This window comes from Lissotriton helveticus, chromosome 2_1, assembly GCF_964261635.1.
Source record: "Lissotriton helveticus chromosome 2_1, aLisHel1.1, whole genome shotgun sequence".
Classification (NCBI taxonomy): Eukaryota; Metazoa; Chordata; class Amphibia; order Caudata; family Salamandridae; genus Lissotriton; species Lissotriton helveticus.
Genome location: NC_136059.1, coordinates 941,752,189 through 941,824,277, shown reverse-complemented (window position 1 = coordinate 941,824,277; position 72,089 = coordinate 941,752,189).

Genomic DNA, 72,089 nt, shown 5'->3' with positions numbered 1-72,089 from the left:
CAACCACTACACCTGATGCCTACGGCCTGTGTCTTGAGGTTGATGTAGATATCAAACAAATGAACACATCATCCTAACTTGGGGAAGATCTGATAATGTCTGCGTAAAGGTTTCATTTAAATACAAACATCTGAGAGCAGATGGTCCTTCCCTTTGAAGCCTTATATTTCTGATTGACTGATTGTTATGAATCAATCACGTGTGATAGTAATTGTGGCCACAAATGATTAAAATCTCACCAATTTTTCAAATGGGATGTTAACTGATTAACAGAGGGTTTGTTCATAATAGGATCCAAAACTTGAAATGCATAATTCTGAAGGGGAGTATAAATAACCATAACACTATTGTTATTAAATGAATATTTTCAACATTGTATTTATATGAAAGTTATAGTAGTAACATCTAATTTTTAATTTAGTTTCTTGTGTGTTACTCAGGGAATTTTTTCTGTATCACATTTACTAACACAACTTTTAGATTAGTTCCCAGTCAATTTACAAAAAATTATGTTCACGATACATTCATCTTTCCTAAGTGCTTAATGATTTAAAAACTAAACCCAACACATCTTTATTGTTATGTGTTACTATAACCCCTTCTTTAGGGTGTGACATTTTTAATAGTACTAATACTCATATTAACTTAAATCCTGAGCATCACATAGTGCCCCCTGCAGCTTTCTTTTTTTTTATACTTCTTAGCAATTTGTCCATTTACTACATACTTTCATAATCACCTATAATGAGGGCATTCAGTTATCAGGTTGCTGCAGTCACTTAATACACCCTTTATTTCTAGGTAATTTGTACTTAATAGTTGCCAACACAAGTTTTTTCCTGATATAAATTCAAACAGTTTGACTAGGTGTTCATCACACCAAGATCACATCTCCTTCGTGCCACTATCTCATCACAGATCATAAACTGTTTTGACTTAAAAGAAATATAGCAATCAGAGCGAAAGAGCTAACTTTTTCTCTCAGGTATATTTTTTCCAGGGGAGAATGTTTTCTTTGCCTGCCACAAGTTGTGAGATGTCTAAATAATAATCATAAGGTGATTTTTACACTTTCCCTGGGAGCACTAAGAAGTGAGTACTGATTATTGCAATTCAAGATGCTGGTAATTATAGGTCTGTGGTTGTCTCCAGAATATTGTTTACACTGAAAACAATGGTGGGCTTACTTTATGAGAAATAATCAAAAATGGTAGAGTGAAAGCCCCAAATTAGCTTTTCTACAAATAGCTTCCTACCTAGCACCCAAATCCGCCCTCTAAAGTACCTTATCAGATATTGATCCTTTAGGTCTTTAAACCTTGAATTTAAGTATGGCATGTGCTGTCTTATGAGCATTTAATCAAATTCTTCACCCCTTATACATTTCATGTTGTTTTTTCATCAGCAATGAAAAGTATGTTTGGGTTGCTCTTCCTCAGAGGAGCAAGAATGCTGTTTCCCCTGTGCTGCTCTGTTGCTGATAATCTGATATCCAGTGCTATTGAAGATCTGTGAATACCTCTATCTTTTTATGCTTCTAATCTACATTGACCATTCCCAGAGCTAAAATCCTTTCGGTCATACATTATTGCCTATATTGAGTGCACCAGAAACAAAATTATTGAAAGTGGTATTATAATGGCCATTTGGGGACGGATTAGAGCCAAAGGCCTAATATGTATAGCATGAGTCCATTTTGTCTGGATTCTGATACTTGTATGGTTGTTGACTTCACTCAAACTTCAAAGTGCTGCTGGTTACAAAATAGAGCTGTTTGTCAGTGACAAATAACCTGGGGCCATTTTGTAACGTACTCCTCACTTACACAGTTATTCACTAACTATAACTAACTGATTGCTCATTATGTCACTTTCCTCACTCACCTCATTTAATCCTTGTTAGTTTATACATTTCTTCACTCATTCTTCCTCATTATCTTCTCTACTCACTCAACTTACTCCTCTGTCTCTCTCATGCTCTTAACTCTGACAACATCTCACAGATCTTTACTTTCTGATGGATACTTCTACCTGCAAATTCCTCATCTTTTTGAATATCCCCAGTGCCAATCAGGATCGGGAAACTCTTCAATAGCTCTCCTATGCAAATATAATGTGCTGGCTCCACTTCATTGCCATACATGGCATAACTGCGAAGTCATTAGAGCCATAAAATTCACCTTTAGGAGTGCTGACATCAGTTTCCTTCTTTGTGCTACACCTGCACATTCTGGAGCACTACAAACTCTTCTCAGGAGTCTTGATGTCATGGGCGATTTCTTAAAAAATATAAAAAGTTTGGTTACAGTTACCTCACGATGATACCAGCCGAGCGGTATGGCTTTAAACCATACAGAGATTGTAATGGCCAAATCTCCATCAGAAATCCTGCAACATGTGCCTTTGGTGCCTGGGATTTGACCACGACCCGCAGGCCTGCAAATCATGTCAGTGTATGCATACAAAGGTGATTAAAGAACAAGAGGCCAAGATGTTTATGGCCTAGCACAAGACAAGCATTGGGGACGTCAAAATCGAGACAGTGATTGAAGTTGCTGCAGTAGCCATCTTCATCAAAGTCACCAAAGAAAAAAGAAAAAATTATAGAAGAGGCATGAGTCTCTCCGACATACTTCAAGAAGTAAGTCTCCACAACCCTGACTTTGCCACATTCAATGTCGCGAATCTGACATAATATCGACAGACAAAATATCTACATACAAAAATATCGACACAAAAATAACGACATCACAAATATCGGAGTTATATCTTCATAAAGGTAAGTACAAAAATATCGAAAAAAAATATCTTAGTACAAAAATATCGAAATTAAAAATATCGTTTTTTTAAATGTATTAATAATAATGTAAACATTTTTTAAAAATACATATAATTTTTCAAATATTAAATAAAAACATTAAAACATATTTAAAAAATAATAACTAATACATATACGTTTAAAATAAATTAAAAACTCTACATATAAATGAATATATATACTTACACCACATATTGCAACAGTAGGAAAAGCGTTGGATAGCGTAGGGATAAAAATTACTATTTCCACTCCAGAGGGTGCAACAGTAGGGAAAGCGTTGGATAGCGTAGGGGTAAAAATTACTATTCACACTCCAGAGGGTGGAACAGTAGGGAAAGCGTTGGATAGCGTAGGGGTAAAAATTACTATTCCCACTCCAGAGGGTGGAACAGTAGGGAAAGCGTTGGATAGCGTAGGGTAAAAAATTACTATTCCCACTCCAGAGGGTGCAACAGTAGAGAGAGCGTTGGATAGCATGGGGGTAAAAATTACTTCCCACACTACTCCCCCTTTAACACACAGCACACTACACATACAAAAACACAATTAATATAAATATCAATTAATCAATTAATAACAATTAATATTATTAAATTGATGCAATTATAAATGACCTAATTAACACATATTAATTGCCATTTTATTAACAATAAATACAAATAAATAAATACAATCTCTTTAATTAGTTAAATTTAATTATAAAACACCCTATTCCCCTATAAACACACAACCCACTACACATAAATAAATCACATCATTTAATCACTTAATAATAATTAATTACCAAATAATTATTAATTAACAATAACAAAACATTATTTATATTAGAACATTAACTATAATTAATTTAATTAACTAATTAATAATAATTAATTAACAATTAATTATTAATTAACAATAACACAAAATTAAATATATCAGCACATTAACTCTAATTAATTAAATTAACTAATTAATAATAACTAATTAACAATTAATTATTAATTAACAATAACAAAATATAAATATATTAGCACATTAACTCTAATTAATTAAATTAACTAATTAATAATAATTAATTAACAATTAATTATTAATTAACAATAACAAACAATGGTATATACTACAATATTAACTGTAATTAATTCAATTAACTAATTATTAATAATTAATTACCAATTAATTATTAATTACAACTATTTTTTTAAAAATTATTAATTAATTCATTATTATTACATTACTTCCCACCCTATTCCCCTATAAACCCATAACCCGCTCTGATACTAAAACGCAAAATGTAAACAAAATTACTAATTTCAAAACATACATTAAAAAACATATTTAACAAACATATAAACAACATAATAAAATACATAACACTAAATAAAATTTCGATATTAGTAAATTTCGATATTAGTAACATACATACCTTAAAAACGATATTCTGTCTGTCGATATTTTGCACTTCGATATTCTGTACCATCGAAATTAAAACATCAATATTATTGTATCTCAATATTTTTATTTCGATATTTTGTCTCTCTACCCAAGCTAACACCTGGTGCCTTTCCCACAACATAATCTGAGGTTTCCGCAGGGGATTTACTTTTGGGACCATCAGCAATACACCCAACAGCAGCCCCAACAACAGGGGATCTTCCCTCTACAAATAGTAGAGAGGACAAAGCAAGGGACGAGCAGATGCTCTACCCCTTTCTCCTTCCTCCTCTTCTTCCCCAACCACTACAGGGAAACAGCCATAGTTACCCTTGTCCGAACACACACAGTCATTTTGGGGACAGACATCCCATTTTCACACGTTTGGAGGACTTCAGACCTTTCACAAGTTTTGAGGATTCCAGACCTTGGGGTCTTGTAGATTGTGGGAAGGGGTATGCCCTACCCTTCCAGCAGAACCCTCAACCATCTCTTCCAGTTACCAGTACTCCTGCCAGACCATCTGACTGTCCTTCAGCAAGAGGTTCTGACCTTACTAGTAATGGGTACTCTGGAGTGTGTTCCAGAGCAGGAGAGGGGCTAGTGATCCTGTCCCTAGCTCTGGTTCTTCTAGCACTGGAAATGGAAGTCTAGATTGTGTCTGTTGACCTGCAAGATATCTACTTCCACCTTCCTATCCTGCAGATACACAGGAATTTTCTAGGCTTCACGGTCCGATCCAAACACTATTAGTTTGCTGTTCTCCCATTTGACCTCACTTTGCTCCTCCAGTCTTCACAAAGGTGGTGGTGGTAGATTCAGACCATCACAGATGACAATTAATTCCAGAATTCCTTTACCGGGATAACTGGCTTCTAAAAGCCAACTCACCAGGGATGTGTCCTACCATTTGCACACAACTGACAAGTTGTCGGTCAATATGAACTTTTCCATCAACAATTCTACGTCTCCCCTAGTTACATTACAGTGCATCCAGAGGCATATTTATCAATGTTTTGCATTGCCCTTTACCCGCACAAGGCAGTGCAGGGCTACACAAAACCTAGAATGAGATTTACCAAGCCTGGCTGGATTAACAAAAGGCTGCGCAAGTCATTTCCTTGCGCTACTCTGCCCTGACAAGGCGTTCCATAGGTGAAGCATGGATATTTCTATGCATCCATCCATTGATTTTGGTGCATTCCCCGAATAAATCTGGGAATGTGTCAACATTCTACACCTTCCCAGGGGAGGTACAGCGAGGAGAAATGTGTCTATATATTTTCATTGTTTCCGCTTTCTAAGTGTTCGGCATTCTGCAACACACTTAGTTGAGGGAAGTGTCTTTCAGCGTTGTGTTTGTGCAGGAAGATGACCCTTCCTGCACAAAAACAATACTGCACCCCTGTGCAAGGGTGCCTGCTCTGGTGCAAGCAGTACATGTTGCGCCATCACAAACAGAGGACAGGAATATGCCAAATAATGTTAAATATGGCACATTCCTGCTCTCTCCCTTTTGTGCAGCGCAGCAAGGTATCTTGCAGCAATGCTTTGCTTGAAGACGTGATAAATTGGAAGGGACGGGATGGCATACCATTGCAAAATGAGCCTTCCCTTCTTCTCAGAAGGTTCACAACATCCAGGCTATGATTGTGATGTTTCAAAATGGAGTGATTGTTCCAGTCCTGATGGTCTTATGCCTCTTCGATCTGCAATCCTCCTTCATCCTTCTGGTCACCTATGCATGCTGACACATGAGGGCACTCCAATGATGTCTTTGCAGGCAGTGGTTCAAGCACATGTTATAACACTTTAGTGGCCTTACAGTGGTAGAGGATGGACAGCAATCTATCCCAAGTAAGTCCATTTCACTCTATCCCTCCGGTGGCAACAGGTATCACTGATGCCTCCACTCTAGAGTGGGTAATATATCTGGAAGAATGTGAGATCAGAAGCCCCTGGTCCCTAGATGAACGGAGATTGCTCATTAACCTCTAGGAATTACAGGTCATAATTTTGGCACTCAAGGTCTTCCTCACTTCCCTCAGTGATCAGTGTTTTCAGATCTTGATGGACAATAAACTATGTAGTATATCATCAAGCAGGGGTGAGTAGGGTCATACTTCTCTACCAAGAAGCTCTGAGACTCTAGTCTTGGGTTCAGGAACATTAGATTTGCCGGGTGGCACATCACCTTGCAGGTATGCTCAATGTGCTAGTGGATAGTTTCAGTAAGATTCATCTTGCCAACCACAAGTGGCATCTGGAATCGGAAGTAATCCAGGACATATTCCAGCTCTGGAGGACTCCTGATATTGACCTGTGTGCCACTCACGAGAACGCTCAATTCCTGAAATTCTGTGACTTCTAGTTTCCGATGCAGGGAGCATTGGGGGATGTGTTTCAGTTGAAGTTGAACTTTTCGCTTCATTATGTGTTTCCTTCCATTCCCTTGATTGCTCGAATTCTAAGGAAAAGTTTTCTTGATCAGGCCCAAGTAATCCTCATTGCCCCCAGATTTGCCACAAAAGGGTGAAAAATGTAGACCTTATTCGCTTCTCCCTGTGCCCTCCGCTCTGTCTCCCTCACAGAGTAGACCTCTTGTTGCAGTCACATGGCGGGTTCTTCATCCCAACTGCTAAAGCCTCCACCTGTATTTCTAGAGATTTAACGGGCAACATGAGATCTCTTTCTTTACGTTCTGAAGGTGTGGATATTAATTTGTGTGCCCACAGTCATGTCCCCAAGATAGTGTACTGAGGCAGATGGAATTCATTTACCAATTGATATGTAGACAGCTCAGTAGACCCTCTTCAGGTTCATCTGTCTAACATCTTAGGATTGTCCTTTCACTAGCTCAGCAGTGGGGCGCAGTGGGTACTGCTAAAGCTCACTTATCAGACTTTTCGGCTTTTCTTTGTTTACCTGACCGGCTGTCCCTTTTCAAACCATCCATAGTTATGAGGTTCCTAAAGGGACAATTAACAAGTTTCCACCAATCCCTTTTAGGATGCCTCAATGGGCTACAACTTGGTTCTCGTGTTTCTTTTATTTTCCCCTTTTGAACTATTACATAGTTGTCCTTTACGTTACTCACATTTAAGGCAGTCTTCCTGATCACTAACACACCAGCTAGACGTGTTAGCAAGTTGCAAGCGTTTAGTGTCAAACATATATTCATTTCTTTCAGTCCTAACAGATTGGTGTTAAAACCAAGGCTGCCTTCCTGCCAAACAGACTCCCAACCTTCTTCACTCATCCACAGGCAACCAAGTAAGAACAGAGACTGCATCGTCTTGATCATAAGAGAGCAGTTAGCTTCTATGTGGACAGAACATGCGAGTTAAGGCTAGATGATCAGCTGTTTGTGGGCTATATGGAGAAGGTGAAAGGCAAAAAAGTGCATAAGAGGACATTATCAAGATGGATAACCCTATGAATTACAATGTGCAGTGCTCTGGCTAACAAAGAGCCATCAGAAAGTATTCAAGCTCATTCCACCAGAGCAAGTTTTGTACTTCTGCAATGGCAACAGGAGTTCCGATAGCACACATCTGCAAAGTGGTGAGTTGGGTGTCCCTCTACACTTTTGCGTAGCATTACCATTTGAACTCAGAAGGGAGAATGGAAAGTCACTTTGCTCGCTGGTTCCTTGAGAAGTTCTTGGTAAAAACAGCCATGCACCCACACCTTGTCTCGTGACTATTGGGGGAATTTATTCAAAAGGTGACGAATCTGCAAGTAGAGCAAATACGCCCTGGAAATTTCTCTATCCACCCACACAGAATTATGTACTCAATCAATCAATCAAATCAAGCTTTATTCGGATCATACAAAATGTCCATAAAAGCATTCTATGAAATACAATAAAATCCATTTATAACCAAGACTATGCAAAAGAAACATTATCTTAACATAATTAAAATAAGCACAATCATTATACATGTATACCTATAGTAATTCTTAGTTCAATTTTTCTAAGTGAACAAGGTCATTCCTTTGTTTTTTTGCTGACATTATTTAACAAATTACTGCATTCCAAATTCTGTAAATAATTAAAAGAAGTTTTATAGGATTACAGGCAATTATCTTTAAAAATTGGACGGAGATACATTTTTCTAATTTCTATATACAAATTACAAAAGAGTCAAAAGTGAAGGGTGCTTTGTTTGGATCTACCATCACACGGGCAGTTTGGAAGATTAGCACACCACTTGCCCCTTTTAGGAAAAGCAAAAAGATGGTGTAATGTATTCATCCGTATCTGGTTAGGTAGAATCTATGCTGTACATTAGTTATAAAAACGAGGTATGGCTGCAGACCCATGGCGATTGGTCCCTTAAGATAAGATATAGCAATTTTCTTAGAACCTGAAACCTCATCTCTTAAGGCTGTCCTAACATTCAGGAGACTCCTTTTCAAATCAACCTTACTGATGTGTTGTATGTCTTCAGGTTGATTTCCATTCAGGGGCAAGTTGCATTCTTCTAAGAGACCACTAATATACTTAACCAAGGTATTTTCTTGCATCGGTCTGGGGACAAACAGTCTAAAATAATATCCCTCGTAAAGCGAGTTTCTTCCCTAGTCCAGATATGGTGCCACAAATTTAAGGCGGCTATGGTAATCAAATCGTGTATATATGGTGTTCCGGTTTCTCTATGCAAGATAATGAAAGGGGTAGAGGCCGGTACGGCTAACAAACGTCTTAAAAAGTTGTTTGCAAGAATTTGTAATGGCAAAGTATCCGTCTGGCCCCATAGTGCTCCCCGGTGATGCACTTTGCTCCGTATAGCTTGAGAATCTCCCGTACAGGTTTTTTACCAATTTTTTGGGAGAATCTAAAAATAGCCTCCCCCAATTTCACAAATTTCAACTTGCATAGAGTTATATGTGTATTCCAAGTACCTTTACTGTTAAAAGGAATCCCTAAGTAAGAACATGTAAACGTTCTCTCTATTAATGTCGCGTTAATATAATGTGATTTTGTTTTAATATTCCTTTTACCGCAGGACATAACCAAAGTCTTACTCAGGTTAATTTTTAAATGTTTTCCGTCATAAATCTAGTAAAATTGTCCATCAGGGACTGTAATCCGTTCGCTGTCCTTGAAATTAGGACAGCATCATCGACGTACAATAATAGGAGTGTTGCCCGCTTACCGATCATTGGGACATCTACCCCCAAATTCTGTAGTAAAATATCAACGCCATTTATATGAAGTGAAAACAGAAGAGGTGCAAGTGTGCAGCCTTGTCTTATTCCATGTGTAATATTAAAGTGCTTTTTGCATTCCCCATGTATTCCATAACGTATCTTTGCGGACAGACGAGCATAGATTTTAGATAAGAAACTAATAATATCCTCCGGGGCTCCCATCCCTCCCAACGTCTCCCATAAAATGCACTTGACAAATCTACAAAGCAAAGGTGCAAGTATCCTTCCCTAGCGAAGGTGTATTTTCCTATTATTGTTGTAATACTTTATTCAATATAATCATATCATAAAAGTACAAACATTCAAGTTAATGGCATACATGATAAAAATGTACAATTCATAAGATAAAAACCAATAAAAATATTATTTACACTTTTAAAACAACTCTGATAGCGGTACTAAAGTGCAACAACGGTAATATACATATGGGCTTTCTGTACATGCAGGATCTATACTTTATTAGTATTTAGCAATCTGGTGCGAGTGAGCCATGCACTTGATAGGTACTTTGCAACTCCGCATACAACAAATAAAGATGTTGTATCGGTTAAGAGAATGCGGAGGGCGACCCTAAAATCTCTAACCCCCAACTCCCTGCATACTGGCTTCAACCATCGCGATCTCGCCCTCTTGTATGCTTTGCAACCAAACAGAAAGTGTGGTAGGGATTCGGTCTCACATGGAGAGCTTGGACAGGTACCATTTGAGACCCGTGTTCCTTTCCATCCCCTAATAAATTTGTTAAGGGGTAGTGTCCCATACTAGAAATACATGAACCCCCTCTGAAGGGGTCAGAGACCTAGTTGGTGTGTATGGTTACTGCCAATTATGTCAGTGTGTACCAAAAAATTAAGAAAGAAAAATTTCTTTCTATAGTCCCCTCACTCACCGGGGTTTCCCCACGGTGACATGCTTCATCATTGGGGCTTCCCAATTTCTCTACGAAAAAGGGGCGTGCTGCGACAAAACGGACTACGCAGGAGCACTTTTTATGTGAAAGGCTATGTGTGGTGCAAGGTGTAATGATGGTGGAGTGGGTGTGTGTTTAAAAATACCGTGCTAGTGGGCCTCAACAATTTATTTTGCTCCTAGTCTGGTATGTTAAAAAGGGGGTGACACTGCTATCTGGCATTAAACTAGGGCTAGATCAGTGTTCTATGGTCAACATGTTTCAAGCTCCCCAAGCTTTTCATCAGGACCATACAGGGTCCAGCCCTGTATTTTCCACTCCAATATCCCAATATTAGGGTTTTTAAAAAAAAATATAGTGATCATACTAAACGCTGTAAATTTTTAAACATGCGTTTACACGACGAGTATGCGGTCAGGTGAGGATTGATCAGGTAGTACCGAGCGGGTTTGCCGATAGGAACAACGTTTCCACGAGGCGATCCTGCCCTCGCCAGAGACCATGAAGTGTAACTGAGCACTTTCATATAAATACGAGTAGGATACAAATCGTATGTATGAAAAACGCATGTTTAAAAATTTACAGCGTTTAGTATGATCACTATATTTTTTTTTAAAAACCCTAATATTGGGATATTGGAGTGGAAAATACAGGGCTGGACCCTGTATGGTCCTGATGAAAAGCTTGGGGAGCTTGAAACATGTTGACCATAGAACACTGATCTAGCCCTAGTTTAAGGCCAGATAGCAGTGTCACCCCCTTTTTAACATACCAGACTAGGAGCTAAATAAATTGTTGAGGCCCACTAGCACGGTATTTTTAAACACACACCCACTCCACCATCATTACACCTTGCACCACACATAGCCTTTCACATAAAAAGTGCTCCTGCGTAGTCCGTTTTGTCGCAGCACGCCCCTTTTTCGTAGAGAAATTGGGAAGCCCCAATGATGAAGCATGTCACCGTGGGGAAACCCCGGTGAGTGAGGGGACTATAGAAAGAAATTTTTCTTTCTTAATTTTTTGGTACACACTGACATAATTGGCAGTAACCATACACACCAACTTGGTCTCTGACCCCTTCGGAGGGGGTTCATGTATTTCTAATACTGTTTGGAGGCCGACCTAGTCTGGTTTAACCTCCTTCCCTCCCCCCTATGTTCTTCTGTAGTGTCCCATACCTCATTTTAAAAAAAATTGATCTGTCTTTTGGTATTTGGATGAAATCTAATAATGGTTCAAACCTCCTAGTGGGCTTATGCTCCAAAAATTGTGTGGTTAGAGCTTCCAATTTTGTACTCTTCTGTTCCTCAGTGTGTACCCACTCCCAGTAGATTTTCTTAACAACTTGCTTTGGAGGAGGGGACTGTGAGGTCCAGGATTCAGCCAATCCCAGCTTCATGACCATTTGCCTCAATTTGTTTAGCCACTGGATCTTATTCGCACTATTCAAGGCTATCAGTTCGTCCATCACCAGGGCGTAATTTGCTAGTTCTGGGGTCCTTCTCAGGCGCACCCAGAACAGCACAGGGCGAAGGAGTACTATGTCTAAAATCGAGCGTTTGCCCATATCATGAAAAAGGGGCTTCAATGGGGTTGAGATAGGAACGGCAACTAAGTCCCTTATAAACTTATTCTCTGCTCTAGCCAGAACGGTGACATTTTCGCAGCCCCACAGTTCCAACCCATAGACTGCGGAGGACAGCACCTTCCCTTCATATACAGCTAGAGCCCGGGCTATAGGCCTGCTGACTGACATACGCTGACTCCTCAGACTGGCTCCCGAGACTCTCTTGAGGTTTAGCAGCATCTTGGCAACATGCGAGTTCCATTTCATTCTATTGTTAATCCTGATTCCCAGGTAGTCAAAATCCTCCACCACCTCAAGAGGCGACCCATTAAGGGTGATATTAATTTTCTTTGCTTTTTTTGAAGGGGGCAGCACCATTAACTTGGTTTTGGATGTATTAATAGTCAGCCTGCGTTCATCGCAAAATAGACTGAATCTGTCCAGTAGTTTCTGCAGCCCCGAAGGGGTTTTGGACAACAGGAGGGTGTCATCTGCGAAGAGGAGGGTTGGTGTTTTCTCCCCCGCCAGGACAGGGGCATCGGCATTGTCCTCCCTCAAATGGTCTACCACCCCATTGATAAAGAGGGAGAACAATGTCGGGGCCATCACACAGCCCTGGCGTACCCCCTATCAACAGGCACCCTCCCTGTTAGCTGTCTCTGATTCCGCCATCTAATTCTAGCATAATTATCTTCGTGAAGTTTAACTATAAACTCCAGGAGGTAACGCGGGAACCCCATTTCCAGCAGCACCCTCCAGAGTTTATCACGAGACACCAAATGAAAGGCCCTTTTGAGGTCTATGAAGGCCAGATATCAATTCCCCTTCATAATGGGTACTGATTTCTAGTATATTGCCCAAAACCTGAAAACCTGGTCCATAGTACCCACATTCTGGCGGAAACCCGCCTGGAAGTGGGACAGTATATTCCCCTCCTCTAGCCACATACCTACTCTATTTATAATGATCCTGCCAATTATTTTCTGAGCAGCGTCGATTAAACTAATCGGCCTGTAGTTGGCAGGGTCCTCCCTATCGCCTTTCTTATGGATAGTAACAACTTCAGTGCCCCTCCACGAGTCAGGGACCATGAAGGATCCATGAAGGATTCTATTCATTAGAGGAGCAATAAAATCAGACCACAGCTTAGGGTCATGTATGTATAGATCGCCCGGTAACCCATCCGGGCCTGCCGCTTTAGAGGGGGGTTATGCTCCTGATAGCATCAGAAACTTCTCGGTCTACAAATTGTTCTACAGGTGTAAGTTCCTCATTAATAAAGTCATTTTGTACCCTCCATAATTGAACTAAATCATCTTCGCCACAATACAGATTTGAAAAATGGGAATGCCATTGTTGCTCAGTTATATGGTTAGGGAGGGGCTCTACTCCCCTCCTGTCAAGTTTGTTTATCAAGTTCCAAAACAGGGTAGAGTTCTTCGAACTGGCAGCGATCTTAAGTTGTTGCCAATATTCTTCCTCCCAGTCCTTCTTTGCACTTTTAATGCAATCGCTATATTCCCTTCTAGCCGTCCTAACTGCTATAGCGTTCTTTCTCCTAATGGCGTTTGCTATAGCCCTTCTCTTTTCCCTACAACCTGTTGTATACCATAGGGTGCCACTTTTTGGTGGATTCTTCTTCCTTGGTCCACTAGTATCTCTTATAGTGAAGAATTAACCAATTTTCTCTATTAGACTCTTGTAGGAGTCTATAAAATTCTGACTTTGTTCGGTTGACTGGGCGGAAGTATGGGATAGGAGTTCCCTAGTTTCTGCCTCTACTAGTTCTTTAATACGGATCAAAATATCTTCTTGGCACATCACCCTGTTCCACTTTAATCTGCGTTTGCAATTAGATGGAACTACTTCTTTTGTGATCATAAGTGGGCCATTTAATGCTTCCCTCTCATTACCCCATCTTATTTCCATGCAAAGTGGATTATGATTGCTATCCTGTGACTGTCTGACTTCCATGTCAACTAGTCTGTTCCAGGAACCGGTATCGAGCAGAATGTAATCAATACGGGATGGACAACTAAATCTGTTATAGGTCATCATACCATTTGGGTCTGAGGTTGTCCTACCGTTCAGGGTACGTAGGTTATATTCTAGTGTTAGGGAATTTATTTGGATCGCTCTTGGCGTCCATTTTCTGATTGGCGCTATGGTTAGAGGCGGGATGGACTGTCTAGAATCCTCTTCGTTAAGTCCCAGGAGATCTTCTTTACTTAAGGGTTCATATGTATAGTTAAAATCTCCCCCTACAATAATGCTAGGCAATGGGGGGATACCTGCTAGCGCCACCTCGAGTAAGGTTATAGTGGGTGAAGTTTGACCTCCTGGGGAACCTATAGCATAAACATTAAACAGCTCCATCGAGCTTCCAATATGGGAGCCCTTAGTGGAGATATGTAGTATGTCCTGCGACTGTAAAGTATGCGCAGTAAGTGCCCAATTCAAAGCCACACTAAACCATACGTGCAGTCCTCCCGATGGGCGACCTCTCCCTGAACTAATTGCCGGAATAAAGTGGGTGGAATATCCGCATTTATATAGGGGAGACATGCTCCATGTTTCCTGGAACATACAGATGTCAAACGTATCTATGAATTCTTTCCATTCTGGATTTGCCATATTTTTATGACGCCCAGCTATGTTCCAGGAAAGCAATTTAATCATGTTTGTGTTTGTAACCCTCTCTGTGTGAACTACTTCTGAAGCTAGTCTTCCAACTGCTGTTGTTAGGGGATATTGAGCGTTGACCACTTCATTAGACCTTTCTTCCCCCGAGGAACAACCTCATCATTAATCTTTATAGCCTTTCTATAAGGCTTGTGGTGAAATTGGTCTGACGTTCGGGCTTCCACATATTGTGTGTTTGTGTTACACTATTCAGATAGTTATCCTTTAATGGTCAGTCTATGTTGTTTAGACCCGATGCGTCCTCGGGCCTAGATTTAGACCATAGAGGTGCGTGTCTGATTTGTATGTTACAATTCCTAGGGGGGCATGTCCTATACTGTAGGGCTACTAGGTTCTCTGCAATTGCTGTGTTACCAAACTATATCTCAATACAGTCTGTTGATGAACTAGGCAAGGAAATTCTTTTAACATTAAACATATCCTCCATAATGACTGATCTGCGCAATGGCTTTATTGCGTATGAATTCACTGTTCTCATAAGTGTTAGCAGCTCCAAGCTTGGTGACCCCGGTCATGTAGACAATACCACAAGGGGATCTGTATGGTGTGTTTATCTGTTTGTTACTCCAATTAGTTGTTTCAGCCATGTCACTATAATATTTATTATCCCCCTGCAGGTCCCTGCATTGTGATATTGACCCCCTCAATTTTGCTACTTCGGCATATGAGCCCGAGGTGTTTTGCCTGGCGGGTATTTTAGCTAGGGGGTTATGAGCTGGGATTTTGGGTCGTAACTCTACTACAGTTTTGGAGACACATAATGGGGCTGTTCGTGTATTGGGTTTAGATAGGGCCGCTCCAGCTGTTTGGTTTGGTGGGGCCGATCGCAAGATAGGGGCTTCCTTTTACCGGGTTGGACACTAACACTGGGTGTAGAGTGTTTGTTATGTGTAGTTCCTCCCGTTTTGTAAAGTCCATCATGAATTTCTTAATAATAGATATATATCCCTTACCAGGCTTTCCATTTTCATCATGATTAAATTATTAAAATTCAAACATCTGGAGCATTCACCTGGACTATTCACAGCCTCCACAGTCCCCCCCAGCCCTTGTGATAAGACCTCACTTAATTCCCTTGATTCCCATTCCAACACTGAAAAGCGATTAGTACAAGTGATGCCCATTTCACATGCAATCCCCTGCGAGGACCTGTCTATATTCCCAGTTGATATAGCTGGAAGTTCGGCATTAGCACTCATGTTTGCCCCTCTTAATTTACCTCAATGGGGCTAGCAGGGTTAGAATGCATATCATCTACTGAGCACTTGGATTTTGATCTTTTAGAAAAAATAGCTAGGATCACTTTGCTCTTTATCTGCAGTAAACCGTCGACCAGGGGATCAGGGTTATCCACATTTCTTAAGGTAGGAGCCGTCAATAGAATGTGCTCACAATCTTCAACAATAGATTCGATGCTTGACATAACACCATTAGCGGCAGCATGTAGCGACTTTTTGACTTCTTCCTTTTTTTTGTTGTAATGGCAAGGGCTCCCCCCCCTCCATTACCTTCCTTTTACCCATTGCTAGCTACAACTTTCCCTGGTAAATGGGATAATATCCAACAACTCGAAGGTGGCCCAACACCATCTTGTGTATCAGGGAACAGTCAACTTGACGAATGAGCACAGTACATTTTTTTTTTTGATATGGGTGGTTCAAGTTCTCACATGTAAGGGGCGGGGCCCTGCCCTGCCTCGATCTGCCTAGGACGGCTGCAGACGGCCCCACCCTTGTCCCGGTCTTCTCCCGGCGCGCTCCCGTGCGCGTCCCGCGGGACGAGGTTCCAAGGGATCCTTTATGCGCCTCCTGGTGCTTCCGTGTGATGTCTGCGGCGTCCTGGCCTCTAGTGGGGCTGTTGGGAGGTGTAGTCACAGGAGTGGAAGGGGCCCGGCGGAGCCAAGCCTGGCCGGAGGAGCGAGCGGAGTAAAGCCCGACCCACAGGTGCTGCTACAGGAATGCGGGGCTCGGCGGAGCCAAGCCCGGCCAAGATGATGAAGCAGAGCAATGCCAGGCCCTCAGGAGCGAGTACAAGCAACAGTTAAAGTTCCCCCCGGACTCAGCACCAAGTGAGCCTTTATGTGCCTCCTGGCGCTTCCGTGTGACGTCCACGGCGTCCTGGCCGCTAGTGGGGCTGCTGGGAGGTGTAGTCACAGGAGTGGAAGGGGCCCGGCGGTGCCAAGCCCGGCCGGGGAGTAAGCGGAGCAAAGCCCGGCCCACAGGTGCTGCCACAGGAATGCGGGGCTCGGCGCAGCCAAGCCCGGCCAAGATGATGAAGCAGAGCAATGCCCGGCCCTCAGGAGCAAGTACAAGCAACAGGTAAAGTTCCCCTATTAGTTCTAAGTTCAGAAACTGTTCGACCTCCCCAACACCTCGTCTGAAGCCATACTGAGCTACAGATAAGATGTTCTTTTCTTCTACCCATTGCGCTAGGCTGGCCAACAGCATTCTTGCCATTACTTTAGAAGTAGAGTCAAGCAAAGGTATTGGGCAATAGCAATTGGCACTACTCCTATTCCACTTTTTGAAAATGGGGACTATCAGACTCTCTGCCCAAGTGGCAGTTACCACCCCATCAATTGTTGCATTAAAAAATTTGTACACAACGGGTACCCAAAAATCCATATTAGATTTAAATATATCAATTGGGACTCCGTCGGGGCCAGCCGCTTTGCCACTAGCGCTATTCTTAAGGGCTGTTACAATTTCATCTTGACTGATACTCCCTATTTTGGTGTTTTTTAAGATTATGACGGATTTATCCTCTTTATTTAAAAAACCCTGATCAGTTTCATAAAAAATTGCTTCAAAGTGGATTAACCAATCCGCTGGGGTCACTACCATATCAATTTTTACTGATTGGACATCTTTAAAGAAAGGTTGATCCAATGTTTTCCAAAAAAGGGCCGAATCTTTAAGATCGGCAGCTTTGATCAGATTCTCCCAATCATTATCCCTAATCTCCGAGTTTCTTCGGTTAAGGGCTTCTTTATATGACTTCCGTAGGATACTGTCCTCCTCCATATTACGCCAGATGTTTTTATTGCAGACTTTAAATCTCTATTTAATCTAGAGCATTGATTATCAAACCATCTTGGGGAATGCGAAACATCTGTTTTAGGATTCTTTCGCAAATTATCAGAAATTGCAGTAGAAATACTTTAAAAAGCCTTAACTATGTCCATACTATTTGAGGAATTATCAGGGCAGGTTAAAACATGATCATTAATTTTTAATAGGATCCTATTTGTAAAAGCTTCTGGGTCAACGGCAGCCCATTTGATTGAGATCCCATTCTCGCCCTGTGTCTTTATATCCATAGCATGGGTACTTGCTTCCGGTTGTTTTAAAAAGGGAGATTTTAAGGTTATCAGCACAGGATGATGATCATTCAGTAAACTTGGGGAGACAAAAAATTCAGCTATTAGGGACCGAAGGCTTATTGAGGTGATAAGGTGATCAATACATGAGGATGATCTTACTCCTTCAAAGGTGTAAATATTACCCCTATCCTCACGTCCGCTCCTTTTATAGCCCTACCTGCCTTTGAGGGGATAGCATTTGTTGAAATCGTCTTAAACCCGTTTACGATGAAATTATCTGTGAGCCAAGTCTCTTGTAATAAAACCACATCGCAGAGTTGGATGCTTGTAAGCCAATTTAGATCCTGCAGTTTATGCCTAGCCCCAGCAACATTCTATGTCATTATATGGAGGCATTCGTTCTGAGGATAGCTAGAAGGATCCGTCTCAACTTCTGTGACAGACCCTTTCTTGCAACTATCAGTGCTAGCCTCCCTAGCTTTAGTTATCTGACTCATACTCCTCCCTGCATAGTTTAATGTATCTAGCTGGGTAGGCAAGTTAATCGCAGGAGAAGAGGGAGACCGAACGATGATGTTCTCCAACAGTGGGGGACTTAGAGGTTGTAGTCAATCACAACCATCTAGACCGGACAATGTGGCAAATCTGTTAACTAGATTTAGAAAGGGTGGTCTCTTGGTAGGACCCTACAGTGCTCTCCGGTAAATCCGGTTGTCCACCCTTTCCAAATAAAATGGCGTCTATAAAAAAGCCCTAATGGCAAAAGAGAGATCTTACTGAAATGATCCTCTAAATTAATACTCCCTATACGGTCCAGCAGAAATCTCACAACCTGCTCGTTATTAAAGTTGGCAACTATGCAGTCCCCTCTCAAGTCCTTCCTAGAATGTCCTATCCAAGCATAACATCTAGCCATGATCATCTGATTACAGATGTTCTAATCCCAAACCCCGACATGCTCCAATTTAGTTGTGAGCCAGTACATAGTTTTGGCCATCAGCTGAGCTGTAGTTTCTAACTGTCCTTCCTGTGAAACTGGGATATTCCGCAAGATCACTGCCAAAGGGGCAGCAGCTGGAGGAAGATGCAAGACCTGAGAGCCCTCCAAGGCTATACTATTATCCACACCCTCAAACGTCTGCTGCGGTTTTCGACGCTGAGGCCCCGATATCAAGCTTGGTGCTTCATCACCCACAGTCCCCACACATGGACCACTTTCCTCCCCTTCCTGACTATAAAAGCTAGCCTGAGTAGGGCCACTAAGATTAACCCCTTGCTCAACCCTTTTAACACCCACATGCACTAAACCAACATCATGATTACCCACAACATCCTCATTCATCCCAGGTACCGACGATGTTGAGGGTATTTGCCTCGCTACGAGGGATTTAGGAGGAATGGAGTTCCCAAGTACCACGTTGCTTAGCTCATTAGATGTATTAACCATTAACCTATTTCTAGAGGCTAAAAAACCCTCTAGGTTAGAAAGGTTATTCATAACCTTCAGTTCAAAATCGGTTAATCCTTCCTCAATTTTAGAGAGCCTATGCATTATTGGAGACAGAGATGATGCAATTAAATTACCCAATTTGGACCACATAACATCATTGACTTTGTCAGGGGAATCGCCTCGAAGATCTAAAGTCGAGTCCGGTGGCAAACTTGGCTGTGAAAACACCGTTGTTAGAGATGGCGATGCTACAGTTTCTCCATTTTTATTAATCTTTTTAATTTTTGCCAGTTTGTCTCTGTGGGCCCCCTCCCCGCTTCCTCTTTTGTGAAGAGTCTGAGGGTACGGCAGAGGAGTTAGTTTTACCATGAGGTCCAGATCTTGTAGCAATACTTGGGGGTGGACTGCTTCGGGTATTTACAGTAACCGTCTTAACCAGTTCAACAGATGGCGTAATATTATGTGTTCCCTGTCCGCCTTGTTTTTCCGATGGTTCATTTTGAGACAATCCAGGGTCACTTACTATGACGGGAGAATCAGGAACTGCAACCAAGGAGCAATCAGGGGTAGGAGCACAAGCCAGGGCGCCCAGAGAGGATCGTTTAGCTGTTTGTAGATCAAGAGACTCACGACGCTCTGTCAGTGCTATCTCCTGAGCAAGGACAGAGATGGCTCTAATTAAAAACTGATCCAAAGTCCCCACCACGCTGCCAGAGGGCTGTGCAGATCTTCCCTTGCCCTCACGCCAATTCATCCTCACTAAGCTTCTGAAGTGATGGGAGGTCAAAAAAACAACTTAATAAATTCCACCTTCCCAATTAATAACACTTTTCCCTAGACCAACCGTATGTCAAATTGAAATGACCTTCTGATTATGACTGGCTTTTGTGAGTGAGCCTGGCCTCATCCGGTCTCTAACGGGCTCAAACAGGCCCGCCCTTGGCCTGGCCCGCGCCCGCTAAGAGGGAGCCGCAAGCACCTTTATGCACTTCCGGGCGCGAGAGAATGGCGGCGGCGCCTCCTGGCGGGGTAATCAGGCAAAGCAGTGTGGGCTCTGAAGTCCAGTAAAGCGGTTCCTGCGAAGCGGGAGCCGCGAGCACCTTTATGCACCTCCGGGTGCGAGAGAATGGCGGCGGCGCCTCTTGGCGCGGTAATCAGGCAAAGCAGCGTGGGCTCTAAAGTCCAGTAAATGTACTCACATAGAAATCTACATGCTAGTCAATCTTTTCTAAGTCTACACATATACTTTATGCACAGTAGCACTAGGGTTTCCTTACTCTTCATTTTCTTTTGAGAATCCCATTTTTCCTTGAACATGTTTAAATGTTTGGAAATATTGTGAAGCAAGTGGAAGAAGTAACATTTGAAAAACATGTTTCACTGTTGAGTAATCTCATCTATGCCATCTCCGAAATTCCTTCCTATTCCCACTCTGGAAATAAAATGTATTCCACCTCTTGTTAGAAGTGTATCTTAAATTGTTCCCCGAGTGGTGATCGGCAGAGAAAGTGTTTGTGGACAGTTACAAACTCACAAGTTTGCAGGCACACGTAAACTTTGTAAGGCAATAAAGCCCTTAAAATTTCTCTACATACCCACATAAAAATATTTATTCACATAGATATCTGTAAGTTTTTAAATCTTTTTCCAAGTGTACACATGTACTTTGTGCGCATTAGCACTTTGTCTTTCTTGGAATTGAGATAAATGTATGCCATATAGACCAGGCCATTACATAGCCATATTTGTGATGGATAGGTACACATATTTCCAAGATAAAATGCAATGTAGTTCTCTTTGAGTTACACATTTGTAATATAGTGCTTAATTTGAAAGGCACTTAGTGTTAAAGGAATAATGATAATATGGTACTCTTAATGATGGATAAATTAACATGAACTTTTTCAATACAACATGACGTGAGCATCGATGACACCATCAAGACCATGCACACAATCCACTCAGGCTCTCCGTCAGACCCATTCCCGCATCACGCCTTCAACAGAGCAAGCAGCTTCATCGCACCCCACCTGCGCAACGTCATCAATCTCTCCCTCGAGACCGCTACCTTCCCAGAGATCTGGAAGCACGCCGAGAACAACGACCTAATCAAACAAGCATTTGCAATGCAATAGGTCAAGCATTAGGAAAGTTTGAGCTATTGGTATTGTAAATGACAAATTTTGTATTTATGTGTTGGTTTTGAAAATAGCTAAATTAATAGCTTTGTCATTTACAATGCCAATAGTTTTAGCTTTCGCAAATGTGACACCTATAGCATTTGTAATGCAATATGTGCTGTATTTACGTGACTTAGATGTATTGAAATTACAAATAACAAAGGCATTTTTTTTTAAAATAATTAATACTTAAATAAAAGGTATTGTAATTTATAATGGCAATAGCCTAAACTTGTGTAAATAACTTGTGAAGAATATGTTTGTGACATTTGTAACATTTGTAATGAAGCTTGAAACATGGAGAGAACATATTTGAACCAGTTGTTGTTGAATGGTTGCACAGATTGATGCTGTGTTAGCGCATAGTGATGTTGCGGTATCCCTGAGTGATGATGCATCAGGGGGGTGCTGAGTGATGCGGTGGTGATGCGATAGATAGAGTGAGTGCGATAGATAGATAGAGGGAGGGCAATAGATAAAGGGAGGGAGGGCAATAGATAGAAGCAGGGAGGGTGATAGTGGGAGGGCGATAGATAGATAGAGGGAGGTCGATAGATAGAGGGAGGGCGATAGATAGAGTGAGGGAGGGCGATAGATAGAGTGAGGGCGATAGACAGATAGATAGAGGGAGGGCGATAGATAGATATTTTATTTATTTATAAAGTTTTATATTGCGCGAACTGGACAATGGATAGAGTGAGGTTGATAGAGTGAGGTCGATAGATAGATAGAGTGAGGGTGATAGATAGATAGAGGGCGATAGATAGAGTGAGGGCGATAGAGAGAGTGAGGGCGATAAATAGATAGATAGATAGAGTGAGGGCGATAGATAGATAGATAGATAGATAGATAGATAGATAGATAGATAGATAGATAGATAGATAGATAGATAGATAGATAGATAGATAGATAGATAGATAGATAGATAGATAGACAGATAGACAGATAGATAGATAGAGTGAGGGCGATATATAGAGTGAGGGCGATAGATAGATAGAGTGAGTGAGATAGATAGATAGATAGATAGATAGATAGATAGATAGATAGATAGATAGATAGATAGATAGATAGATAGAGTGAGGGCGAAAGATAGATAGAGTGAAGGCGATAGACAGATAGAGTGAGGGCAACAGATCAATAGTGAGGGCAATAGATAGAGTGAGGGTGATAGATAGAGTGAGGGTGATAGATAGAGTGAGGGCGATAGAGTGAGGCAGATAGATAGATAGATAGATAGATAGATAGATAGATAGATAGATAGATAGATAGATAGATAGATAGATAGAGTGAGGTTGATAGAGAGAGGGGTGTGTAGAGAGAGAGGTGTAGAGATAGAGAGGGGTGTAGAGATAGGGGTGTAGAGAGAGAGAGGGGTGTAGAGAGAGAGGGGTGTAGAGAGAGTGGGGTATAGAGAGAGGGCTGTAGAGAGAGTGGGGTGCAGAGAGAGTAGGGTGCAGAGAGAGTGGGGTGCAGAGAGAGTGGGTGCAGAGAGAGTGTGGTGCAGAGAGAGTGTGGTGCAGAGAGAGTGTGGTGCAGAGAGAGTGTGGTGCAGAGAGAGTGGGGTGCAGAGAGAGGGCTGTAGAGAAAGGGGTGTAGAGAGAGGGGTGTAGAGAGAGGGGTGCAGAGAGAGAGGGGTGTAGAGAGGGGGTGTAGAGAGAGGGGTGTAGAGAGAGAGGGGTGTAGAAAGAGGGTATAGAGAGAGAGTGTTGTAGAGATAGGGGGGTGTAGAGAGAGGGGTGTAGAGAGGGAGGGGGGAAGAGAGAAAGGGGTGTAGAGAGAAAGGGGTGTAGAGAGAAAGGGGTGTAGAGAGAGGGGGCAGAGAGGCGAGCAGAGAGAGAGGGGGTGTAGAGAGAGAGGGGTGTAGAGAGAGAGAGGGGTGTAGAGAGAGAGGGGTGTAGAGAGAGAGGGTGTAGAGAGAGAGAGAGGTGTGTAGAGAGAGAGAGAGGGGGGTGTAGAGAGAGAGGGGTGTAAAGAGAGAGGGTGTAGACAGAGGGGTGTAGAGAGAGGGGTGTAGAGAGCTGTGCCCCTGGGTGTCAATTTGACACTAAAAAGGGTGATAACAGTGAGTCAGGGGGTGGGGGGCATTCAAAGGTTATGGAGCAGACACAAGGGAAAAAATCTCATACTGTGGGTCAATGTGACACTAAGAAGGGTGCTAACATTGGGCCCTGGGGGTCAATGACACACTAAGAAGTTTGCTAACAGTGGGTCATGGGGGGGGGGGGCGGGGTATTCAAAGGATTGAAGCAGACATCCTTATAGAAGTGATAAAAATAGCACGTATCACTGGCGTCAATTTATATTTAAATCAAGATAAGGAAAACTGACAAGTGTGTAATACGTCCCGTGTTCAGTTTGCACACCTAATCATTAATAATAATAATACGTGTAGTGCTTGCTCTCATAACACTACTAGTAGTAGCGGTCACTGTTGCCCGAAATAATGGTACTTCTTTTATAGGCTTGAGGGAGATGAAAGGCAGAGCAAGAGTAGGGAGGATATATATGAACCCAAGACGTGCAGGTTGCACACTGATTTCAGTAGTGAGCTCTTAACGCGCTGAGCTAGATTTTGAGCCATTGGGCTTCCCTGCTCCATCATTTGAAGCGAGTTACGCTGGATGCTTTCCATGTTATGTGCGTACGAGTAGATTTGCACTGCTTGTAACTACTGCATGAATAGGGATGCTGCTCGTCCCTTTCAAGCTGTTTGCGCTTGTTTTAAACACTTTACGTTCGTATGAGCTGATTTGCACGGTCCGTACCTTTCGTCCGCCTTATTAATAAGAAAAAAGCAGGTATGGCATTACGTGTCCTAGCGCATATACAGACAAACATGCAGAAATAATGAGTGCATGCAATAATAGCACATTAAAGGTAAACGGTTGGCTTTGCCGACAAAGAGAAGCGCTGTCACGCTGTTCCCATCCCAACTCCCAGTGGCTGGCGAGTTAAGAGGTGAAGGGGAGGAGGAGGGCATTGACTAATGGCAGCAAATGGGTCCGCGCTATATAAAAACGCATAAAATAAATAAATAAAAGGAAGGTAGTGATTCCTAATGGTGAGTGTAGGAGGGAGCCTTGTGACAGATGTTGAGAGCCTTAAAAAGCTGAATTGATATGGGTAGGCAAAGATTTAAGTGGAAACGTATTTAAGAGTATGTGCGGAAGGGAATGAGATAACAAGCTCTGATGCTCTGATGCTCTGAAGTCTGATGCCTAGGCACAGACAAATGGTGGTGCGCGATGTGCACGAGGGGGGGAGGGGGAGCGGCAGCCTTTGATGTCTGATGCCGAGGCACAGACAAATGGTGGTGTGTTATGTGGCTGACGTGCACGCGCCTGTCTCACATGAACTGTATGGGATCCGCAGCCGTTTTGGTAGACTTTTCTTTTCCACTTACTATAATTCTCGCCAGCAATGCGCAAGCGCATTGGCAGGCGAGACCTAAAAACCTAAGGCAGACTCAAGAGACCTCAAGAACTTCCGGCCCATCTCTCTGCTCCCCTTCCCAGCCAAGGTCATCGAGAAAGCCGTCAACAGGCAGCTAACCCGATACCTCGAAGAAAACAGAATCCGTACCCTTCCCAGTCAGGGTTCCGCAGCAACCACAGCACAGAGACTGCCCTCATCGCCGCCACCGACGACATCAGGACCATGCTGGACAATGGCGAGACCACAGCACTCATCCTCCTAGACCTTTCTGCCGCCTTCGACACCGTCTGCCATCGCACACTACGCGCACGCCTCCACGCCGCAGGGATCCGAGACAAGGCTCTGGATTGGATCACCTCCTTCCTCTCCTGCAGAACCCAGAGCGTCCGCCTCCCCCCATTCCATTCCAAAGCCTCCGAGATCATCTGCGGTGTACCCCAGGGATCCTCCCTCAGCCCGACGCTGTTCAACATTTACATGGTTCCGCTCGCACACGTAGCCCGACAGCACGACCTCAACATAATCTCCTACGCCGACGACACTCAGCTGATCCTCTCCCTCACCAAGGACCCCATCACTGCCAAAGCCAACCTCCACGAAGGAATGAAGGCCGTCGCCGACTGGATGAAGACCAGCCGTCTGAAGCTGAACTCGGAAAAGACGGATGTCCTCATCCTCAGCTCCAACCCTTCAGCTGGGACGACTCCTGGTGGTTGACGGCACTGGGGGCAGCCCCGACACCCACGGACCACGCACGCAAGCTGGGAATCATCCACCACTCAACGCTGTCAATGACCAAGCAAGTCAACGCCGGCTCCTCCTCCTGCTTCAACACCCTCTGCATGCTCCGCAAGATCTACGGATGGATCCCGACAGATGCAAGAAAGACAGTCACCCAGGCCCTCGTCAGCAGCAGACTCGATTATGGAAACGCCCTCTACATGGGAGCCCCGACCAAGCTCATCAAACGACTACAACGTATCCAAAATGCCTCGGCACAACTGATCCTTGACGTACCACGCAACGGTCACATCACTCCCCACCTGAGAAACCTGCACTGGCTCCCCGTCAACAAGAGGATATCCTTCAAGCTCCTCATCCACGCACACAAGGCACTCCACAAGACCGGCCCAGCCTACCTCAACAGACGGCTCTCCTTCTACTACCTTAACCACCAGCTCCGCTCAGCCGACCTCTCACTCGCCATCATCCCGCGCATCCAAAGAAAAACCACCGGTGAGAGATCCTTCTCCCACCTCGCCGCCAAGACATGGAATACCCTCCCACCGAACCTACGACAGACCCAAGACCTGCTGACCTTCAGGAGGGTACTTAAGACCTGGCTGTTCGATCAGTAGCGCCCCCCCCCAGCGCCTTCAGACCCTCACAGGTATGTAGTACGCATTACAAATGATTGATTGATTGATTGATTGATGTGACTCTGTGATAGAAGAAGCACACATGTCCAAAATGCACCAAAATGTGGTCCTCATTGTGTTGGATAAAAACACACAATTGTGACACACATCTTTATACAATCCTCATTGTGATGGGAAAAACACCAATCTCTGTAATAGGCAGCATAATATTTCTTGTGATAGATGAAGGCACACAAACCTGTTGTACAGAATTTAATATGGTTCTTAGTTACACCACTGCCTATCGGACCATAGGTCACATTTAAATAGGAGCTATTGTAAAGCACCAAAGAGCACAATCTTGTGACACACAGTATGAAATGGTTTTCAGTGTCCAGAACAAACGTTCATATGCTTGAAACATATAAAGTCGTGGCAGTGTGTATTACACGTTTAAAATATCAACACAAAACTGTAACATGCATCATGATGTGCTCCTTTTTGCAATGGATAAAAGCTCACATGCTATACACATGGTCACATGAATTGCATAACACGATGCAGTCTTCATTGTGATGGATGAAAATATGTGTGAGATGTTGTTTTCAGAGTGAGGTGTTATAGCGCAGAGTTAAAACACGCACTGTGATGTAATTCATATTCATTGACAACAGAGGGGACCAGTCTCTCACAGGAATGCACATGCAATGAGGAACAGGTTTGTTTCTATTAGGTATCTTAAGACATCTAGTGCTTGATGCACATGATGAACTCAAATGAATTTGTAGCTGTGTCACAGGGTCGAGGATGACTTATTGGAGGAGATTCCATACTCCCCGGTGACTAGGGTGAATGAGGCACTCTTCCTCTGTGTGCAGGCTTTTTCTCCGGTCTGTCCCTTTAAGGAACAAGACTCTGACACCCAAGAAGAAGGCGGTCAGCAAGTCCGGATGACGTCTCTGCCCCTTACCAATGGGAAGAGAGAGCCCCGCTGATGAAAGCGGAAATGGATGTTGGAACGGATGCTGAGGAAGAAGTGAGACCTGAAGAACGCGGAGAGAGCCAGGTGAACCAGAGCGCTTGGAGGAGAAATGGGACCTCATCGCCTGCAACAAGTGGGGAGGTAACCCCTGCAGAGGAGGAGTCGCCAGGAGGCCAACCGTTTCACGCTTCGCTCTGCCACGCTCTAGGAGGAATGTGACTGAACAAGATACAGTCCGGCTGCGGGCTGCTCACGGGCACTGGGCTGGAAGGCAGCAAAGTAAGTAGAGGGCACACCTCTGCTAAACCGATGGGTTAACCGGACTACACTTGGTGGTGGTGGCTTCTTTGAGTGTGGTGATAGTCCCTGCACTGGCCCTCTACACTTCTACATATTGTCGATGTCCTGACGTTCACCGGTGGTTTTCTTATTTTCTTACCGAGGGACATACAAGTCCATGACTGACCTGGTGGCCTCATAAGAGGAAGAACGGAAGCAGTATTCATACCTAACCTCTACTAGCTGTGTAAACAGATGCACTAGGACGTGAAAAATAAAAACATATTCAAACCATACCTAATAAAAGGGATAAAAGAACCAAGTCGCACGTTGATTCCTACCGGGGCTTAACCCCTTCCTTGACGACCCGGTGACAAAAATATAATGTAATATAATCCTATTTGTGATTGAAAGAAGTTTATTCTTGGCAACAGTAGTTTAGATAATAGCACAACTTTGCAACAGACCCAGTGGCATGGTCATTGCTGTGATGGGAAAAAGCTAAGATATGTAATACACAACATTACACGGTCCTCGTTGTGATGAATAGCAAAAACCATTCGTGACACACACTACAATGTGATCCCAAGTAAAATAATAGTAGCACACTTATATAACACAAAAAAAACCTGTAACACTCAAAACTAAGGTCATTATGCAGGATATGAGCAATCTACTGGCATGATTGGGATTGTGACCCTGATGTGATACAAATAGCAACATACCTTAAGGCTTCTAGATCCTCTTCAATTCACAATACAAAGTGCTATATTTATTGTCATTGATTATTAGTGTGCTTGGATTACACGAGCATGCTGTTTTTTTAATTTGCAAAGGTTCTCTTGATTATTCTCAATATGCTTCTGCAGTAGCAGTATTTCATTATTTCTCATTTTCTTTTGAGAACATAATTTTTCCTTGAATAAGCATAAATGTAAAAAAAATGTGAACTATTCAGAATCAAGTAGAAGTAGTTAAATATTTCCTTTCTGCATGCATATTTGCCTGTTGAGTGATCCCTTCATCTATGCCATCTCCAATTTTTATTCTGATTCCTTCCGCTTCCCACTCTGAAACCCCATTATTCCGGCACTTATTAGAAGTGAATCTCAGATTGTTCCCTGGGTGGGAATGGGCTGAAGAAATGTTTGTGGACAGTTACAAAGTAACACATTTGCAGGCACACAAGTACTTTGCAGAGCACTAAAGCCCATGAAGATCACTATCCACACACACACAAATATTTACTCACATACAATAGTCGTCTTTTTCAAATTGTACATGTATATTTGTGCATATTAGCCCTTGGGCTATTCAGTACTGGAGATAAATGCTTTTCTATTGACCAGGCCTATATATAGCCGTCATTGTGATGGATAAGTGTCCACATTTCTATGATACAATACAATGTAATTTTATTTAGTTCCATAAGATCCATAAGATCATACACATTGGTAATAAACAGCATTATGTTATAGGAGCTTTCTGTTAAAGTAATAAGTGATAATACTAAATCACATTAATGTGGTACTTTTTACGATGTCTAAAATAACATGAACCTGTTCAGTACAACATGATATTACTGCGATAGAAGCAGCACACATGTCTAGAATGGCCCAAAATGTGGTCCTCACTGCGTTTGATAAAAGACACAATTGTGACACACATCTTGATACGGTCCTCATTGTGATGAATAAAAGCACTTACCTCTGTAATAGGCTCCATAATAGTTCCTGTGTCAGATAAAGGCACACAACATTAGCCCTAGGGCCTTTTTGTGATGGAGATAAATTCATGTCCTATGTAACAGGTCTGTATAGAGCCATAATTGTGATGGATAAGTGGATAAGTACACACATTTCCAAGATAAAATACAATGTCGTTTTTTTTGAGCTACCCAAGATGATGCACCCTACAAAAACACAGCATAATGTTAAAGCAGCTTACTGTTAAAGGAGCTTTCTGTTAAAGGAATATGCAATAACACTAAATCACATTAATGTAGTGTTTTAATGATAGCTACATTAACATGAACTTGATCAATGCAACATGGTATGACTCTGTGATAGAAGAAGCACACAAGCCTAAAATACACTAAAATGTGGTCCTCATTGTGTTGGATAAAAACACACAATTGTGACACAAAACTTGATATGGTCCTCCTTGTGATGGAGAAAAAAAACAACCATAGTAATAGGCAGCATATTTCCTCTGGCAGACAAAGGCACTCAAACCTGTCTGACACAATTTAATATGGTCCTCAGTTTAACCCTTAAAGTGAACATAGGCTGAGGGAGAGGGGGGTGAATACCACTGAGGAGTTGCCTGCGGGGTGCATGACATGAGACCTGGCCTGTATTCCTCACGAGTCTCGTAATATGCTGCTCAATATGCTACATGTACTTCCTTGTTTTCAGATGTTGTCCTATTCCGTGATGTGCCATAATGAGTCAGTCGATCCGTATACAACTGTTTTTAATGATGCCTGCGTGGGGGGTGGGGGGTTTTGTCTTTTGTATTTTACAAAATTGGAAATAAAGTTTAAAAAACAAAAAGAAAAAGTGAACATAGGAGCATAATCTCAAAATCTCAACACAATTCTGTAACATGCGCCATGATGTGCCCTTTTACTGCAATACATAAAAGCTCACATGCTATACACATGGTCACATGAATATTCGCCTACCACGATGTAGTCCTCATTCTGATGGATAAAAACATGCACTTGATTTTTTTCTTTCAGAGTGCAGTATAATAGCACACAGAGTTAAAACATGCAGTGTGATGCTGTAATGAGTTTGATGTACTACAATTCCTAAACAATTCATATTTACTGACACCAGAGGGGACCAGTCTCTCACTGGAATGCGGTCTTAATGAGGAACAGGTCTGTTTCTATGAAGTATCTTAAGGCAGCCTTATGATGGTATGCAAGCACATCACAAATTCTCTGCAATGAATTACAAATGAAGAGGTAAACCATCAGGCAGTTTTAGTACACTGAATGATATTGCCCTCTTGGTGATGGTTAAAGCAGGCACATCTTTGTAAAACAGTGCATGAGATTGTCCTCTGTTATACATAGATACTGTCTCATATTGCTAACAGACAGCATGATGTGCTACTTAATGTGATGTATCAAGGCAAACAATCTTGTAACTTCAAGGTATCTAGTGATCATTGTACTTAATAAACCCACAATAAATTGTAATATACAATGTAATAAAATCCTATATGTGATGGAAAGAAGTTCATTCTGGGTAACAGTAGTTTATATAATAGCACATCTCTGCAACAGGCCTAGTGGTGTCGTCCTCACAGTGCTAGGAAAAAGCTCAGATATGTAACACACAATATCATACGGTCCTCGTTGCGATCTATAAAAACAAACAATTGTGATGCACACCAAGACTTGATTCAAAGTAAAATAGTAGCTCACTTATATAACACCCTAAAACACCTGTAACATTCCAAGCTATGGTTATTGTGCAGGGTATGAGCAAAGCACTGGAAAGATTGTGATTGTGACCCTGCTGTGATTCATGTAGATAAACACCTTTATACCCCTTCATCATTGGCTCATTTCACAACACCTTGGGCCAGATGTAGGTAATTCCGATTTAACGACTCTTAAATACCGACTCATACCGAATCGGTATTTAAGAGACGGTAAATTGGAAGAAGGCAGATGTAGGTAAAAAATTACCGATTCTGTAAGAGTCTGTATTTACCGATTCTGTAAATACCAAATCGGTATTTCACATTGATTCCTATGGGCCTTGAAGCCCATAGGAATCAATGTGAAATACCGAATCGGTATTTACAGAATCGGTAAATACCGAATCTTGCAAGGGTGCAGGGGGTGTCACTTTGACACCCTCTAGCACCCCAAATACAGGCATGTGTGACATGTGGCACACATACATGCCCTAAGGGCATGTCTGTGTGTCACATTGCACAGGTGTGCATGCACAGATGTGCATGCACACCTGAATTCGGTATTTTACCACCCAATAGGATAGGGTGGTAAAATACCGACTCTGAAGGGCCTGTGGCACTCTTTGGAGTGTCACCTACATATGAATTTACAGAATCGGTATATTTACCGATTCGGTAAAATACCGAAGTGGTAAATTTACCGAATCGGTAAATATACCGATTCTGTAAATTCAGACCCACCTACATCTCAAAAGCCAAATACCGGTCGGTATCGGCCGAAATCGGCCGTTACCGACCGGTATTTCTATACCTACATATGGCCCCAAGTGCTTTGTTTAGTATCATCATTTTGGATTACAGAGCAAGCTGCTTTTTAATTCACAAAGATTGACTTGTGGACTATTAGCTTATAGCTACAGAGGATGTATTTCAAGGAGTAGTCTTCATTTTCTTTTGAGAATTCCATTTTCCCTTGAACAAGTTTACATGCTTACATTTATGAAAATATTACAAAGCAAGTAGAAGTAATAACATTTGAAAAACATTTTCCCCTGTCACGTAATCCCTTCAGCTATGCCATTTCCAATTTTTAGTCTGATTCCTTTCACTTTCCATCCATGAAACAGATTTAATCCGGCACTTGTTTGAAGTGAATCTCAGATTGTTCCCTGGGTGGGAATGGGCTGAAGAATTGTTTGGGGACAGTTACAAAGTAACACATTTGGAGGCACACAAATACTTTGCAGAGCAACAAAGCCCTGTGAAGATCACTATCCACACACACAAAAATGTTTGCTCACATTCAATAGTCATCTTTTTCCAAGTGTACATATATACTTGTTCACATTAGCCTCTGTGCTTTTTTGTGATGGATCGTTCGATGGATGATGCATGTTCTATGGACCAGGCTGTATAGAACCGTCATTGTGACGTATAAGTGCATGCATTTCCAAGGTACAATACAATATAGTTTTTTTTGTTACTCAAGATCATACATTTTACTAATACACAGCATAATGTTATACATGCTTTCTGTTAAAGGAATAAGTGATAACACTAATTCACATTTATGTGGTACTTTTAATGATGGCTAAATTAACATGAACTGTTTCAATACAATATTATGTTACTCTGTGATAGAAGAAGCACACTTGTCTAAAATGCACCAAAATGTGTCCTCATTGTGTTGGATAAAAACACACAGTTGTGACACACATCTTGATACAGTCCTCATTGTGATGGATAAAAACACTAACCTCTGTAATAGGCAGCATATTATTTCCTGTGGCAGATAAAGACACACAACATTAGCCCTTGGGATTTTTTGTGATGGTGATAAATTCATGTCCTATGGACCAGGCCTGCATAGAGCAGTCAGTGTGATGGAAAAATGCATTCATTTCCAAGATAAAATACAATATAGTTTTCTGAGTTACCTAAGATCATACACATGACAACTAAACAGCATATTGTTAAAGCATCTTTCTGTTAAAGGAATATGCAAAAACTATAAATCACATTAATGTGGTATTTTTAATGATAGCTACATTATCATGAACTTGCTCAATGCAACATGATATTTCTCTGTGATAGAAGCACACATGCCTAAAATGCCCCAAAATATGCCTCATTGCATTGGACAAAAACATACAATTGTGACACACATCTTGATAAGGTCCTCATTGTGATGGATAAAAACACCAACCTCTCTAATAGGCAGCATATTTCCTCTGGCAGATAAAGGCCCTCAAACCTGTCTCACACAATTTAATATGGTCCTCGGTTTAACCCTTAAAGTGCACATAGGAGCATAATCTCAATATCTCAACACAATTCTGTAACATGCGTCATGATGTGCCCTTTTTTGCAATACATAAAAGCTCACATGCTATACACATGGTCCCATGAATATTCGCCTCCCACGATGTAGTCCTCATTCTGATGCATAAAAACATGCATGTGATTTTTTTTCTTTCAGAGTGCAGTGTAATTGCACACAGAGTTAAAACATGCAGTGTGATACTGTTATGAGTTTGACGGACTACTAATCATAAACAATTCATATTTACTGACACCAGAGGGGACCAGTCTCTCACTGGAATGCAGTCTTAATGAGGAACAGGTCTGTTTCTATGAAGTATCTTAAGGCAGCCTTATGATGGTATGCAAGTACATCACAAATTCTCTGCAATGAATTAGAAATGAAGAGGTAAACCATCAGGCAGTTTTAGTGCACTGCATGATATTGCCCTCTTGGTGATGGTTAAAGCATGCACATCTTTGTAAAACAGTACATGAGATTGTCCTCTGTTATACATAGCTACTGTCTCATATTACTAACAGACATCATGATGTGCTACGTAATGTGATGTATCAAGGGAAACAATCTTGTAACACTTAAAGGCATCTAGTGAACATTGTACTTAATAAACCCACATTAATTTGTAATATACAATGCTATATAATCCTATATGTGATGGAAAGAAGTTCATTCTTGGTAACAGTAGTTTAGAAAATAGCACAACTCTGCAACAGGCGTAGTGGTGTCGTCCTCGCAGTGCTAGAAAAAAGCTCAGATATGTAACACACAATATCATACGGTCCTCGTTGCGATGGATAAAAACAAACAATTGTGATGCACACGAACACTTGATTCAAAGTATAATAGTAGCTCACTTATATAACACCCCAAAACACCTGTAACATTCCAAGCTATGGTCATTGTGCAGGGTATGAGCAATCCACTGGAAAGATTGTGATTGTGACCCTGCTGCGATTCATGTAGACAAACAGCTTCATACCCTTTAATCATTGTCTCAATTCACAACACCAAGTGCTTCGTTTATTATCATCATTTTGGGATACAGAGCAAGCTGCTTTTTAATTCACAAAGGTTGTCTTGTGGACTGTTAGCTTATAGCTAAGGAGGATGTATTTCAAGGAGTACCCTTCATTTTCTTTTGAGAATTCCATTTTCCTTTGAACACGTTTACATGCTTACATTTCTGGAAATATTACAAAGCAAGTAGAAGTAATAACATTTGAAAAACATTTTCCCCTGTCAAGTAATCCCTTCACCTATGCCATCTTCAATTTTTAGTCTGATTCCTTTCACTTCCCATCCTGGAAACAGATTTAATCCGGCACTTGTCAGAAGTGAATCTCAGATTGTTCCCTGGGTGGGAATGGGTTCAAGAATTGTTTGTGGACAGTTACTAAGTAACACATTTGGAGGCACACAAATACTATACAGAGCAACAAAGCCCTGTGAAGATCACTATCCACACACAAAAAATGTTTGCTCACATTCAATAGTCATCTTTTTCCAAGAGTACATATGTACTTGTTCACATTAGCCTCTGTGCTTTTTTGTGATGGATCGTTCGATGGATGATGCATGTTCTATGGACCAGGCTGTATAGAACCGTCATTGTGACGTATAAGTGCATGCATTTCCAAGGTACAATACAATATAGTTTTTTTTGTTACTCAAGCTCATACATTTTACTAATACACAGCATAATGTTATACATGCTTTCTGTTAAAGGAACAAGTGATAACACTAATTCACATTTATGTGGTACTTTTAATGATGGCTAAATTAACATGAACTGTTTCAATACAATATTATGTTACTCTGTGATAGAAGAAGCACACTTGTCTAATATGCACCAAAATGTGTCCTCATTGTGTTGGATAAAAACACACAGTTGTGACACACATCTTGATACGGTCCTCATTGTGATGGATAAAAACACTAACCTCTGTAATAGGCAGCATATTATTTCCTGTGGCAGATAAAGGCACACAACATTAGCCCTTGGGATTTTTTGTGATGGTGATAAATTCATGTCCTATGGACCAGGCCTGCATAGAGCAGTCAGTGTGATGGAAAAATGCATTCATTTCCAAGATAAAAGACAATATAGTTTTCTGAGTTACCTAAGATCATACACATGACAACTAAACAGCATATTGTTAAAGCATCTTTCTGTTAAAGGAATATGCAAAAACTATAAATCACATTAATGTGGTATTTTTAATGATAGCTACATTATCATGAACTTGCTCAATGCAACATGATATTTCTCTGTGATAGAAGCACACATGCCTAAAATGCCCCAAAATATGGTCCTCATTGCATTGGACAAAAACATACAATTGTGACACACATCTTGATAAGGTCCTCATTGTGATGGATAAAAACACCAACCTCTCTAATAGGCAGCATATTTCCTCTGGCAGATAAAGGCACTCAAACCTGTCTCACACAATTTAATATGGTCCTCGGTTTAACCCTTAAAGTGCACATAGGAGCATAATCTCAATATCTCAACACAATTCTGTAACATGCGTCATGATGTGCCCTTTTTTGCAATACATAAAAGCTCACATGCTATACACATGGTCCCATGAATATTCGCCTCCCACGATGTAGTCCTCATTTTGATGCATAAAAACATGCATGTGATTTTTTTTCTTTCAGAGTGCAGTGTAATTGCACACAGAGTTAAAACATGCAGTGTGATGCTGTTATGAGTTTGACGGACTACTAATCATAAACAATTCATATTTACTGACACCAGAGGGGACCAGTCTCTCACTGGAATGCAGTCTTAATGAGGAACAGGTCTGTTTCTGTGAAGTATCTTAAGGCAGCCTTATGATGGTATGCAAGTACATCACAAATTCTCTGCAATGAATTAGAAATGAAGAGGTAAACCATCAGGCAGTTTTAGTGCACTGCATGATATTGCCCTCTTGGTGATGGTTAAAGCATGCACATCTTTGTAAAACAGTGCATGAGATTGTCCTCTGTTATACATAGCTACTGTCTCATATTACTAACAGACATCATGATGTGCTACGTAATGTGATGTATCAAGGGAAACAATCTTGTAACACTTAAAGGCATCTAGTGAACATTGTACTTAATAAACCCACATTAATTTGTAATATACAATGTTATATAATCCTATATGTGATGGAAAGAAGTTCATTCTTGGTAACAGTAGTTTAGAAAATAGCACAACTCTGCAACAGGCGTAGTGGTGTCGTCCTCGCAGTGCTAGGAAAAAGCTCAGATATGTAACACACAATATCATACGGTCCTCGTTGCGATGGATAAAAACAAACAATTGTGATGCACACGAACACTTGATTCAAAGTATAATAGTAGCTCACTTATATAACACCCCAAAACACCTGTAACATTCCAAGCTATGGTCATTGTGCAGGGTATGAGCAATCCACTGGAAAGATTGTGATTGTGACCCTGCTGCGATTCATGTAGACAAACAGCTTCATACCCTTTAATCATTGGCTCAATTCACAACACCAAGTGCTTCGTTTATTATCATCATTTTGGGATACAGAGCAAGCTGCTTTTTAATTCACAAAGGTTGTCTTGTGGACTGTTAGCTTATAGCTAAGGAGGATGTATTTCAAGGAGTACCCTTCATTTTCTTTTGAGAATTCCATTTTCCTTTGAACACGTTTACATGCTTACATTTCTGGAAATATTACAAAGCAAGTAGAAGTAATAACATTTGAAAAACATTTTCCCCTGTCAAGTAATCCCTTCACCTATGCCATCTTCAATTTTTAGTCTGATTCCTTTCACTTCCCATCCTGGAAACAGATTTAATCCGGCACTTGTCAGAAGTGAATCTCAGATTGTTCCCTGGGTGGGAATGGGTTCAAGAATTGTTTGTGGACAGTTACTAGGTAACACATTTGGAGGCACACAAATACTATACAGAGCAACAAAGCCCTGTGAAGATCACTATCCACACACAAAAAATGTTTGCTCACATTCAATAGTCATCTTTTTCCAAGAGTACATATGTACTTGTTCACATTAGCCTCTGTGCTTTTTTGTGATGGATCGTTCGATGGATGATGCATGTTCTATGGACCAGGCTGTATAGAACCGTCATTGTGACGTATAAGTGCATGCATTTCCAAGGTACAATACAATATAGTTTTTTTTGTTACTCAAGCTCATACATTTTACTAATACACAGCATAATGTTATACATGCTTTCTGTTAAAGGAACAAGTGATAACACTAATTCACATTTATGTGGTACTTTTAATGATGGCTAAATTAACATGAACTGTTTCAATACAATATTATGTTACTCTGTGATAGAAGAAGCACACTTGTCTAATATGCACCAAAATGTGTCCTCATTGTGTTGGATAAAAACACACAGTTGTGACACACATCTTGATACGGTCCTCATTGTGATGGATAAAAACACTAACCTCTGTAATAGGCAGCATATTATTTCCTGTGGCAGATAAAGGCACACAACATTAGCCCTTGGGATTTTTTGTGATGGTGATAAATTCATGTCCTATGGACCAGGCCTGCATAGAGCAGTCAGTGTGATGGAAAAATGCATTCATTTCCAAGATAAAAGACAATATAGTTTTCTGAGTTACCTAAGATCATACACATGACAACTAAACAGCATATTGTTAAAGCATCTTTCTGTTAAAGGAATATGCAAAAACTATAAATCACATTAATGTGGTATTTTTAATGATAGCTACATTATCATGAACTTGCTCAATGCAACATGATATTTCTCTGTGATAGAAGCACACATGCCTAAAATGCCCCAAAATATGGTCCTCATTGCATTGGACAAAAACATACAATTGTGACACACATCTTGATAAGGTCCTCATTGTGATGGATAAAAACACCAACCTCTCTAATAGGCAGCATATTTCCTCTGGCAGATAAAGGCACTCAAACCTGTCTCACACAATTTAATATGGTCCTCGGTTTAACCCTTAAAGTGCACATAGGAGCATAATCTCAATATTTCAACACAATTCTGTAACATGCGTCATGATGTGCCCTTTTTTGCAATACATAAAAGCTCACATGCTATACACATGGTCCCATGAATATTCGCCTCCCACAATGTAGTCCTCATTTTGATGCATAAAAACATGCATGTGATTTTTTTTCTTTCAGAGTGCAGTGTAATTGCACACAGAGTTAAAACATGCAGTGTGATGCTGTTATGAGTTTGACGGACTACTAATCATAAACAATTCATATTTACTGACACCAGAGGGGACCAGTCTCTCACTGGAATGCAGTCTTAATGAGGAACAGGTCTGTTTCTATGAAGTATCTTAAGGCAGCCTTATGATGGTATGCAAGTACATCACAAATTCTCTGCAATGAATTAGAAATGAAGAGGTAAACCATCAGGCAGTTTTAGTGCACTGCATGATATTGCCCTCTTGGTGATGGTTAAAGCATGCACATCTTTGTAAAACAGTGCATGAGATTGTCCTCTGTTATACATAGCTACTGTCTCATATTACTAACAGACATCATGATGTGCTACGTAATGTGATGTATCAAGGGAAACAATCTTGTAACACTTAAAGGCATCTAGTGAACATTGTACTTAATAAACCCACATTAATTTGTAATATACAATGTTATATAATCCTATATGTGATGGAAAGAAGTTCATTCTTGGTAACAGTAGTTTAGAAAATAGCACAACTCTGCAACAGGCGTAGTGGTGTCGTCCTCGCAGTGCTAGGAAAAAGCTCAGATATGTAACACACAATATCATACGGTCCTCGTTGCGATGGATAAAAACAAACAATTGTGATGCACACGAACACTTGATTCAAAGTATAATAGTAGCTCACTTATATAACACCCCAAAACACCTGTAACATTCCAAGCTATGGTCATTGTGCAGGGTATGAGCAATCCACTGGAAAGATTGTGATTGTGACCCTGCTGCGATTCATGTAGACAAACAGCTTCATACCCTTTAATCATTGGCTCAATTCACAACACCAAGTGCTTCGTTTATTATCATCATTTTGGGATACAGAGCAAGCTGCTTTTTAATTCACAAAGGTTGTCTTGTGGACTGTTAGCTTATAGCTAAGGAGGATGTATTTCAAGGAGTACCCTTCATTTTCTTTTGAGAATTCCATTTTCCTTTGAACACGTTTACATGCTTACATTTCTGGAAATATTACAAAGCAAGTAGAAGTAATAACATTTGAAAAACATTTTCCCCTGTCAAGTAATCCCTTCACCTATGCCATCTTCAATTTTTAGTCTGATTCCTTTCACTTCCCATCCTGGAAACAGATTTAATCCGGCACTTGTCAGAAGTGAATCTCAGATTGTTCCCTGGGTGGGAATGGGTTCAAGAATTGTTTGTGGACAGTTACTAAGTAACACATTTGGAGGCACACAAATACTATACAGAGCAACAAAGCCCTGTGAAGATCACTATCCACACACAAAAAATGTTTGCTCACATTCAATAGTCATCTTTTTCCAAGAGTACATATGTACTTGTTCACATTAGCCTCTGTGCTTTTTTGTGATGGATCGTTCGATGGATGATGCATGTTCTATGGACCAGGCTGTATAGAACCGTCATTGTGACGTATAAGTGCATGCATTTCCAAGGTACAATACAATATAGTTTTTTTTGTTACTCAAGCTCATACATTTTACTAATACACAGCATAATGTTATACATGCTTTCTGTTAAAGGAACAAGTGATAACACTAATTCACATTTATGTGGTACTTTTAATGATGGCTAAATTAACATGAACTGTTTCAATACAATATTATGTTACTCTGTGATAGAAGAAGCACACTTGTCTAATATGCACCAAAATGTGTCCTCATTGTGTTGGATAAAAACACACAGTTGTGACACACATCTTGATACGGTCCTCATTGTGATGGATAAAAACACTAACCTCTGTAATAGGCAGCATATTATTTCCTGTGGCAGATAAAGGCACACAACATTAGCCCTTGGGATTTTTTGTGATGGTGATAAATTCATGTCCTATGGACCAGGCCTGCATAGAGCAGTCAGCGTGATGGAAAAATGCATTCATTTCCAAGATAAAATACAATATAGTTTTCTGAGTTACCTAAGATCATACACATGACAACTAAACAGCATATTGTTAAAGCATCTTTCTGTTAAAGGAATATGCAAAAACTATAAATCACATTAATGTGGTATTTTTAATGATAGCTACATTATCATGAACTTGCTCAATGCAACATGATATTTCTCTGTGATAGAAGCACACATGCCTAAAATGCCCCAAAATATGGTCCTCATTGCATTGGACAAAAACATACAATTGTGACACACATCTTGATAAGGTCCTCATTGTGATGGATAAAAACACCAACCTCTCTAATAGGCAGCATATTTCCTCTGGCAGATAAAGGCACTCAAACCTGTCTCACACAATTTAATATGGTCCTCGGTTTAACCCTTAAAGTGCACATAGGAGCATAATCTCAATATCTCAACACAATTCTGTAACATGCGTCATGATGTGCCCTTTTTTGCAATACATAAAAGCTCACATGCTATACACATGGTCCCATGAATATTCGCCTCCCACGATGTAGTCCTCATTTTGATGCATAAAAACATGCATGTGATTTTTTTTCTTTCAGAGTGCAGTGTAATTGCACACAGAGTTAAAACATGCAGTGTGATGCTGTTATGAGTTTGACGGACTACTAATCATAAACAATTCATATTTACTGACACCAGAGGGGACCAGTCTCTCACTGGAATGCAGTCTTAATGAGGAACAGGTCTGTTTCTATGAAGTATCTTAAGGAAGCCTTATGATGGTATGCAAGTACATCACAAATTCTCTGCAATGAATTAGAAATGAAGAGGTAAACCATCAGGCAGTTTTAGTGCACTGCATGATATTGCCCTCTTGGTGATGGTTAAAGCATGCACATCTTTGTAAAACAGTGCATGAGATTGTCCTCTGTTATACATAGCTACTGTCTCATATTACTAACAGACATCATGATGTGCTACGTAATGTGATGTATCAAGGGAAACAATCTTGTAACACTTAAAGGCATCTAGTGAACATTGTACTTAATAAACCCACATTAATTTGTAATATACAATGTTATATAATCCTATATGTGATGGAAAGAAGTTCATTCTTGGTAACAGTAGTTTAGAAAATAGCACAACTCTGCAACAGGCGTAGTGGTGTCGTCCTCGCAGTGCTAGAAAAAAGCTCAGATATGTAACACACAATATCATACGGTCCTCGTTGCGATGGATAAAAACAAACAATTGTGATGCACACGAACACTTGATTCAAAGTATGATAGTAGCTCACTTATATAACACCCCAAACCACCTGTAACATTCCAAGCTATGGTCATTGTGCAGGGTATGAGCAATCCACTGGAAAGATTGTGATTGTGACCCTGCTGCGATTCATGTAGACAAACAGCTTCATACCCTTTAATCATTGGCTCAATTCACAACACCAAGTGCTTCGTTTATTATCATCATTTTGGGATACAGAGCAAGCTGCTTTTTAATTCACAAAGGTTGTCTTGTGGACTGTTAGCTTATAGCTAAGGAGGATGTATTTCAAGGAGTACCCTTCATTTTCTTTTGAGAATTCCATTTTCCTTTGAACACGTTTACATGCTTACATTTCTGGAAATATTACAAAGCAAGTAGAAGTAATAACATTTGAAAAACATTTTCCCCTGTCAAGTAATCCCTTCACCTATGCCATCTTCAATTTTTAGTCTGATTCCTTTCACTTCCCATCCTGGAAACAGATTTAATCCGGCACTTGTCAGAAGTGAATCTCAAATTGTTCCCTGGGTGGGAATGGGTTCAAGAATTGTTTGTGGACAGTTACTAAGTAACACATTTGGAGGCACACAAATACTATACAGAGCAACAAAGCCCTGTGAAGATCACTATCCACACACAAAAAATGTTTGCTCACATTCAATAGTCATCTTTTTCCAAGAGTACATATGTACTTGTTCACATTAGCCTCTGTGCTTTTTTGTGATGGATCGTTCGATGGATGATGCATGTTCTATGGACCAGGCTGTATAGAACCGTCATTGTGACGTATAAGTGCATGCATTTCCAAGGTACAATACAATATAGTTTTTTTTGTTACTCAAGCTCATACATTTTACTAATACACAGCATAATGTTATACATGCTTTCTGTTAAAGGAACAAGTGATAACACTAATTCACATTTATGTGGTACTTTTAATGATGGCTAAATTAACATGAACTGTTTCAATACAATATTATGTTACTCTGTGATAGAAGAAGCACACTTGTCTAAAATGCACCAAAATGTGTCCTCATTGTGTTGGACAAAAACACACAGTTGTGACAGACATCTTGATACGGTCCTCATTGTGATGGATAAAAACACTAACCTCTGTAATAGGCAGCATATTATTTCCTGTGGCAGATAAAGGCACACAACATTAGCCCTTGGGATTTGTTGTGATGGTGATAAATTCCTTTCCTACGGACCAGGCCTGCATAGAGCAGTCAGTGTGATGGAAAAATGCATTCATTTCCAAGATAAAATACAATATAGTTTTCTGAGTTACCTAAGATCATACACATGACAACTAAACAGCATATTGTTAAAGCATCTTACTGTTAAAGGAGCTTTCTGTTAAAGGAATATGCGAAAACTATAAATCACATTAATGTGGTATTTTTAATGATAGCTCCATTATCATGAACTTGCTCAATGCAACATGATATTTCTCTGTGATAGAAACACACTTGTCTAAAATGCCCCAAAATATGGTCCTCATTGTGTTGTATAAAAACATACAATTGTGACACACATCTTGATATGGTCCTCATTGTGATGGATAAAAACACCAACCTCTCCAATAGGCAGCATATTTCCTCTGGCAGACAAATGCACACAAACCTGTCTCACACAATGTAATATGATTCTCAGTTTAACCTATAAAGTGCACATAGGAGCATAAGCCCCATATATATAGGAGCAATTGCAAAGCATAAATGAACACAATGTTGTGACACACAATATGAAGTTGTTTTTAGTGTCCTGAACAGATGTTCATTTGATTGATACAGTTATAAAGTTGTGGCAGAATCTATAATATGTTAAAAATCTCAACACAATTCTGTAACACGCGCCATGATGTGCCCTTTTTTGCATTACATAAAAGCTTACATGCTATACACATGGTCACATGAATTGCCTACCACAATGTAGTCGTCGTTCTGATCGATGAAAACACTGTTGTGTTTTTGTTTTAGAGTGCAGTATAATAGCACACCGAGTTAAAACATGCAGTGTGATGCTGTAATGAGTTTGATGGACTACAGTTCTTAAACAATTCATATTTATTGACACCAGGGAGGACCAGTCTCTCACTGGAATACAGTCTTAATGAGGAACAGGTCTGTTTCTATGAAGTGTCTTAAGACAGCCTTATGATGCTAGGCAAGCACATCACAAATTCTCTGCAATGATTTACAAATGAAGAGGTAAATCAACATGCAGTTTTAGTGCACTGCATGATATTGCCCCACTGGTGATGGTTAAGCATGCACATCTTTGTAAAACACTGTATGAGATTGTCTATTGTTATACATAGATATTGTGTCATATTACTAACAGACAGCATGATGTGCTTCTTAATGTGATGTATCAAGGCAAACAATCGTGTAACACTTCAAGGCATCTAGTGATCATTGCACTTAATAAACCCGAATTAATTTGTAACATACAATGTAGTATAATTCTATTTGTCATGGAAATAAGTTCATTCTTGGTAACAATAGCTTAGATAATAGCACAACTGTGCAACAGACCTAGTGGGGTGGTCCTCACAGTGACATAAAAAAGCTCAGATGTATAGCACACTTCATATGGTCCTCGTTGTGATGGATAAAAACAAACAATTGTGATGCACACCAAGACTCGATTCAAAGTATAATAGTAGCTCACTTATATAACACCCCAAAACACCTGTAACACTCCAAGCTATGGTCATTGTGCAGGGTATGAGCAAACCACTTGAAAAATTGTGATTGTGACCCTGCTGTGATTCATATAGACAAACACCATTATACCCCTTTATCATTTACTGGAGAAGCGTGGCTCAATGGTTAGAGCGGCAGACCCTGATGCAGAGGTCTGGCCCGGGACCAGGGTTCAATTTCCCCGGACCTGATAATTCTCGCCTCGGTGCCTAGTCTAATCATGGGTACCACTCTGTGACTCTGGGCAATAGCTTGCTTAATCTCCACAACAGCCCCAGCAGCGCTTGGACGCCTGGCTTCACCTTGGGGGTGCCCAGGAGTGGACATTTCACAGGAAAGCCAGGATGGGTTCCACAGCGGTATGAATACAGAGCTACGAGGCCTCTGGGTAGAAGTGCGCTATTTAAATACTATACATTTACATTGACATTTACTCAAGTCACTACACCAAGTGCTACATTTATTATAATTTTGGATTACATGAGCAAGCTGCTTTTTAATTCACAAAGGTTGTCTTGGGGACAGTTAGCATACAGCTACAGAGGATGTATTTCAAGGGGTAGTCTTCATTTTCTTTTGAGAATTCCATTTTCCCTTGAACAAGTTTGCATGCTTAGATTTTGGGAAATATTCTGAAGCAAGTAGAAGTAATAACATTTTAAAAACATTTTCCCCTATGGAATAATCCCTTCATCTATGCTATTTCCAATTTTTTGTCTGATTGCTTCCACTTCCAACCCTGTAAACAGATTTATTCTGGCACGTGTTAGAAGTGAATCTCAGATTGTTCCCTGGGTTGGAATGGGCTGAAGAAATGTTTGTGGACAGTTACAAAGTAGCACATTTGCAGGCACACAAATACTTTGCAGAACAACAAAGCCCTCTGAAAAATCACTAACCCCACACACAGAAGTATTTACTCACATTCACTAGTCATCTCTTTGCAAGTGTAAATGTATACCTGTGCACATTAGCACCTGTGCTTTTTTATGATGGTCGATTGGCTGGATGATGCATGTCCTAGGGACCAGGCCTGTATAGAGCCCTCATTGTGATGGATGAGTGCACACATTTCCAAGATACAATACAATATAGATTCTTTTAGTTACTTAAGATCATACACATTACTAATACACAGCATAATGTCATAGGAGCTTTCTGTTAAAGGAATATGTGATAACACTAATTCACATTAATGTCGTACTTTTAATGATGGCTAAATTAACATGAACGTGTTCAATTCAACATGATGTGACTGTGTGATAGAAGAAACCCACTTGTGTAAACTGCACCAAAATGTGTCCTCATTGTGTTGGATAAAAACACACAGTTGTTATACACATCTTGATACAGTCCTCATTGTGATGGATAAAAACGCTTTACTAATACCCAACATAATGTTAAAGAAGCTTACTGTTAATGGTATGTGCAATAAAACTAAATCGCATTAATGTAGTACTTCTAATGAAGCTACATTAACATGAACGTGTTCAATGCAACATGATGTGACTCTGTGTTAGCAGAAGCACACATGTCTAAAATGAACCAAAGTGTGGTCCTCATTGTGTTGGATAAAAACACACAATTGTGACACACATCTTGATACAGTCTTCATTGTGATAGATAAAAACGCCAACCTCTGTAATAGGTATCACAATATTAATTGTGGCAGATAAAGGTACACAACCCTGTCTCACACAATTTAACATGGTCCTCAGTTTGACCTATAAGTGCACATAGGAGCATAAGCCACCTTTATATAGGAGTAATTGTAAAGCATAAAAGAGCACCTTCTTGTGATACACAAAATATGAAATGGTTTTCTGTGTCCATAAGAAAGGTTCATATGCTTGATACACATGTAAAGTTGCGGCAGTGTCTATTACATGTTAGAAACCCAAAAGAAAACTGTAACATGTGCTTTGCTATGCTCCTTTTTGCAATGTATAAAACCTCACAATTTACACACATGGTCATCTGAATTGCATACCACAATGTAGTCCTCATTTTGATGGATAAAAACACGCAAGAGTTTTTTTTTATCAGAGTGTGGTGTAATATCACAGAGAGTTAAAACATGCACTGTGATCTCGTTATGAGTTTGATGGACTAAAAGTCTTAAACAAATCATATTTATTGACACCAGATGGGACCAATCTCACATGAATACAGTTGTAATGAGGAATTGGTCTATTTCTATTAAGAATCCTATGGTAGCCTTGTTATTGTATGCCAGCACATCACAAAGTCTCTGCGATTAATTACAAATGAAGAAATAAACCAACATGCAGTTGTAGTGCACTGCATGATATTGCCCTCCTTGTAATATTTAAAACATGCACATCCATGTAAAACTATATGAAATTGCCTTCTATGATAAATAGACAATCTCTCATGTTGTAACAGATAGCATGATGTGCTCCTTAATGTGATGTATCAAAGCAAGGGATCTTGAAATCTGTCATGGCATCTAGCGCTCATTGCACTTGATAAACACAAATTAATTTGTTACATACTATGAGATATATTCCTATTTGTTATGGAAAGAAGTTAATTCTTGGTAACAGTACTTTAGATACTAGCACAATTTTGCAACAGACCTAGTCGTGTGGTCATCACAGTGATAGGAAAAAGCTCAGTTGTGTAACACACAACATCATGCGGTCCTCATTGTGATGGATAAAATCAAACTGCTGTGATGCACAACATGACTTGATCCAAAGTATGATAATAGTAGCTCACATATATAACATACCAACACATCTGTAACACTCAAAGCTATGGTCATTTTAGAGGGCAGGAGCAAACCACTGGCAAGGTTATGATTGTGCCCCTGCTGGTTCTTTTTTTTTTTAAGGTTTCCAAAGAAAGTTTTATTCGGCTGACGCGTTTCAACCAAACTGGTCTTTCTCAAAGCCAATACATACGTGGTGATTATACCCTATCACCTATAAACACCAAGCTCACATATGAGTAAACATAGTGAAAAGACTTTGTTGGACCTTGTACGATGCCCAGAACCTTTGGAAGAAGGCCTGCTATAAATAGGTCTAGGCAACGTAAATAAATTAACACAAGTGCATGATTTACCTTATGCTTTCACATGATCACAATATATAGGGTCATCAAAAATATATATAAATATTTATCTTAATAACAGATAAACATTTAAGTTCTACTAAGTTTCTAAACTTGTATAATTAATGAAAAGCACATACTCGACACGGGTACATTGAGAAACGCCACCCGAAAATAACAAATCCAATGCCTGTCATCCCAGCACACCATGCGCAGCCGCCACGCCGCCCCGCAACCATGACCCTGCTGTGATTCATGATGCTTTTTCAATAAAGGATTTAATAGCGCACAATGTTGCAATATGAAATGTGATATAATCATTTTAATGGACTAAACTATCAAAAACAACTCCTGCTTATCAGCACCTAAGGGGAACAATCTCTGTCAGGAGTGCACTCAGAATCGGGTACAGTCCTACCTCTATCAAGCATCTTAAGGCAGCCTTATGAAATTTTTGTGCAGTGAAATGCCGGCGGTGGGGAACGCGAGTCTTTCAATGAAGGGCTCAGCTCCTTCAATTATAAGTTCCCGATCGAGGTCCTCCTCTGCTGCCTCGTCTCTCCCTGGTATGCCAACAATGCGGAAGTCCTTGAAATACTTGTGTTCCCCACCGCCGGCATTACACTGCACAAAAATGTCAATGCATCACGGGTTCTGCCAGAAATCATACGCTTCACATGGGATGTACATCGTACATGAGGAGAAGAACCATGTGAGGCCCCCATGAGAACCATTCACAAAGCTACAGCTTGAAAGCCATTAACAAGTCCCCCCTGTCATCATCCAATTATTTTGAAGCGTGAATATCATATTGAAGCACCAGCAACCGCCGCGGTCGTTTCTGGACACAAGAGAAAAAGGACCACACCCCTTGAGTTCATAAGGCATCATCACCCGTGAGAATTCCCTCACCTCAAATGTGAATGACCAGGTCCTGGTCCTGAGGAGAACCCTGAAATCAAATAGGGTTCTGAAATGTGTCGACCCCACCCAGCCAGCATTAATCACCACCAATCAACCGACCCATACCGAGTACAAACAGGACATTTAGGCCTGGTGTAACTGTTTAACTGCGTCGCTGGTTATGGCAGGTGTATGTAGTGAAACACATAACTGAATTGTACCGCCATTGTTCTTTATGTTAAAATAAGGACTGGTCTATTGTTTTGTCATGTTTGGCCATTTCCTAAGTATTTGTTATATGTCCAAAGTACTGTTACCATTGTGTTGTTGATATATGTTTGTACTAATTGTTCTTCTTTAAGACATGAAAGAAATATCCATCTTGTTTGTTCCACAAATAAATGAACAAATAACAAGTGTAATTGATTGATTGGCAATATTCCGTATCGACAATCTGTAGCACCCTATCGTAAACAACTGCATTGGCTCCCTATCACTAAACGGATCCACTTTAAGATACTGATTCTTGCTTTTCGAGCTTTGAACAATCTTGGCCCAGGCTATCTGAAAAAACGTCTTGTTCTATCACACTCTGTGAGATCCTTACGATCCAATAGTTTACGTCTCCTGGTTGTTCCACGCTTCCGCCTTTCTAGAGTAGGCGGTAGAGCTTTTGGAGTAGCAGCAGCTAGACTGTGGAATAACCTCCCCTTGGAGCTAAGATTTGTCCCCTCTGAATCCATCTTTCGCCGCAAACTAAAGACTTGGTTGTTCTCTTCTTGATTCTCTCCTCCTTCTCCGGGCTCATTAGTTGTCAGCGCCGGGACACCCCCTCGGGGGTAGCCATGCGCTCTATAAAATTCAAAAATAATAATAATAATAATGAAAACAATATAACTACTTGAGAATCTAAGGTGGTTATTTATGAATGTATTTATTCCAAAATGTACGTCCAGACCTTTTTCTTGTTTCCAACTTTCTAAAAAGTGGCATTTTTAAAATTGAGGATTGAAATATGAATTTACCATTCAAGATGGTTTTAAATTACTCTGATACCATTCATGACTTTCCTACCTGCTCCCAATCAAAAATTAACACTTATTAAATGTAATAAGGTACCCAATGGTATGCTATGAAAGAGGCAGGCCTTGCAATAGTGACTACCAGGACATGTCAGATTAAAAACTACATGTCCAACTTTTTAAAGTAAACTGCACCTTGCCCTATGTGCTTTTGAGGGCCTACCCTTTAGGTGACTTATATGTACTCAACAGATTGGTTTATGCTTGGTAAAAGGTTTATTTTGACATGTGGAAATGGCAGTTTACAATTGCACCCACAAGCTGCAGTGGCAGACCAGGGACAGGTTAAAAAAAGTCTACTTAAGTGGGTGGCTCAAAAAGTGCTGTGGGGACACTAATATCATTTAATTTACAGGCTGTGGGTGTACATGCAATATCACTTTACTAGGTACTTGCAAATAAATTAAATGTGACAATGGGGTCTGTAGCCCAATTTTATCATGTTTTAGGGAATGGGAACAAGCACTTTAGCACTGGTTAGCAGTCCTAAGGCCAACAAAAGCAAATTCATAAATATAGTGGGGGTGAAGGCAATAAGCTTTGGGGATGATCACCCTAAGGCTGACTGGTCTAACAAGCATTGACTTGTAACACACTCCATAATATTTTTCTCCTGGTGATGTTTAAAGCATGCACAACCCTGCAATACACACAGGACTCGACAAATCCACTCGCCCGCTCGCATTTGCGAGTGAGAATGGATGAGGACGAGCTATTTTTAGGTCCTACTCGCCCTTTCTGGCGAGTAGGAAATCAAACTAACTTTTGTCCTATGTCTTTGAAAACAGAGCAAAAGTGACAAGATAACACGATTTGAAGGCATTTTTATTGCTCAGAAAGGGATTGAGCAATAAAGATGCCTTTAAATCTTGTTATCTTGTCACTTTTGCTCCGTTTTCAGAGACGGAGGTCAAGTGGGTTGCAGTCAGGTCGAGGGGATTTTCCATGGCACCAGACCTTCAGGACTAGTACCATTTTTCGGATTTGTCGAGCCCTGACAGTATGAAAATGTCCTCTGTGATGAATAGGCACACGCTCATATTACTAACAAACACCTTGATGTGGCCCTCAATGTGATGTATCAAAGAACAAAATCTTGTAGCATGCCATATTATCTGTTTCTCAGTGTGAATGGTACAACCACATGCAATTGTAATATACTAGTGATATAGTCCTTATTGAATAGAAAAGAAATTCATGCTTGATAGCAGTAGCATTGATAACAGCACAAATTTGCATCAGACCTAATGGTGAGGTAATTGTTATGAGAATAGGGTCAGATGTTTAACACACAATATCATATGGTCCTTGTTGTGATGGATAACAGATCACACTTTTTTGACACACACTAAGATATGATCCATATGATGGCAATAGAAGCACAGACATATCAGGCACCTAAACATGTGTAAAACTCATAGCTACTGAAAGACAAACACCTATGTATCCCCATTTTAAAGATCAAAATAGGTTCAGCTCTACTCTTGCCTTCCAGGTCTTATCTGAGCGACCTCAAGTTCTTATGTTGAAGTTGACGTTTAACCAGATTTTCACAATTTATGGACAGAATTTACTTACAAATTGTCAAATGCCATAATTAGAGTTGGACGAATGGAATACACCTTCACAAACGAGATGGAGATCCCGTCTGCAGTTTTACAAGTGCTACAATGCTTAATCCGGGCCCTACATTTTTTACTAGCACATGTGGCTGGAAACTGAAAAGCAGCTCTTCACTTCGCAAATGTTCAAAATACCAACTGAATTGAGGATGCAGAACTACACAAATTCAAAGGGAAACACAGTGAAAAGATGGATATTTAGCAGTTAGGAACTATTTTTTAAAGGTATTGTCTAAATAATACACTATTTTAAATCCAGTATGGTCAGTTAAATATTCGCTGGATGAAATAAGAAAGCAGTGTTTGCTAAATGCATATGTATTCTGTAATAAATTGTCAGTCACATACGAAAGGGATCCAAATAAAGACTGTTTTTTTGACAAATATATACTGTGCCAAATAGGAAGACACTATATGTAAAATATAATCTGGTCCTCATAAACAGACTTGTAAAAAAACACACACCGGTCCTCGTAAAGCTGTTTGCTGTCTTTATGTAGTGTGTAAAAATGGTCTTCATAACTCTTGGATACGGGACATGTGCGGTCCTCATAAGGGGGTTATGTCAGAAAGTCTCAAAACTATTCCCATAATCGTTTTTTGAAAATCTGATATAACTTTCATACTGTCATTAAAGTATAAACATAAAATGTATGATCATTTTGATTCTCTGATGATCAGAAAGGGTGGCCCTCATAATGTAGGTTTTTTTCACTGGTCTTCATAGAGTGATATAAACATGTATAGGTGTGTATGTGTGTGTGTCTGGGGGGAATGAGGTGTATATCTGTGTGGGGTATGTGGGTGTGGGTGGGGATGTGGGTGTGTAAAGTGTGTGTTTGGGTGTGGGTGTGTGGGGTGTTTCGGTGTAGGTGGAAGTGTGGGTGTGTGAGGTGTGTTTGGGGTGTGTGTGGGTGTGGGGAGTATGTGTATAGGATGTGTGTGTATGTGTGGGATGTGTGGATGTGTCTGTGAGGTGTGCGTGTGTGTGTGGGGGGAGGTTTGTGGGATGTGTGAGGTGTGTCTGTGAGGTATCTGTGTGTGCGTGTGTGTGTGTTGGGGGGGTGAGGTGTGTGTGTCTGGGTGTGTGGGATGTGTGGTTGTGAGTGTTGATGTATAAGGTGTCGGTGTAGGGCTGTGGGGTGTTTGGGTGTGGGTGGAGGTGTGCGTGTTTAAGGTGTATGTGGGGAGTGTGTGACTGTGGGGGTGTAGGGTTGTGTGCATGTGGGTGTGTGTGGGATGTACTTGTAGGTACCTAAAACAGCCACACAACCCAAAAGCTCTTTTCAGAGCTACCCTACCTGTAATCACTCAAAATGATTATTTTACATTATTATTTTCACTATTTTTCACCAAAGTACGCTCCCCGGTACGCTCCCCGGTGCGCGTACTGGGCGCTCCCCACGCGAAAATTGAAAAAAAAAGTACTTTTTTTTTTTTACCCGAGGAACCCTTTTATGGCCCCCACATCAAACCTAGGGGGTCAGGGGGGTCTACCCTGCCCCCTTTTCATTATTTTCCCTTTTGTTTTTACCACCTCTTGTGTCTCGATCCTACCGAGACACAAGATGGCGGCCGCTGCGGACTGTTTCGAATGTTTACAGACACCCGAAAGCCAATCAGCTTCCCGTGCGCAGGTCGCGTGGCGCGCCCGGAGCGCTCCCCGGTACGCGCACCGGGGCGCGCTTACAGATATATACATTTTTTTGAACCTAAATTACTCTAAATCCTCTGGAGCACATATCTTGAGACATAGCAAAGGTCAATCGGGCTACCAGTCCCTACAATTTTGCCAAGTTTGGTGAAAATCCATTCAGCCGTTCGAGCTAAAAGTGCGACAGACCGCCCTATGCAAATTAACATGGGGAAAACATGTTTTGGGACCCCCCTTTTATCTCGACCCCCGCTTCACAAATCCCCCCCAAACTTTCAGGGAAGGAGCGGAGCGCCGCGAGGCAAAGTTGCTGAAAAATTCAGGCTGATTCCTCAACCGGCGCCAAAGTTATTTATTCCAAATAGAAAGTTGCGATTTCCCTATGGAAATCGATCCTAACTATATATACCAACTGGCGACCGCCAGTAGGTAATATATATATATATATATATATATTCACTGAAAAAACCATAGGTTATAGACCATATATAGTTAGGAATTAGCATTTACAAAACCTTGAAAATTCACTGAAAAAACCATAGGTTATAGACCATATATAGTTAGGAATTAGCATTTACAAAACCTTATTTTACTCACACAAAACCATTGAAATTCCATATATAGTTAGTTGCACTAACTATATATTGCGCACCCGCAATCCACTGCTGATGATGTCACATATTACATCATTCATGACATGGTCAGTGACATCACTGATGACATCACTGATGACATCTCAAATGACATCACTGATGACATCACTGATGACAACATCCAGTGACTATGTTTCTGTAAAGTTAAAATATGTCTTACATATTGAAGAATGAGTGGATGTATAAGTGTCTGGACGAAGGATTTAGTAGGTGCATGACTGAATGTATGAGTGAGTGATTAAATGTGTCTCACTGAGTGCATGGGTTAGTGACTAAACTGTCTTAATTTGTGCATCATTATGTCTGTTGTTCTGTAAACTGCTGCATGTGTTGATCAGTAGCTATATGAGTAACTATATGGGTTATTGATTGATTGCCCAAGTATTTGCATGGGAGACTGAGTGTGTGTGTGGCTGGATGGGAGGTGTGTGACTCTGTACAGATCAATGTGTACTTGTATCAATGATTGTATAAGAGAGTAAGTATGTGTTAGTATATGGTTGAAAACGTAAGGTGCTCTATGTTTAACTGTATAGAGTAGAAAATGGAAGTGTGATTGATTCTTTACAGGACTGACTAGGTGTGTGAGTAACTCCATGGATGAGTGGCAGAGTGTGAGTGTCTGTATAGGTGTATGAGTGCATATGATTGTGTTGTAAACATGAGTGATTGTATGTATGAATGATTGTATGGGTGAATGAGTGAATGTGTGTGTAGACGTAGGAATCAGTGAGTACGTATGTAGTAACTAGTATTGGTGTGTCAATGGTTTCAAAAATTATACTCTGTTTTTAACACTGGGTGAAACAGAGGTTATATTAATATGTGAGGAGATGCATTGTATTGTCACATGAATGATATCATCAGTGATGTGATCATTGATGTCAAGTGAGATGTCATCAGTGATGTCATTTGAGATGTCATCAGTGATGTCATCAGTGATGTCACTGACCATGTCATGAATGATGTAATATGTGACATCATCAGCAGTGGATTGCGGGTGCGCAATATATAGTTAGTGCAACTAACTATATATGGAATTTCAATGGTTTTGTGTGAGTAAAATAAGGTTTTGTAAATGCTAATTCCTAACTATATATGGTCTATAACCTATGGTTTTTTCAGTGAATTTTCAAGGTTTTGTAAATGCTAATTCCTAACTATATATGGTCTATAACCTATGGTTTTTTCAGTGAATTTCAATGGTTTTTTAATAGCAAATATCATAAGCTGTCGAATGTCAAGTACGTGGTAAGAATTTTTTTTTTCGTGTTTATGCACACTGATCTGCTTTGATTGCTGCCCCCCACCCCTCATTTCTATTAGGAGTACTCTCTCTTTGCAGATAGTGAAGGGTAGTTAACGCAGCCCTTTCCCCCTTTGTAATCCGTCGTGCCTGCTTCTCTCTCCATTTGATTGATTGTTCTCTTTGGTTCATTCTCTATTTACAAACAAGCACAGAGTCGCAATACTCTGTTTAGTCTTTGCAGATAGCGAAAAATCGTGTAAAAAAACAAAAGGAATCGAGCAAAATCAGTAGGCCACTAATGGAATCTCTTTTGACCTCGCTAAAATAGAAACATTAGGAACAACCTGTTGAAAATAGCAATGCGTATGTATATAAGCGGCGTTCATTTGTGTTCACAGTACCCCTTGTTGATTGTTTCAATCGAGCATTGAATTGTTCGAAGTTAATTCTCTTAACGATCTTCTCTACCTGCAAACGAGGAAGAATAGGAATATTCTATCTCCCTTTGCAGATAGTGAAGGGTAGGTAACGCAAGCCTTTAACACGTCGTACCTATTTCATTCCTCATTGATTGATTGATTGTCCGAACATTGACTGTTTGGGAATTAGTTCTTTTTGGAGGTATTCCCTGTTTGCAAATAAACGTAGGAAAATCTTTGCAAGTAGTGAAAGGGTACGTAATGCGGACCGTTCTCCCCCGTTGTAATCTGTCATGCCTATCTACTCCCCACTGATTGATGCACCTTTTTCACCCGGACCATTTACTAGAGATACGTCATCTGGCCCGACCAGAGAGCACCCCTAGTGAAAAGGACATATGCAATAATAACGAAGTGATCACTGTATCCTGTTAACAGAAACTTTACCATGAAACAACCTGGAAAGAAAAAAATAGGAAAACGAAAATCAGTAGGCCACTGATGAACATGAACTTTTATTAAACAACGAACAAAGAAACGATAACATAACGTAATGATAAAACCTATTAATGTCCTAGAAACAAGAAAACGTTAAAACTATGCCAGTGGTGAGAGACCAGAAAAACAGTAAGAGAAACCAAATCACCCCTCGCTGTCCCACCGCCTGCCACGCCAAAAAAATCGATAGACTAGGGAAAATGCAAGTCAGTAGAACATCCACCCCCACTCTGGAAACTTCCAAGGTGGGGCAGGGTTCCGGCTACGCCCAGCCGGGAGCAGCCCATATAAGGCAGGTCCTGCTGCCACGCCTCGGCCAGGAGATCCTAACGTAGGGTGTAGCCGGAGGAGAGGCCGAGACCAGCGGGACCCGGCCAGGGGATTGCCTTTACAACGCTGAACAGTTGCAGGGGGGGGGGAATGTCTCCTCGACCCTCCCCTCTCTCTCCCAGTCCGGCCGCGGTGGCCCTTGAGAGTTGCAGGTAGTCCCGCCACATGCTCTTCCGGTCCGACCACCAACGGTCGGGGGGCCGAGGCCGACGGGATCCGGCTGCAGCCGATAAACCAAGAAACCCGTTCATGGGGCCAGAGCCAGGGGCGTCCGGCCGACATCCACCGGAAGCCCGGCCCGAAGACGGACGGGACACTTCTTTCTTTTATAATGGCTGCGACAACACTGGAGGGGGATGTCTTGCACATGCCTCCGACCCCCCCCTCGTCCTCATCGCCTGGTCCGGCCATAACAAATCTCAAGCGAGACGCCGTGGGGTGCACTGGGAGGGAGAGACGGTGCGAACAGGCCTCTCCCGCCTCCCCAGGTGGAGGCTTCCCAGCTGCACCCTCAGCGCTCCAGGCGGTGGCATCCTAACAACTACAGTGCTGCACAGTTTCGGAACGACCTAGATAACGGTTCTTCCACTGTGGCCATGCTGCAACGTCTCGCCCGGCAGGGTGGAGCCCGTCCGCTCATGTGACCCCGCGATCGCCGGTAGCTGCCGAACTCTCAAAATGGCGGTCGACCTGGCAAGAGCGGGCCCAACATAAAGAAATGGCCCGGTCACTGGTTGACTCCACCACCGTAGTCCTCCACGACCTTGAAGATTCTAGAGGAGCCGCGGGAGTCTCCGACCCCCGATGGGGAATGACTGCCATGATCGCCCGTGGAGTGACGAAACTGTATCCGCGGGACGTCGGCGCTCCCATGCTGGCGCCAGCCTCACTTTGAATTACTACAATCCTGCAGACCTTACTTCCGGTGAAAGCACAGTGTGACCCGGTAGGAAAAATTATTGCACCCCCTCCCCTTTTTGACTGATAGTTCAAACCACCGATCCTTTCCTTTGCCCTTTTAACGGAACTTTGGACTGCCTCCCCCTCTTTTACATTTTCTAGAGAAAACAAAACATTAACCACTACATTAGCATAGCAGTTGACACCAGAACTGTTTTCAAATTGAAAACCAACAACATCTTCAACAGAATCCTTTTTGTTTCTGCTGTGACCCTGCTACAGCACAGGCATTGTCCCCAGCAGTAATTCTGCAATGCCGGTAAGAATAGCTGTGGTGCCTACTGGACTCACTCACCCCCGCGGCGCCCCACGCCGTTTTTTGCTGGGCGGCAACTTACTAGACATCACTTTCGTGCCATCTAGATTTCAGCGCGTTCTGCTGCCTTGGAACTATTCGCACAACAGACCGCTACTGACAAGAATATTTCATTATTGGTGCTGTCAATTTCAATAAATCTATTGGATAATTAAAAAGAAATTGCCACGGTCTCTTCGTTGTTTAAATGTTTTTACTGTTTTTGTTTTGTTGTATATATTTATATGTTATTAAAGTTTTATATTCCTACTACTTTGTTGGAGTACTATATATTTTTAATGTGACACATAATTGTAAAAACTTTGATGTACAAAGAGTCATTCCTGGAATCTTCCGCTTCAGGCTCGGTCCCCTCCCCAATCACAATACAGGATGGTTTTCAGATAGTAGGAACGCGTGTGCTGTGACGGATCACATCGGGTGTGGACCTTGATCTACTATAACTCCTTTGAAGAGGGGTGATTCTTTACAGCTGGGGCCATAAACTACATCTGCAGGGCTAGCTGATAGCCTAGGACCGGCCTGGACATTCGGACACAGAGGAAGAGGAGTGTCAGAGGGTGCGGTAGTGAATAGGGCGAAAGGGAGGTGTCGGGCGGGCACAGAGTGTGATTCTCAGGGAAGAGCAGCGCAGATGGGGGAAGGTTTATTGCCCATGCATAAGACAGAGAGCGGTGGTGACCAGTGCCTGGGGGAGATGCTTACGAGGGTGAGGAGCCATGCTACGAATCGACAGCGTGCAGAGAGTGGGTCTGGTCAAGACATCTAAAATGGCTGCCGTGCACGACAAAAGTGTGGCATTTCAAAAAAGGCAAGATGGCGCAGACAATGTTTTTCAACACTTCCTCATTTCCTTCGAATCGAACGTTAACAGACGTTGGGGCATATTACCAAAGTTAAGCGATATTTATCGCTAACGATGCTTACCAACCAATTTTTTACCACTAAGCATCGTCAGAAATTATCGAAGATAAACCTTACTATTATCAAGGTTTATCGCAAATGCGATAATAAACGGCCGCAATGCATGAATATCGCTAAAAACTCAGCGATATTCATGCATTACCGAGCTAATACTCTTAGCCATGTTATCCACCTCCCATTGGATAACATGGCTAAGAACTGCTCAGGGCAGGTGTTACTTTTTGGAGATATTCGCGCTTAGCGCGAATATCTCCAAAAGTTGGTAATAGGAGATAGATATCTTGCATGTTGTAATGCAAGTTATTGTGGTATATGGAACTCATACCATAATCTCTCAGGAAAGCAGAAACTGATCCTTTTAGGACCGCCTAAAAAGGCCTAGGGGGTGAGGAGTACTCTACTTTGCCCCCTTTTCACGTTCCGAACTATTTTATTTTACTCTCTTCTGTAATTACACAAAATACCAGCGATAAGATGCATCGGAGACACACAGTGAGAGAAAGGAGGCCGGAGATGAAGAAGACATGTCAAATACACATTGGAGATAATATAGTGGCAGAAGGGAAGTAAATATGAGTAAACTTACCATGTAACATAAAAATGTTGCACTCTATACTATAAGTCTCATTTTATACTACAATCACTTCGCTACAACCTCATAAATTAAAAATAAAAATAAATAATGTCTCAAACAATTTTTGATTTCTAAATATAAATTTATTCTTCAGAATTTTCTAAATTTGAAACAACTAGTAACATGTCCTCATCAGTAATTTCCTCTTCAATCATCTCATCTGGAATCTCCTCATTAAAAGTCTGCAATGATGATTCTTGTAACTCTATGGTCTCCAAACACTCGATAAATTCGCCATCAAGAGATTGATCAAAAAAATCATTCAAGTCATCTCCTCCTTCTGACAATATTTCATTATTGGTGCTGTCCATTTCAATCAATGTAGTGGAATCATTCAAGTCATCTCCTCGTGACAATATTTCATTATTGGTGCTCTCAATTTCAATCAATGTAGTGGAATCATTCAAGTCATCTCCTCCTTGTGACAATATTTCATTATTGGTGCTGTCCATTTCAATCAATCTAATGGAATCATACAAGCCATCTCCTCCTTGTGACAATATTTCATTATTGGTGCTCTCAATTTCAATCAATGTAGTGGAATCATTCAAGTCATCTCCTTGTGACAATATTTCATTCTTGGTGCTGTCCATTTCAATCAATCTAATGGAATCATACAAGTCATGTCCTCCTTGTGACAATATTTCATTATTGGTGCTCTCAATTTCAATCAATGTAGTGGACAATTCAAAAGAAATTGCCACGGTCTCTTCATTGTGAGCCATTTTATTTTGAAATTGCTTGCTGTAAATTGCAGAAAAAAATAATCACTTTCATTTATCGTTTTTAGTAATACATAATATAAAACTAACTTCATCAAGTATTTAGTATAACAGAAGGACTGCAAATAAATAACAGAAAACATTTTTCAAATTATCTTCAAGTGTACAACATAGTTCCCCTTACAAATTAACAACTCACCTTTTTAAAAGTAGCAGAAGTGTTAGTACTGTGTAAATCAAACACCAGAAATTCACCACCAAAAATTCCTCACAAATGTACCTCAGACAGTAGTATCACAAAATGGCTGTGGTTTCCTCTCATTTGAGATATATACATAACCAATTAACTTTCATCACACACAAATACAAAACCAAAGTAACATTTTAATTGGTTCTAAATTTCAACACTTTCAAATGTGTTTTCCCCATGCAATTTTCCATAGGACATTTACATACGTCTACAGCCTGAATGGCTGAACGGAATTACACCAAACTTGGCAAAATGGTACATCAAACCTAAGAGGTCAGGAAGGATCTACTATGCCCCCTTATGGTCATTTCCCCCTTCGCTTTGGCCTCCTCTTGTCTCTCAATCCTACCGAGGGACAAGATGGCGGCCGCTACGGACTGTTTGGAATGTTGACAGACGCCGGAGAACCAATCAGCTTCGCAAAGCTCCGTAACGCGAAAAGTACGCGAAGCGGAGCGCTGTTACAGATATATATCTTTTTTTCAACGTTAATTTCTCAAAATCCACTGGAGCACATATATTGAGACCTAGCAAAGGCACATCGGGCTACCAGTCCCTAATATTTTGCCAAGTTTCGTGCAAATCCATTCAGCCGTTCGATTATTATTATTTTGGTTTTTTTTTGCCCCGCGGGGCCCTTTTAAAACCTCCACATCAAACCTAGGGGGTCAGCGAGGATCTACTATGCCCCCTTATAGTTATTTCCCCCTTTGTTTTGACCTCCTCTTGTCTCTCGATCCTACCGAGAGACAAGATGGCGGCCGCTACGGACTGTTTGGAATGTTGACAGACGCCGGAGAACCAATCAGCTTCGCTTCACAAAGCTCCGTTGCGCGAAAAGTCCGCGAACCAGAGCGCTAACCGGTCCGCTGTTACAGATATATATCTTTTTTTAAACGTTAATTTCTCAAAATCCACTGGAGCACATATATTGAGACCTACAAAAGGCACATCGGGCTACCAGTCCCTACAATTTTGCCAAGTTTCGTGCAAATCCATTCAGCCGTTCGGGCTAAAAGTGAGGCCAACCGCCCTATGGAAAACTCAATGTTAAAAACACGTTTTGGGACCCCCCTTTTTTCTCGGCCCCCACTGGACGAACCCCCCCCCAAATTTTCAAGGGCTGCTCAGAAACAAAATGTGCCATTTTCCTGAAAATTTCAGCCGATTCCGTCCACAAACACCAAAGTTATTAGACATAGAATTTTCAAAAAACCCATAGAGAAAAAATCCTAACTATATATACCTACTGGCGACCGCCAGTAGGTAATATATATATATATATATATATATATATATATATATATATATATATATATATACCACGTGACTCTCCTTGAATCTCTCTCGGCGTCTCCGACCCAGCCTGGCCCCGAGCACACACCAGCAAACAAAGGGAGACGGACCACAATGATTCAGCTTCGGCAGATTTTAATTGAAGCACAGAGCAGCTCTGCTTAGGGTATACTCAGATGTGAGTCCCTTGCTCATTGCACCATCAGGATTCAAGCAAGCCGGGCCGAAGACGCCTGAAATGGCAGAAACCGGTCCCCGGAAGCTTGTTGCCTTCCCAGTGTAAGAATTGGCTTTTGTAGTCTGGTCTGCCCTGTTCCCATGATGCACTGGGCCAGGGACAGACTAATTTGCATATAGCCAGGTTCTGAGCTGGGATGGGGCAGTGAGATAAATAACGGTGATGGATCAAGCCCTGATCTTTGGACTGGGTAAGAGTGGTCTGCTTAATTCAGACACTCTGTTCATCACCACCCCCTTTTCTGTATCGTTTCTGGCCACTATAGGTGTGGCAGGGTATACTCAGACATGAGTCCCTTTCTCACTGCTCCATCAGGATTCAAGCAAGCCGGGCCGAAGAGGCTGAAATGCCAGAAACCGGTCCCCGGTAGCTTGTCTCCTTTCTGGTGAAGAATTGGCTTGGTAGTTTGGTCTGCCCTGTTCCCATGATGCACTGGGCCAGGGACAGACTAATTTGCATATAGCCAGGTTCTGAGCTGGGATGGGGCAGTGAGATAAATAACGGTGATGGATCAAGCCCTGATCTTTGGACTGGGTAAGAGTGGTCTGCTTAATTCAGACACTCTGTTCATCACCACCCCCTTTTCTGTATCGTTTTTGGCCACTATAGGTGTGGCAGGGTATACTCAGACATGAGTCCCTTTCTCACTGCTCCATCAGGATTCAAGCAAGCCGGGCCGAAGAGGCTGAAATGCCAGAAACCGGTCCCCGGTAGCTTGTCTCCTTTCTGGTGAAGAATTGGCTTGGTAGTTTGGTCTGCCCTGTTCCCATGATGCACTGGGCCAGGGACAGACTAATTTGCATATAGCCAGGTTCTGAGCTGGGATGGGGCAGTGAGATAAATAACGGTGATGGATCAAGCCCTGATCTTTGGACTGGGTAAGAGTGGTCTGCTTAATTCAGACACTCTGTTCATCACCACCCCCTTTTCTGTATCGTTTTTGGCCACTATAGGTGTGGCAGGGTATACTCAGACATGAGTCCCTTTCTCACTGCTCCATCAGGATTCAAGCAAGCCGGGCCGAAGAGGCTGAAATGCCAGAAACCGGTCCCCGGTAGCTTGTCTCCTTTCTGGTGAAGAATTGGCTTGGTAGTTTGGTCTGCCCTGTTCCCATGATGCACTGGGCCAGGGACAGACTAATTTGCATATAGCCAGGTTCTGAGCTGGGATGGGGCAGTGAGATAAATAACGGTGATGGATCAAGCCCTGATCTTTGGACTGGGTAAGAGTGGTCTGCTTAATTCAGACACTCTGTTCATCACCACCCCCTTTTCTGTATCGTTTTTGGCCACTATAGGTGTGGCAGGGTATACTCAGACATGAGTCCCTTTCTCACTGCTCCATCAGGATTCAAGCAAGCCGGGCCGAAGAGGCTGAAATGCCAGAAACCGGTCCCCGGTAGCTTGTCTCCTTTCTGGTGAAGAATTGGCTTGGTAGTTTGGTCTGCCCTGTTCCCATGATGCACTGGGCCAGGGACAGACTAATTTGCATATAGCCAGGTTCTGAGCTGGGATGGGGCAGTGAGATAAATAACGGTGATGGATCAAGCCCTGATCTTTGGACTGGGTAAGAGTGGTCTGCTTAATTCAGACACTCTGTTCATCACCACCCCCTTTTCTGTATCGTTTTTGGCCACTATAGGTGTGGCAGGGTATACTCAGACATGAGTCCCTTTCTCACTGCTCCATCAGGATTCAAGCAAGCCGGGCCGAAGAGGCTGAAATGCCAGAAACCGGTCCCCGGTAGCTTGTCTCCTTTCTGGTGAAGATTTGGCTTGGTAGTTTGGTCTGCCCTGTTCCCATGATGCACTGGGCCAGGGACAGACTAATTTGCATATAGCCAGGTTCTGAGCTGGGATGGGGCAGTGAGATAAATAACGGTGATGGATCAAGCCCTGATCTTTGGACTGGGTAAGAGTGGTCTGCTTAATTCAGACACTCTGTTCATCACCACCCCCTTTTCTGTATCGTTTTTGGCCACTATAGGTGTGGCAGGGTATACTCAGACATGAGTCCCTTTCTCACTGCTCCATCAGGATTCAAGCAAGCCGGGCCGAAGAGGCTGAAATGCCAGAAACCGGTCCCCGGTAGCTTGTCTCCTTTCTGGTGAAGAATTGGCTTGGTAGTTTGGTCTGCCCTGTTCCCATGATGCACTGGGCCAGGGACAGACTAATTTGCATATAGCCAGGTTCTGAGCTGGGATGGGGCAGTGAGATAAATAACGGTGATGGATCAAGCCCTGATCTTTGGACTGGGTAAGAGTGGTCTGCTTAATTCAGACACTCTGTTCATCACCACCCCCTTTTCTGTATCGTTTTTGGCCACTATAGGTGTGGCAGGGTATACTCAGACATGAGTCCCTTTCTCACTGCTCCATCAGGATTCAAGCAAGCCGGGCCGAAGAGGCTGAAATGCCAGAAACCGGTCCCCGGTAGCTTGTCTCCTTTCTGGTGAAGAATTGGCTTGGTAGTTTGGTCTGCCCTGTTCCCATGATGCACTGGGCCAGGGACAGACTAATTTGCATATAGCCAGGTTCTGAGCTGGGATGGGGCAGTGAGATAAATAACGGTGATGGATCAAGCCCTGATCTTTGGACTGGGTAAGAGTGGTCTGCTTAATTCAGACACTCTGTTCATCACCACCCCCTTTTCTGTATCGTTTTTGGCCACTATAGGTGTGGCAGGGTATACTCAGACATGAGTCCCTTTCTCACTGCTCCATCAGGATTCAAGCAAGCCGGGCCGAAGAGGCTGAAATGTCAGAAACCGGTCCCCGGTAGCTTGTCTCCTTTCTGGTGAAGAATTGGCTTGGTAGTTTGGTCTGCCCTGTTCCCATGATGCACTGGGCCAGGGACAGACTAATTTGCATATAGCCAGGTTCTGAGCTGGGATGGGGCAGTGAGATAAATAACGGTGATGGATCAAGCCCTGATCTTTGGACTGGGTAAGAGTGGTCTGCTTAATTCAGACACTCTGTTCATCACCACCCCCTTTTCTGTATCGTTTTTGGCCACTATAGGTGTGGCAGGGTATACTCAGACATGAGTCCCTTTCTCACTGCTCCATCAGGATTCAAGCAAGCCGGGCCGAAGAGGCTGAAATGCCAGAAACCGGTCCCCGGTAGCTTGTCTCCTTTCTGGTGAAGAATTGGCTTGGTAGTTTGGTCTGCCCTGTTCCCATGATGCACTGGGCCAGGGACAGACTAATTTGCATATAGCCAGGTTCTGAGCTGGGATGGGGCAGTGAGATAAATAACGGTGATGGATCAAGCCCTGATCTTTGGACTGGGTAAGAGTGGTCTGCTTAATTCAGACACTCTGTTCATCACCACCCCCCCTTTTCTGTATCATCCTGTATTAGGAACTCTTTAGATACCCTCCTTAAAGTGCTGTAGACAGAATAAATACATTGGTGCTTGTGCCTACTAACCATAAAATCCTAAAGTGCTAAATTCGTGTAAACATATTAAATAAACGTTTGCATATGATAAAATCAGGGAATGATGGTGTCACACACTCCTAGTTGTTATTCATTTCTGTAACAACCTTCATTCTAGGCACCTCAATGTGGCAATCTGCAATCCTATTACAAAGAGTTAGGCCTCCCAGTTCAGAATTAAAGACATGTATGCATATCCTCGCTGGCGTTCAATCTCCCTGGGTTTTTACTGTCTAATTCCAATATGTAACGTGTCTCAAGGAGACGCAGTCTAGCTTCTCTGTCTCCTCCACGTTTTAGGGGCAATACTGTATCAATTACAAAGTATTGAAGATACTTGGGATCACTGTCATGTCTTAATTCAAAGTGGCGTGCCACTGGGTAAGCATGATCTTTTCCTGTAATGGCTCTAATGTGCTGCAGGATCCTTTTGCGGGCGGACAGTCGAGTGCTGCCCACATATTTTTAACCCACATGGACACTGCAGCACATAGACCGCGTAGTCAGTTTTACAGGTTAATCTCTTGTTGATGGGTACTGGTTCAGTTCTAAAAGAACTGGTAAAATGGGTCTTGTTACAACCGTGTCGGCAAGCTTTGCATGTTGAGCATTTTTTGAAGCACCTACTTAGTGCCATCCATGTGCTTGAGATGGATACTTCTGGGCTATTACTTACCAAAACATTGCCCATGGAGGGATATTTTCTAAAGGTTAGTTCAGGATTGTTAGCAACCAGACTACCTATAACAGGGTCTCCCTTTACCAAATTCCAATTCTTATAGAAGATTTTCCTGATTTCAGAGTGTTGTCTATTAAAGGTTAAAATGACTCTGGGCTGTATCTTTGGTTGTATGAAGTTGGGCTTGACCACTGTGTTTTTGTAAATTAGCGCCTGATGTCTAGTTAAGGTTTTTGTGCATTCCATAGCTTTATTGAGTATCTCCTTGGAGTACCCTCTCTCCAAAAATCGCCTTATACTAGCTTCCTGTGCTTTAATGCATTTTGAATCAGAACTACAAATTCTTCTGATATGCAGCATCTCCCCGTAGGGGATACTGTGTATCAGATGGTGCGGAGGTTGACTAGCCGCATGCAGCACAGTATTGCCCGCAGTTGGTTTTCTGTGTAATTTTGTAGCCAAACCAGTGTCTTCCACATACACCTCAAAGTCAAGAAAACAAATTTACTTTGCATTGATCATAGACGTAAATTGTAAATTCAAGTTGTTATCATTCAATTCATTTACAAATGCCTCAGCCTTACTTTGTGGGCCCCTCCAAACCATAAACAAGTCATCAATATATCTTAGGTATAATGCAAAATGTTCCTCCATAGTCGCTCGGTGCTCGCCCATGAGAACCTGCTCCTCCCACAGCCCCATGTGCAAACATGCGAAGCTGGGGGAGAAGCAAGCTCCCACAGCCACACCCCTTATTTGTTGGTATACTTGATTATTAAAAAGGAAAAAATTCTGCTCTAGGCAAATTTGTAACATGGTTAAAATCATCTTGTTGTGGTTTGAAAAATTCATTGGGCGTTTATTTAGATAATGTTCCATGGCTTTTAGTCCGTCGCAATGTCTAATTGACGTATACAATGAAGTGACATCCAAAGTCATTAATAAACACTCCGAATTCCAGGTCACATCTTCCAATTTACGGATAAAATCTGTGGTGTCTTGGACAAAGGAAGTCAAATCTTTTACCCACTCCTGCAAGAAAAAATCAATGTACTTTGAAATATTTTCAGTTGAGCTGTTTATGGCTGAGATTATCGGCCTGCCAGGTGGTGTGTCGATATTTTTATGTACTTTTGGTATCAAGTAAAATGTTGGAATAACCGGATGTTCTTTCTTAAGAAAACGGAATTCATCATTTGAAATTAAGTTGCCACTCCTCCATGCCACCAGCTTTGAATATTGATCGGTCCATGCTGCCTTGATTGCTAAGATATTGCTCTTTCTATAACACAGTGGGTCCCCCAATTGTGATTCTGCTTCCTTGATGTACATAGGGCGTGGCCATAAAACGATGTTCCCGCCTTTATCTGCTTGTCTCACGATAATGTCCGTTCAGATTCCAGCTTTTTAATCATGTGTTTGTAGCATTGGTTTTGTTTATTGATAGCAAAATGCTTTTTCTTTGTGGCAACATATAATTGTTTCAGATCTTGAGTGATCAATTCTTGGTAAACATCCAGGTTATCATGTGTCATGACAGGTTGAAACACTGATTTCGGTTTGAAGGAAATCCTACAGATCCCCAAGTCTTTCACTGATGTTGAAACTGTCATGTCTGTAAAGTTGTTCCCTTCATTTTGAAGTGACCAAATGTCCTCAAACATCGGGTGCTCTCCTGCAGTTAGTAGGGATGGGCTACTGGGTGTTTCACTTTGAGTCTTTCTAAGTGGTTGTAGTTGATGGAACTTACTCAGTTTCAACTTTCTTACAAATCTATATGCATCCATACGTGTGTTGGCATAATTGAAGTTACACGGTGGACAAAATGTCAGCCCTAATTCTAGGACTGCTTCATCTTTCTGTGTTAGCTTCATATCTGTAAGGTTGATTACTGTGTTGGGGCAGATGGCTGGACCGGGGTTCGATTTTGGAATCTGTTCCATTTGCCCCTTGTCACTTTCTTTTCTCCGCTTTTCTTTTCTTTTGCGGGATTTGCGTCTTTGGTGCTGCTTGTAGCTGGCCCTTTGCTGTTTGATTTGCTGCCTGTTTGCACTCTGGGTATCAGCGTGTCCCGGTGATCTTGGCAAAGGCAGCTTACCTCCTGCGCCAGGGACAGCTTTGTAAACCCCACCTTTTTTGCACACGTAGGGTTTCCCTCTGGGTCACTTGCAGCTGCAGAACTAAGATCTGTAGATGAAGCTGAGATTGACACCTCATCATGTGTGTTTTGTCCTGATCTCCCCACTCGAGCTTTAACGGTGTCATACCTGCGGGCAAATGTGAACACCTGTCCGTTATGGTAATCTAACCGGTCACGCTCAAATTTAAACGCCTTTCTTTTCTTTAATATGTCTTCATCCTTTCCCAACCTTATCATCATGTCATCTCTCATTTTTTTATTTTGGTAATTTGTTTCCATCTTGCTTATTTCTACTTCCAGATTTTCAATTTCCATTTGAAACTTCACGCGCTCGCTCTCCGCGTATTTAACTAAAATGCCCATTAATATACTCAAAGATTCCAAATTGGTTTCTGCCCATTCGGCCAACATGGCCGGATCCGGGTTATGGTAGCTTGGTGACAAGGTAATGCGGAGACCTCTCGGCACTCTACCCACTTGTAGGTAGCGGGACAATGATTTTTCTCCCACCACTTAGCTTCCTCCTTGCGCATTAATTTTTCCAGTTTTCTGAACATTTCCCTTACATTAGGATTGCCAATGCCTGCATCAATATGCCTCGAAGAAGAAGTCGACTCCCCCGCCGGGGAGTCAATAAACAAGAATTCGGCAGCCTTCTCCCTATGTCGTAACACATCTGCGGACATGTTTGCTGCTTTATTATGGCGTTTAAGCACAGCACTGAGGACCGGATGAAAGCGCAAAAATAATTGTCCGCGCTTGCTCCGGGCACACTCTTCACTGTGAATTCTGCAATTAGTCCTACCTGAGCAGGGCTGTCAGCACCATCTTCGGTCGGCCGACTCGGTTAATGCTGACTCCTTCAATCCCGGTAAAACTCTTGCGCAGCTCACAGGGGCTATCGGCGACTTCCCCAGCCAGAGTCTCGTAATGCTGGTTATGGGTTACAGAACCAACAGCTTCCTGCCGCTAAGCCCACGGTCGAAGAGGGGTTCCACTCGTACCACTGAAGCTCCTTGGTACATGGAAATAGAAAAGTTCTCGCCACATAAACAATCCCACTCAAAGGTAAATGACGATGAGTAGACCCTTGTACTGGTGCAATTCCTTCAGTGCTTTATTGTGCATAGATTCTCGCCCAGCAAGTCCACCATGACGCGTTTTGCCTCCTCCAAGAGGCTTGACCACATGACATGTCAACAACATAGAGGAGGGTATTTAAAGTGCAAAAGTGCGCGAGAATGGCTCAATTCAGTGTAAACATTGTATGGAAACTGAAGACATACTCTTATATAATACCGTTTGATTGAATAAAATACATGATGTCTAAAATCAATAATCCAACACAGTCCAAACATTCCAATAGTAAATAGAACATTATATACATTTGTAAATAATATATACGAGGTTTTTTACATAAGAATAAATAAATATATAAATATAAATATTTATACTGGAAATGCGATGTTAAAAACCATTATATTCATAATTGTAAATAATTCATCTAATTTACCGCCGATGAAAAAAATATATCATGTTGCCATATCAAGCTCGTTGGGGAAGTGTCCACAAAAGAGCCACACTAGAGTGTAAGTAGCTTTCCCCATCCGCTTTATTTGGTATAGGCAGACGTGCTTGCTGATGATTAAAAGCACATGACATCACCTGACGAGTTTCGATAAAACATCTTCCTCATAGACTTAAAGTCAGATGGCAGAATATGAGTCCTCCAATAGCCAATATTTGGCGTCATCGTTAGCCCCAATGGGCTGCAGTGATTACCACGTTGCCTTGTGGGAATTGGAATCCTTATGAATCCTGTATGGATGCAGCCTCAATACGTGCTGAATAACCAGCTCTCACATGAGCCCCAGAAGTCGCAGTTGCCTTAAATCCAAGCTTACACCCCACGTTAGGAACTTACATATCATGTGTTCCGTCGCCCCCTTTCCCTCGGCGTGGTGCGGTTTAGCGGCAGGATGGCTGCTCAAACATCAGCTTATTGGGGAGGTGTCCACAAAATGAGCTGCACTCAGCCTCCCCTGAAATTTGACTCTAGTTGCGCCCCTGACTGACGTACGCCGGCTCTGCCCACTCTGCTTACGCTTACAGAATTCCGTAGATTCTATCCGCTGTATGTTAATGATCCACTGTGGGAATATCTTGCAGATGGGATTCTGGGCCTTTTATTAGCAGTGCTCCAAGGACCCAGCAGCTCGCTTTAGGGGATCCAGAGATCAATGACCTGGGAGGGTATCCACTGAATGAGAATGCAGTATACCACAATGAGAATTCCAAGCTCCTGGACTCGGTTTTCCAGGCATCCGTGTGGTATTCCCGCTAGCCAGTGGCCCAAATTTTAGTAGGTGGGAACCCAGGGTACTAGAGCAAAGGCTGTGGGGATCCCGTAGCAAAGAAGGCGGGTGCCTCAGGAACCGGTGCCGTGCCTAGTCACACTCCGTGCACAGCGTCGGCACTCCCGAGGCTTGGTTTGCAATCCTGATGCTCCGCCGGGGTTGCCACTGGTTGGCAGCCAATTAGAGCCAAGCTCGTGCTCGGGGGTTAGGCTCCGCCAACATATGTACTTATCCAATCACTCTGCCAATCCCCAAGCACTTATAAATTCACAATACACTCTCCTTGCAGTACTCTAATCATCCAGTCTCTACCCATGTACTCACAGAATGACCCAGACGAGGTCTTCCACACTGCCAGAGGTAACATGGTTGTGTGCGCAGTCAACAGCACAATGTAGTGTGGTAGGGCCCAGGGCCATCATGCATACATAATGAACACACAGACACAGTTAGATAGTGGAACCGGCTACTGGCACATGCCCTCGGCCCCTTATTATTACCAGGGTCACATGTCCAGTGACGTCTGTGCGTGTGGGGTGAGTGTAAGCCAGCTCTCAGGGAATGGTTGGTGCTGGAAACAACTACAACAGTGATCATCGAATCACACACAGAGATTCAATCATAAAGGGTTCATGACTTGTGGTGCACTAAGGTAGGGGCACCAGATCTGAAATAACACACAAAAGATTCTATTGTAAAGGATCCATGACTTGTGGTGCGCTGAGGTAGGAGTAGCAGATCTGAAATCATACACAAAAGATTCTATCATAAAGGGTCCATGAGTTGTGGTGCAGTGAGGTAGGGGCACCAGAGATGAGCGTGCTCATGTGAAGAAATTGTTAATGTCCTTTTGGAATATTCGTGCTGCCTGAGGTGATATTGTTGCGCCCGGTGTCTACAGCACAAATCATTTAGGGTCCATGAGTTGTTATGTACAGAGTTGGTGGCACCTGAAGAGCTCAGCATGTGCGCAGCTAATGATGATGATGGTGTATCCTTGCAAGACAGGATTGGATTGGATATGTGTCAGACCTACTGACCACAGTGTAGGCTGGAGGCAGCGTTCAGCAAGGGCCCAATACCCTGTGGTGTTGTCTTGTGGTGCACTGAGTTAGTTGCAACAGTGGCACTCAGCGTGTGCACAGCCAGCGGGCGGGTCGCACTGGGAGCAATGTGTTTTGCCTAATTAATTGTGCCTGAATAAGGCCACATGGTGGTGACTTGTAGTGCACTGAGTTAGTGGCATCAGAAGCATTCAGCGTGTGCGCAGCCGGGGATGAAGCGTGGTGCGGGCGGGCCGCACTGGGAGCAATATCTGTTGCCTACTGGACTGTGTCATCTGAAATCGCAACTCCATCTAAATTGTGAGCCCTGCTGTCCACAGTGTAGATTGAAGGCAGTAGTCAGCACAGACATCGAGGAATACTTTTTTCACTTCCTCTTGACAAAATCCGAGGCTATAGAGTACAATTCATTCTGCAATTAATAAATCAAGACTGAATTTGAATTGTGAGCCTTGCTGACCACAGTGTAGGCAGGAGGCAGCGGTCAGCAAGGGCACACAGCCATGTGGCATTGAGTTGAGCAGCACAGTTAGTGGCACCAGAAGAACTCAGCGTTTGTGCAGCCTGCGGTGATGCGAGGTACCGGTGGGCCGCACTGGTAGCATTGTCTGTTGCCTACTGGACTGCGTCTTCTACAATCGCGACAAGATCTGAATTGTGAAGGCAGTAGTCTGTACAGACATAACTCTGAGGTGCTGTGCCGCTGGGTTTGCAGGGGGCCTGCGTCGAGGAGGCCAGCGGTCATGTCCTGTTCTGCACTGCCTCTGTGGTAGTGGGGGGAGTCCGGGGGGAGGTCCTGGGGTGGTGGAGATGGCTGTTGTGGCCTTCTTGAATGTCCGAGCTGCATGATCAGTAGCTCTATGACATGTGTTGGTCTTCAGATGTGGCTCTGGGCTGGGCTTCCTTTCATACTGTAGGTAGTGGTCCTGATTTTCACCAGTAAAAGGCAGATGTTAAATTCTTACTGCTAAAACGGCTTATCGCCTGTTTTTGGATCGCATCGCAGATTTGGCTAGTCGTTGAAAATATCGAGAAGTGATGTTTTCGTGTTTTGTTTGCACGGGAACGCCTACTCTGCATATCATTAGCGTTAGTTGTTGCTCTCATTCGTGGCTGATGTT